The sequence below is a fragment of the Microcaecilia unicolor genome, chromosome 4 (genome assembly GCF_901765095.1).
Source record: "Microcaecilia unicolor chromosome 4, aMicUni1.1, whole genome shotgun sequence".
In the NCBI taxonomy this organism is placed as follows: Eukaryota; Metazoa; Chordata; class Amphibia; order Gymnophiona; family Siphonopidae; genus Microcaecilia; species Microcaecilia unicolor.
The window spans coordinates 98,480,483-98,552,571 of NC_044034.1; the positions used below are offsets into that span (position 1 = coordinate 98,480,483).

Below are 72,089 nucleotides of genomic sequence, written 5' to 3' on the forward strand. Positions count from 1 at the left end.
GAAGGTAAAATTATGTCTTACCTGATAATTTTCTTCCCTTTAACCGCAGCAGATGAATCAAGGATCCCTCCCTAGCTCAGCAGACTGTTTTAATTTTCTGCGCAGAGTAGATGGTTTTCCTTCCGGGTTCTTTTTTGCAGAGTTCAGACAGATATGGGAACATGGAAAGGATTCCGATTTGTGGAACAAGTGGATGTTGTTTCAAGTTTGTTGTTTGGTTCTCTATTTTTAATAGTGAGGATGGTTTCTTGTTGTTTGTTTTGGGTTCTTGCCTTGGTTACTGCTTACGAATGACATACAAACTGAGAAAGGGGCTGGCTGTCTGGCATCACTGCCTTCAGTTTGTTTATCTCTATCGCCACCTGCTGGTAGGCATACTTAACCCACCAGTTCTTGGATTCATCTGCTGCGGCTAAAGGAAAGAAAATTATCAGGTAAGACATAATTTTACCATAAAAAGTTCTGGATCCTCAGACGACCCATGAGTAAACAACTTCTTTAAACTCAAAAATGTTTATAAATTTTTTAATGTAATGTTCCTTTTTTCAGTCATTTTTTAAATCAAATTTTATAATCAAACTGATATTACTTATCTTCCTACATGTGCTAATTCAAGCTTCAATATAAGGAGGCCACCTCTCCCGACATGAATTAATGTTTCGGCAGTCATAAGAGATTTATGCTAAAAGACATATTTTCATTTTATCACATTAAGAGTAATTGACAGACTTAAAATCATTTACCATATTTATTTGCAAAATAAGCTAATAGCATACAGCAAAACTGTACATATATTATATACAAATAAGCTTATTGACACCTACACATTAGGTAACTAAGAGTTTAAACAAATACATAGGACTGGTGTAGCCAACCAATGTGGTTAAGCCATTGAGTCTGTAGAAAAGCCAGAAGTCCTTTTCTGTTGTGGTAGCCAAGACATGAATGCACTCCATCCAAACTGAAGTGTACAGGAAGTGCAAGTAAGAATTTTCATGCTTGTGCTGGATTAAAATTCTATCTGGTCCATAGGAATTAACGAAAAGAGAAATGTAATAATCTGTAAACTCCTCACATGCCCATCCTAATACTCTGGATTATCTGAAAGATGGCTGAAATATAAAAAAGAGAGGCTAGTCAAAACCTAGTAAGTACAATAACTACAATATTATAGTGTAGCACTATAAAACTTCAGAATATACATTATAATAGCAAACACTGAAATAAGAGGTGACGATCAATAGGTCTGTGCTAATGTTCAAGGGCACAGGGAGAGGGGAAGAAAGCCTGTTTATATTTGAAAAACATATTTTCTTATTCATGCTAGGCCAGTCCAGATAAGTGAGTTATGTCTCCCTGTCATCAGATGGTGCCAGAGAAAAACAGCTCAGAGCTAACTTCACTCCCCTTCCTTATAGGGAGCTGGTGGTGTCTTCAGCTCCTCAGTATTTCTCTAGCTCCAGCAGATAGTGCAGACATGTAACCTAGTGCAGCAATTTCAAGTAGGCCACTCCTGGGAAGTCTGTAGGTCTAGATTCCATGTGGAGCATAGACCAAGTCCAGGGGACAACGTAAGCAATAATGCTTTGGGCTGATTTCCCTTCCTCTTGCGAATAGACTAGAGGGCTAGGATTTGTGGAGTCTGATCTACAGAGCCCAGGGGTGGTAATTCCAGTAGTACTGGGTGCCTCATCCTGCCCCCCTCCTCCCGATCTTTGTAGGGGGGTTGTGGCTGTGGTGCCCACTGTCCTCTTCACCTACTCTTGTGAGAGGACTGGAGGTAGTTTCTCTGAATACCAGCTGATTAAAATATTTGGAAGAAGAAAAAAAAATAAGCCTTCGGTACAGCCTCTGCCCAGACTGCCACCTGGTTTCCTATGGTGCTGTGTTGGATTGGGGACTTAGGCAGTCTGAAGTGATCACACTCCCCCATTTGTTTCCCTCCACTTGTGAGTGGGTGATACACTGCAGGTAAATCATGGCAGCTCTGCATCTCAGCCAGAGCAGTTTTGCTTGGCCTTGCAGCAAGCAGACACCAGCTAGATAAATGCCATTCACTCTCCCTCCACCAGCTTCCAGTATGCCTGGAAATAAAGGGAGGTGACATGTTGCAGGTAAGTCATAGCAAATCAGCATGTTAGCAAGTGTATTTGACCTGGCTTGGAAGGAGGCAGGCAAGTAGGCCCCAGGTGGATAAGTGCAATATGTGGAGGATTAGCATCCAGTTTAAAGTGAAGCTGGAGAGGTTCCCTAGATTGAGCTGTGGCCCCTGCAGTGAATGTGGAGTACGACCTGGACAGCACTCCTGTATTGATGGTATCCACAGCCTTTTTATTGCTGCTCTGCATCAAAAATACATATGCACAAAATACCAGACCCTTCATCTCTCTGTTTCCGTCTGATATAGTCTGTGCAGCTCCAGTCCTCTACTATGTTAATATGTCATCAGATAATGCTACATGTGTGTCAGAGCTCCTCCTCCCAGCTAAGAAAGCAATGGATGGAACAGCCTGCAGAACTTTTTCTTTGCCCCTCTAAAAAAATTTCTTGGATGTCCTCCTTCAGCAGCACTTTCAGGTTCTAATTTGAGCCCTTCTTAGCCCTAATCTGTGTCCCTGCATAGAAAGAATCGCAGGTTGACCCTAGCAATGTTTGGGGTGCTACAACTTTACTTTGACTGGGGAAAGAGGAAGAGGATTATAGCCAGTTTAGCAGAGAGAGATTGCCTTCTCGGAAGGGGATAGTGTCTCACTGGGAAAAGTGTCTGAAAGAGAGAAGCTGGTGACCCTTATTTTCTAAGGCTTGATCTCCAGGTAGCTCTCCGGCCACGAGAGACTATAATCTGTAAGGGGATCATAGGCCCTCTTCCCCAAATGCTTTCTGATACATCCGATAGCTGGAGATGGGATCTCCTTAGACTGTAACAAATATTACAGAGGATTAAAGAGACATGGAGGGATATTTTTGATTTGACGTATAAGCAGAACTTTGATTCAAGTGGGGAATAAAGCCATTTTCAAAACAGAAAACATGTATCTTTTTGTTCCACAATGGCTATTTGCTAGATGCTTTTGTGCTCCCTGCGTTTATCTTTTTGGGCCATTAAAAAAAAAAAAAAAGTCCAAGTGAAAAACACACAAAATCAAGCAATTGGGCTGTAGAAGGAGCCAGCAGTAGACTGGCCCCCAGACATCCCAGGAGAGCACTGGGACACCCTAGGGCAGTGATGGCGAACCTTTCAGAGACCGAGTGCCCAAACAGCAACCCAAAATCTAATTACTCATCGCGAAGTGCTGGTACTCATTATGGGCGGGGTCACCACATATGACTCCACCCCTATGATAGCCACACCCCCTTACACCAGCCATGGCGCATATAAACAGACATCATTGAAAATATTATACTAGAATAGGAGAAAAAAACCAACATGATTTTCTTTCATTATAAATCATTTCTGTAAGTTATTACAGCTCCAGTATACCCAGTGCAAAATAAGACAGCAGATGTAAATTCTCAAATTGGACATATTCCAAACACTAAAATGAAAATAAAATGATTTTTTCTACCTTTGTTGTCTGGTGATTTTGTTTTTCTATCCATATTGGTCCTAGTCGCTGATTCTGCTGCTCTCTATCTGTTCTCTTAACTCCGTTTCCAGGGCTTCCTTTCCATTTATTTCTTTACTTTCCTCCTTCATTTCTTGCCCTCCATCCATGTCCAGCAACCCTCCTCTCCCCTCCAGCCACAAATGTCCAGCCACCCTCCTCTCCCCTCCAGTCGCCCATGTCCAGCCACCCTCCTCTCTCCCCTGCCCTCCCCTCCAGCCACCCTCCTCTCCCCCCTGCTCTCCCAGCGGCAGGCCTCCCTCCCACCCAGCACCAGGCCACCCAGCACCAAGCCTCCCTCCCTCCCACCCACCCAGCACCAGGCCACCCACCCAAGCCTCCCTCCCTCCCACCCAAGCACCCGGCCATGCACCCACCCAGCACTCCCACCCAAGCACCCTAGCCTCCCTCCCACCCAGCACCAGGCCATCCACCCACCCAGCACACCCACCCAAGCACCAGGCAGCCCTCCCTCCCAAGCACCAGGCAGGCCTTCCACGCACCCACCCAAGCACCAGGCAGGCCTCCCACCCCAGCACCAGGGCTCCCTCCCTCCCTCCGAACCCGAAGAAATTTAAAAGTCTTCCCTTGTCCGAATAGGCGGCGTCAGCATCAGCAGTAGCAGCAAAAAGCGTGCTGCTGGTTCGGCGGGTTTTCAGCCTTCAAGCTCTCTGGTCCCGCCCTCATTTCCTATTAGGGCAGGTCCAGAGAGCTTGAGAGACGGAAGGCTGAAGACGCTCCGAATCAGCAGCACGCTTTTCGCTGCTACTGCTGATGCTGACGCTGCCTACTTGGACAAGGGAAGACTTTTAAATTTCTTCGGGTTCGGAGGGAGGGATGGAGGCCGGGCGGGCTGGTGCCGGGTGGAAGGGAGGGAGGAAGGAATGCTTGACGCCGGGTGGGTGGGACGGCTGAAAGTCTCGGGTGAGGCAACCGGCGGCGCGCGTGCCCTAGGTTCGCCATCACTGCCCTAGGGGGTACTGCTGTGGACTTGATATAAATGTTCTTTGGTACACATCTCACCACTGCTCCCTTGTCTGCTGAGCGCCCCCAAACCCATTACCTCCAACTACACATCACTATAATACCCTTATGGGTGAAGGGGGTACCTATATGTGGGTACAGTAAGGTTTGGGTGAGTTTTGGAGTGCTCACAGTTTTCACCACAAGTGTAACAGTTAGGGGATATATGGGCCTGGGTCTACCTGTCTGCAGTGCACTGCACCCACCACTAGACTACGACAGGGACCTGCATGCTGCTCTAATTGCCCTGAGTATAACATCTGAGGCTGGCATAGAGGCTGGTAAGTAATATTTTTTTGGGGGGTGGGAGGGGGTCATTGACCACTGGGGGAGTAAGGGGAAGTCATCCCCTATTCCCTCCAGTGGTCATCTGGTCATTTAGGGCAGCATTTTGTAACTTATTAGTGGTAGCCTTTGCATTGTGTGTACGTTTACGTCACAGGCATAAAAAACCTCCACAGTTATAAATTCATTAAAACACCGTGCAGTTTTAATCTGTTCTGGTTACTCAGAAAATGGTGACTTTATCTTAAAAATACAAAGTGACTTAGACTTCATTCGCAAGTGCCTTCAATCCACACCTTCTGAGAGTTGAGCATGCAAGATAGTTATTTGGAACCTGGGCTTAGTCCTGAGGACTCAGTCTCCCCTTCCTCTTATGCCTTCCATGGTAGCAAGTTTTGGGACAGCTGGTCTTCTTGGATAATTTTAAAGGAACAGATATCTCTGTGTCCAATACTCTCCACCTTCTGAGGATAGTGTTTTGTTCTGGTGGAATCAGACTTTCTTCTGATGGTAAAAAAGCCAGCTGTCTGTCACCTTTGAGATGTTTGTAATTGCCCAGGTTCTTCTAAATTTTGGGATAGGTCTTTGGTCTACTGATGTGTCCTAATAAGGCACAGTGGTTTTTACAGCATAGATTCTAGGAGGAGTCAAGATGATCACTTTGGATCATACCAAGAATTAGCAAGTCCTAGAGGGCCACCTAGTTCACTCAGAGCACAAGAATCCTTGTAGGATAGTGCCCTTGCCTCCAGGTCTCAAATCACTATCCCTCACAGCATGGAAACTGAGCAGCATTTAGTTTCCATTCTAGGGCTCCCAACACATATTCAAGGGATATTAGTTGCTGCAAGAAAATCATCCAAGAGATGTAGCCTAATGGTTAGAGCAGCAGGCTAAGAACCAGGGGAGCCTGGTTGAAATCTTACTGCAGCTCCTTGTGATCTTGGACAAGTCACTTAACCCTTTATTCCTTAGCGTCCCTCCGGACCGGCCCAGAATGTGACTGATGGGTTGTGCACGCCTTCCAGCAGGTGGAGACTGAGAAAAAAACTGTGACTCTAGCCAGCCAATAAGAGCCCTTGCCAGTTAGAGAAAGATCCAGTAATCTCAGTCTCCAGCAGGTGGAAGGTGGTGAGTCCTTCAGTCTCATTCCTTTTTGTCTATTCTTTCTTGTTAATTCTTATTAATGTTATTTTCTGCTGAAAGGTTCAGGTTATTTCTGTGCATCTTAAAAAAAAAAAAACCTGCTTGGTAGGGGCCGTGGGGGCCTCTGTTTGCCCCGGGGGTGTCACACTCGGGTAGTCGAGTCCCTCCCCCCTGTTCCTCCCTGAAGTAAAAGCATTCTTTGCTAACTTCTGATGCTTTCCATAGCAGACTGTTGTCAGGAACAGTCTGACTGAAGTAAAAGCATTCTTTGGTAACTTCTGATGCTTTCCATAGCAGACTGTTGTCAGGAACAGTCTGACTGATGTGAGTTTTCCTCCAGATCTTAATTGTAAGAACTGTGGAGGCAGGGAGAGGCAGCTACTCAGTTAAAAAAAAAAAAAAAAGCCTCCCGGTCTGCTGCCTTGGCAGAGCCGTTTCTGGGCTGTAAAAACGAGCAGGGCAGCTCCGTAGCGATCAGCTGTTGGCTGATCAGCTGTTTTCTATTTTAATTGTTTTTCGCAATGTCGGGGAGCTCCGTGTCTGGGCAGCTGTGTGGGCCGATGTTCCTTCACCTGTACAACCAGTACCAGGCTGCTGGTATCGATGTTTTGGCAGCGCCATCGGAGGGGTGTCTGAGTTCGTTGTTTTACCGCCGGTCGCGTGAGTTCGTTGTTTTACCGCCGGTCGCGAATTCGTTGTTTTACCGCCGGTCGCGTCTTTTCTTCGGTGCCGATTTCGTTTTACCGCCGGTCGCGTCTTTTCTTCGGTGCCGATTTTGGCGGGAAACGCCGCCATTTTGAATCTGTTTATGTTGGAAAGGCTAAGAGCTGAACCTAGTGAGAGAGAGCTGCCTGTGGCAGAAAGCCTCATGCTTGTTGTTTAAAACGGGAGCTGCTAGCTGGGGCAGTTTTACCCTTCCTAAGCTTCTTATGTGGGACGCTTATGAGGCATATAATCAAGTGGGCAGCAGTGCTCAGGACCTTACAGGTTCAGCTCTGGGCATAGCACTCTCGGCATTAGGTGATTCAGCTTCTATTTTTGCCCTCTCTGGGAACTATGGCGAGATAACATCTCAGCAGGGTAGGCTAAGGTAATGTTTCTAGCTTCCTAACCAAAATATTTCTGATGTCCATTTGTTTTATGCTATGTCAGCCAACATTTGCTCTGAAGCATGTTTTGCATGGCATCCTCAGTTAATAAAATAAAAAAAAAAATAATAATAAATACATAAATAGAATAAATAAACAAAATGGTTTCTCACTGTTTTCAGCCATGTTTCCTTCTATTTTCTTCTCAATGCTGTGTCTAGGTTACTTTTATGGTGCTGAGGTACGCGAGGTCATGCAGCTTTACAGATTGGGCCAGTTAGGTTGTAGACTGACAGGGATTACCTGGTGGAGAGCAGTATATAATCAGCTTGTCTCAAGCTCATCTTTCCTATCCTCTCCCTCCCTCCCTCCCTACCTTTGCCACCTTGCCTGAGGGTGCGTAGGTCTGGAATAAGAAGCTCTTAATGTAGTTTTCAAATTTCAGTTTACAATTTTTCTTATGATTTTACTCCAATGCTGGACCATGTCCAGAAGGCAGCAGCAGCATTGATTAGGTATGAGTGGACTGCTGTTTTCTACCGGTATTCGTTTCTCCTCTCCGTCAAAACTAGACTGTTCAATTCAACCATGGGTAGAGCTTGTTGTCTCATTTGTCGGGGCACACTCATCCGATCAAGGCTGAATGAGACTATAAGAAAATCAGTGTTGTCATTCTGGGACAGGCCGAAGGTTTGTCACGCTCAGCGTCCCATCTCTAACAGTAGCCACCTCTGTTTCCAGGCTCTCCACTGATTCTCCACTGAATGGTCTTGGGTTGCCCAGTTTAGTGCAGATGTTCATCACCACTATCCAGTTTTAATCTCTTTGTATACTGTTTCCTTTGGGGTTATCCTCAACAGGTCACCTAGGTACTGTAATGTTGCAGTTACAGGAGTTATACCTAGTTTACAATTTTAGCATAAGTCTGCTGTTATGTGTCTTTCTGCTGTCTCACACATAACGGTTAGTTCTCCTGCTCTCAGCAATGAAGTGGTGCGGGTTCAGGCTCTCCTTGCTCGTAGCGCTCAATTTGTAACATTTCAAGAGAGGTGGGCCCAGATGAGAAGGATATGCATTCAGGTTTGTTCATCCTTTGTCAGATGTTTTCCTAGAATCTCGTTGCCGTTTCCGCATCACATGCCGGGGCCGTCAGAGCTACTCTCTGCAGATTTCTGCTCCTTTGAGCAATTTTCTCCTGTCCCTCAGGCAGATCAGTGGCAATTGATCGTTACTCCATTTACTTTCTGGTTTCAAGAAATACAGTTTTTTCCATCCAATTTTAGATTTCAAGGCACTCAGTCAAGTCCTTTAAGTGCTCTCCTTTATGGCTGTGCGGTCAGGGGAGTTTTCTGACTTCTCTCGATTTTACAGAAGCCTATTTTCACATTCCTATTCGTTCTGCACATCAACGTTTCCTTTGTTTTCTTTTGCAGTGCTAGTCCACCATTTTCAGTTTCAGCCTCTTCCCTTCGGGTTGGTATCTACTCTTCGTAAGTTTACCACAGTCAGGGTAGTTGTGGTAGAGGCTCTCACAATGAAGGGCATTTTAGTGCATCCTGATTTGGATGATTTGTTGATCCGGGCAAGGTCTTCCCACAAGTATCTTCAGTTGGCAGCTTGGGTGGTACCATGCTTGCAGGTCCTAGATTGGGTAGTTAATATGCAGAAGAGCAGTCTTCTGCCTTCTCTGTCAATTACGTATCTGCGGGTCAGGTTCGACACAAGCCACGGTCGCGTGTTCTTCCATCGTCTCGGGTCCTCAAGTTGCAGACTCAGATTTCGTCGCTTCGGGCAGATTTTACTCCGGTGGGATGTTCTCTACAACCTTGGGAACCAGTCCGGCAGTTATCAAGGTGGTGGCCCGGCCAGGACTCACAAGAGATCTCTTCAGACCTAATGGTTGTCGAGATGGTCATTTCAGAAGGTTTCGCTTCATCAAACTTTGCCTCTCTCACTCTAAGTGCAGACATGTTTATATTGGTGGTTTTGGGAGTCCAATTTGTTCGAAGGTATGCTTCTAGATCAGGCCAGATGGTCTGTAGTGATGACAGATGTTAGTTTCCTCGGCTGGGGAGCTCGCTGTCAGGGGCAGTTTCCTCAGGGTCTCTGGTCTCTTCAGAAGGCATTAGGGACCAGAGCAATTTCTTCTGGGGCTCCAGATGTGTTTTTCTTCTGAGAAGCCGAGCAGTTCCACTATGGTCAGGCAATGCCACAGTGGTCGCAATTTTCAATAGATCATAAGGTACGGGGAGTCTGCCGTTGCTGACGGCGCTCCTGCTTCATTGGGCGGAGGTCCATCTGATGGTTCTTTCAGCGGCTTAAGTAGCAGGGCTCCTAAATGTTCACGCAAACTTTCTCAGTTGTCTTCTGCTCCATTCGAGAGAGTGGTCGCTAAGCGAAGTTGCGTTTCGGCCGTTACTCGTTTGTTGGGGGTGCCCGGAATGCTTCGGTTTGCTTCTGCCAGCAATGCAAAACTTCCTTTGTTCTTCAGTCGTCAAAAGGCTCCCTTAGCGCAGGGAATGGACAATCTTCTACAATCCTGCTCAGCCGGTCTACGGTATGCTTCTCATATGTTGCTTTCATCAGAAGGTAGAGACGCACAGGGGAAGTCTGGTTTTCGTGGTACCGGATTGGCCTCAGAGGACGTGGTGCGCAGATCTTCGACGTTGTTGGGATGGCTTTTTCTTTAGACTTCCGGTCCAGCGAGTTCTCTGGTCGCAGAGTCCTGTCTTGCATCCGGAGTCGGATCGATTCTGTCTTATGACCTGCATCTTGTTAGTGCTATCCTGGTTAAGTAAGGTTATTCTGCTCAGGTCCTTGCGTTTATGCTTTGCTCTTGTCAACGTTCTACGTCATTGATGGAGATGCGCACTTGGAGGATATTGGAGTACAGAGGTAAAGGCTTTGGGCCTATCGCTTTTCTGTGCTTCGGTTTTGCATCTTTTGTTTTTTTCGCAGCAGGGCTGTGATATAGGCCTTCTTTTGGTTTCTCTTAAGGTGCAGTTTCCGGTTTTGTTACAGTTCCGTGGTCGTATCCGAAGGAGGTCTCTAGCTAGTCTTCCGGATGGGGTCCGTTTTATGAGGACGGTTATTGTCCTTTGCCCTTCCTCACAAATTTCTTTTCCTCGTTGGGGTCTGACTTTTTGTGTTTAAGGTTCTTACAAAGACCCCCTTGGAGCTTTTGTTATCCTCTACTTTGGCGGACTTGTCTCTGAAGACAGTATTTTTGGTGGCTGTTGTTTCGGCTAGACGAGTTTCGCAGTTGCAGGCGCTGTCGTGTAGTTCTCCGTTTTTAGAGTTCTGGTCCGATTGGCTAGTGTTACGAACCGTCCCTTTCTTTCTTCCTAAGGTAGTGTCTCGGTGTTTTATATTTCTGAGCCGCTGCTATTGCCTGTCTTCGGTTCGCTTTCTGGTTCAGAAGAGCAGTGGTTTTTGAAGTATTTGGATGTCAAGCGGTGTTGTAGCACAATATTAGGTCTACTGATGACATCCGGTGATCTGATTGTTTCTTTTTTCTAACCACTACAGTTTAGACGTTCTCAGTCGTCATCAAGTTGTTTAGAGAACGCGTTTTATTGGCGGGGCTTCTAGGGTCCCATCCCATATTTTCACTGCTTTGTTACTTCCCATCAGTCACATTCTGGGCCGGTCCGGAGGGACGCTAAGGAAGGGTAAATTAGACCTTACCTGCTAATTTGCTTTCCTTTAGTCCCTCCGGACCGGCCCAGATCCCTCCCTTCAGATATCGGTGTTTGTTCGGAGCTGTGTTGTTAGTTTCTTGATCTATATAGTTTAAAAAAAAAAAAAGAGAATTTTCTGAAAGGTCCGGTATGAAGGACCATGATATGTTTGAAGGCATGCACCCGTTGTTGGCAATGTGCCGGTGGCTGCTCAGGTTTTTGGATGCACAGTTTCTGTATTTCTTCTATGACTTTTCTTCTGCTTTGGTACTTTATTACTGGATCTTTCTCTAACTGGCAAGGGCTCTTATTGGCTGGCTAGAGTCACAGTTTTTTTCTCAGTCTCCACCTGCTGGAAGGCGTGCACAACCCATCAGTCACATTCTGGGCCGGTCCGGAGGGACTAAAGGAAAGCAAATTAGCAGGTAAGGTCTAATTTACCCTTGCCTCAGGTGCAAACTTAGATTGTGAGCCCTCCAGGGACAGAAAAATACCTACTGTACACCACTTTGATAGCCTTTAGGCTTACAAGCAGTATATAAGAAATAAAACTGCACTCCTTCTTTAAGGGCTTCTTTTACAAAGCTGCACTAGCGATTCCCGCACAGCAAATAAGAGGAAGCCCACCAGGAATCAGTAGCGCAGCTTTGCAAAAGAGACCCTAAGTGCCATAGCATGGGTATAGAATTTCAAAACCTTAGAGAGCTATCATGGCTTCTCTCCCCCCCCCCCCCCCCCCAAAAAAAAAAAAAAAAAAAAAGCTTGGTAGAGCTTGGGTACATCCGACTAATCTGGCCTGGCCTAGATGATAAAGGGAAAATTTGGACTTATCTATTCATTTCCTTTCCTTAAATCCTGGTTAGACTAGTCTAGAACCTCTCCATGAAAACCACGGCAGCCAAGGATTCTCAATCTGACAAATTCAGAAAGCTAACACTGATGTTGCAGCCCATTTTGGTGTATGGAATTCTCATTGCTAGTAATAGTGACCATAAAATGATGAAATTGGCTGTACCAGATTTGGCTTTGGGGGTGAATTGCCTTCAGCTTTGATACAGGATAAAGAGGAGCTGAAGTTGGTATTAGCCCTCTATTAGTGGAGCAAAGTCAGTTCTGAGTTGTTTTTCCTATGGCTCCATCTGCTGGCAGGGGGACAAAACCCATTTGAATGGACTGGTCTGGCAGTATTCAAGGAAAGGAAATTAAGAGTTAAGTTCAAACTTCCCCTTATGCTTTAAGGTATTTAATAAACATAGAACATCTGTATGTAAGCAACTGTATTTCCAAATAATTAAATCCACCAGTTTTACAGATCTACTTTCAGAAGTATTCACTAATTTTGACATTGCTGCTTTCAATAACCCTTTTGAAAGTAAAATAGGTCAACAGCATGGAGAAAATTTTTCCACATATAAATAATTAGTCTTATTTGTATAACTTAGATCTGATAGTCTAAGGGTTTCCAATAAAACACAGATGTCTGAAATCTAAAATTTTTTATAATCTCTATACAATGAAATTGTGCTGAAATTTCATATTCAAACTGGAGAGCTGCACAAGAATGGGGTTAGCGGGAATCCCGTGGTTCCCTCAGGACTTCTGCAGGGATCCCCTCCAGGTCCACGGGACTCCCGCAGGGATAGACACAGGTTCTATGGGGTTCCCTTAGGTTGTGTTTCAACAAAGAAGTATCTCTCTGTATTTGAGGCTTTTCCTCCATTGAATTACCACAGTAGTTATTACATAGAGTATAAGTACTTAGGATTGGTTTGTTTAACATTGAGATACTCTATCAGCTCTAACCAATATATTTAGAGTTCCCACGGTAGTGCCAGGCCAGCCTACCTATCCTTTCCATGTGCCAGGGGACTGGTGGGGATGGAGGCGATTACTTGCAGGGATGGGTAGGGATGGAGGAGATTCCAGTGAGAATGGGCGAAAATGGGTGAAATTTCTGTCACCGTGCAATTCTCTAATTCAAATCTACCAAAAAAAACTTTGCTGTAGGCTAAATAGCATGATATGAAGGCAAGAGTGAAACATATAATGGAAAGGGAAAAGACTTATTCATTTAATGTTTTAAGTGCCACTCAGTATTTCTCTGACAAAAAAAAAATGAGTTACATTTTTAATATGAGACAAACTCATGTTTCTGTCTATTTTGATTTTTTGGTTCCTTACTCTGACGTCAAAAGAAAGTGAGTCTAAAACATTATAGTCTAGAACAACTTTCTGCATGGTAGGTAGAGTTCCAGAGCATGCAAATGCATATGTGGAGAAGTAGCCTACTGGTTAAAGCTGCAGGCTGAGAACCAGGGAAGCCTGGTTCAAATCCCACTGCAGCCGCTTGAGACCAAGGAGGTTGATTGACAGGAGGCAGCATCATGTGACAAGGCTGAAGCCATCTATACCCAAAGAGGTTTAATTGCTCCCCTACGCAGCCGCTGCCATTTTGATACACTCAATACATTATGGCGGCAAGCTCCGCCTACTGGAGAATATAATTTCCATCTTAAAAAAGCCAAGGAGGTTAATTTCACTAAGAGGCTCCAACATTCTGTTAACCCTAAAAGAGACCTTTATTTTATGTTCTTATAGTTCTTCAGCTCCCCGGATATTCATTCAGGCTCTATGCCCTCAGCTGAAGTCCTTTCCACTTTCTTTAATCAGAAGATAGCGTATTGCAAATTTTCTCCGCACTGTCCCATATCCTTTTCACTTGGCTACATCCCCACAATCGTCAGATGATAAATTGGCTCTTGCTGCATGTCCTAACCAATCTGGCTCCTCAACGTGGTCAACCTTTCATATGCACTCTCTTTTTTTCCTCACCAAAACTATGTTCTTTAAGAAATCCTCATTTAGCCGTTGTGATCCACTCCCTTCTTGCTTATTTATTGCATTTGTATCCCACATTTTCCCACCTATTTGCAGGCTCACTGTGGCTTACATTGCTCTGCCCTGGCTATTGCCATGGCAGAATAGAAATATAATTAATAATAACACAAGAATATGAGTAACATAGTGGAATAAAACTCTTCTAACTATATTCAACCATAGCCTGCAGAGTGGTCATTTTCCCAATGCTTGAGTAGAGAGGTGTGGTAGCTGTGTTAGTCCACTCTTAAAGGTTATCAATAGAAATCAAACAAAATAAAACATGGAAAAGAAAATAAGATGATACCTTTTTTATTGGACATAACTTAATACATTTCTTGATTAGCTTTCGAAGGTTGCCCTTCTTCGTCAGATCGGAAATAAGCAAATGTGTTAGCAGATAGTATATATAAGAGAAACATCAAAGCATTACTTTGACAGAGTGGGAGGGTGGGGGTATGCATGGGGAACATCAAAGCATTTCATTGATATCCTAACAGGATGGGTGTTGGTAGGTGATTATTCTGACGAAGAAGGGCAACCTTTTCCCATCAAGTTGTTTGGTTCCTTTCTTACTCCTGTTTTGAGTTTCTGTTATCTTGGGGTTATTCTAGACTCCTCCTTATCTTTTTTTTACCCTAAGTTTCCAATTTATCTAGGACAAGGTTTCTTATATTTTGCCAGCTCTGAACCATCCGGCATCTTTTTAACCATGATAACTTCCATGCACTTCTAATTTTTTGTGTCCAGATTGGAATACTGCAATGTTATTTAGGCTGGCTTACCACGACACACTGTGAAAAAAAAAAACTCCAACCCCTTCAAAATACAGTCATTTGGTTACTTTGTCATGCCCATCGCACTGACCATATCATACACTTACTGGAAAAACCACCACTGGCTCCCGGTAAAACAGGCAATTATCTATAAAGCTGCAGTGCTCACGTTTAAGGCCGTGAGACATGGTGCCCCAGATTATTTATCCAGTCATACGCTCCCTTGACCACCGTCTTGTCTTGCAAATCTCAAATCAGTGCATCTTGAATCAACCAGGAACAGTGCCTTTAACTTTTTGTCACCCTTTACCTGGAATAACCTCTCTCTTTCAATCCATAGAAATTTATCATTTAAGAGTTTCAAATCAGTTCTTAAAACCTGGCTGTTTAATCAAACCTCTAACATCTCAAGCTGAATCCCGTGTTGTCTGACATGAGTTCCACTGTGGCCCTGTTATGCCCCTACTTTACTCTACCCCCTATTAACTTTAATCTTCCCTTCCTCTCTCTGCTTTATTCCTACTTTCATGTGATTGAGTTCCTTTCCTGTTCTGTGTTTTAACCCGTACACTGCTCAGCTCTGCACCATCAGATTGAATGGTATAGTAAGTTTTTCATAAACTATAAACTTCAGGCCAGATAATAGGCCAAGCACTCTTCCGCCATCTCCTGTCAATTAAACCTCCTTGCTTGAGACCTTGGGCAGGTCACTTAACCCTCCACTGCTTCAGGTACAAACTTATTGAGCTACAGCTAGAAAATGTGTGAGCCAAAACTAAATAAACTAGGTAGCAGAAGACTATTGTGATGGTATATATTGGAAGTCCTGAGATTTAGCTTTCAGGTGGTATTTCAGAAAGCATTTTCTATATGTAAAGCATGCTTTACACATGGAAAGTAGCTTATAAAACTGCTTGGGGGTATAAACATGTAGTCCTTCACATGGACATTTGATATGTGTACACATTTTATAAAATAAACAGGTACCCACATAAAGTACACACACCTATTTTTATACCTGCCTCACAGCAGATGTTAATTGTGTGAGAATTTGTGAATAACGGGGGATAGTTGTGGATGCTTATTTTATAAAGACACATAGAGGCATATTTTCAAAGCACTTAGACTTACAAAGTTCCATAGGTTACTTTGAGGCATATTTTCAAAGCACTTTGGGAGGCTAAGTTCCATAGGTTTCTATGGAACTTTGGGAGGCTAAGTGCTTTGAAAATGAGCCTCTATGGGGCTCATTTTCAAAAGACAAAAACGTTCAAAAAGTGACATAAATCTGCTTTTGGACGTTTTTCTAACAAAAACATCCAAATAGGTATTTCCAAAACCAAATTATTTGTTATGAAAGTCCATCAGAAGTGTGTTCAAATCACAAGGGGGTGTGTCAGGGACGAGCTAAGAGCTATAAGTTGGATGTTGTGGTCTAGACCTATTTTATTAATGAGTAAGCCACAAAACAAATGCCCTAAATGACCACATGACCACTGAAGAGAATCAGGGATAACCTCCCCTTACTTCCCCAGTGGTCACTAACCCCCTCCCGCCTCCCAAAAATGTGATTTAAAACATTACTTACCAGCCTCAGATGTTGTACTCAGGTCCATTAGAGCAGCATGCAGGTCCCTGGAGCAGTCTAGTGGTGGATGCAGTGCACTGCAGACAGGTGGACCCAGGCCCTTACCTCCCCTACCTGTTACACTTGTGGTGGAAACTATCAGAACTTTTTTAACAATGAAAACCTCAGAAGACATATAAGCAAAGAAAACTATTCACTAATGGGAAAGCTCTATTTTTTTATCCATTCAGCAGAGAAGAAAAAAAGAGAGGGACTGAGGAGCCCACAGCACATGGGAAGGGCCACACACACTCAGACCTTTACACATAGTTCTGAGTTCTGGAATAGCAGTTCCATCTTGATGCCATGTGAAGATGTATCGATTTGTGTGCCTGATTATATACTGCTTATCAATGGGAAATTCTATAAAATAAATACTTTAAGCTTTTGTGTAACCAATTGCCTTCAGAAGCATACACCAAATAAATTGTCTCTGTGTTGATTCACATGAGAACAGGATAAATTCAGAAGTTTCTATTAAGAATCTCTACTTAGAAATACATATCAAAGCAAACACCCAACCATAAGCAGCTAGAAGATGGCAAAGGAACTCCTGGACAAAGCTGTGAAAAGACACAGATCAGTACAAAATAATTGTTAAATTCTTGAATATCCCTCATAGCATGATCAGGGATGATTATTAAAAAGTGGAAGGTATATAATACCTGGAAGAGCCTGCCTAAATCAGACTATCTCCAAACTGGTCAATTGAGAGAGGAGACTAATCTGAAAAGCAAACAAGCAGCCAATGACAATTTTGAAGAGGTTCATGGTTCAATGGCCAAGACTGGTCAAATGTGCATATGACAACACCAACACAAGCCCTCTACAAATCTGGCCTGTATGGTGGAGTGACAAGATGCAAGCAATTAATAATGACTGCTCTGAATCCTCGTTGAAGTATGCAAAGAACTCAAGATACACTGTAGCCGTATAGCAAAAGGTTTTGTTGTCTGATAAAACTAAAATAGAACTTTTCACCTGGATGCAAGATTTGAAGTACATCATCCAATGAACACCTTTCCTACCATGAAAAATCAGCAAGGATTGGTTGGCACTTATCAACATAAAAGGACAATGAATGGAGAAAAGTATAGAGAAGTCCTTAAAGAAAACCTGCTGCCCTGTTCCAGAAAACTAAAACTGGGATATACATTCACCTTTGGTAATGACAACAACCCAAGGCAAACAAGCTACAGTGGAGTTGCTAAGGAACCAAAAAGTAAATGTCCTTGAGTGGCTCATTCAGAACTCTGACCTTAATTAAACTGAAAATCTGTGGCATGACTTGGAAGATTATTATCAAGACTCTCCAAGGAACTTGACAGAGCTTGAACAGTTCTGAAAACCAGAATTGTCTAATGTTGACAAACCTAGATGGCCAAAGTTATTGGAGACCTATCCCAACAGATTAACAGTTGTAATTGCTTGCAAAAGTGATTCCACCAAGTATTGATCCAGTGGGGCAGAGCCCTTTCTAGTTGCTGCAAAACACTTATTGGAGAAGAAAAGTTTGTTTTACTAATCTGAATTATTTATACTGAATTTCATTAATCAGGCCAGAATGTATGGTTGATTTAAATTAGGCCCTCCTAAGATGCTTCTCTGAGCACATATAGCAACGGGATTAATTACTTGTTCAGCCAATATGGCCAAATAAGCTTACTGTAACAGTTGGTATGATACATACTATCTGTATAATTACTGGAATTGGTCTAGTATTTCAATAGAAGGAAACCAATCAATCATTTTGGAATTAGGAATTCTGCCACCATTACTTTTCAGCATCCTGTTTTCATCACCCTGATATTTGTCTGCTCACATACAGCAGCTGATTTTATAAAAGAGCACCTATGTGGAATGTTAAAGTAGGCACTTAGAATATCCCCAGTAGTGTACAAATCCTCACACAGAATTTACACCTGCTCCAAGGCATAAGTTTGTGTATGTATTCTATGTGAAGACATATACATTTTATAAAATGTGTGTACATTGTAACTCTGCTCCTGCTCTCAGGGCTGCCAAGAGGGGGGGCAGGGGGGGCAAAATTCCCCAGGCCGGCGCCGGGGTCAGGCCACCAGCGCTGCAGTCCCTGGTCTCACCTGCCTGCCACCATGGCTCTGGGCCCCCTTCATTCAAAGCGGCAGTCACAGATCGCCTCTCTTCTTGCCTTCCCTCCCTGTATCCCGCCCTCGTGGAAACCGGAAGTTACATCAGACGAGGGCGGGACACAGGGAGGGAAGTCCAGAAGAGCGTATGCCTTGTGTAGCACTATAGAAATGGTAAGTAGTAGTAGTAGATGCAATCTGCAACTGCCACTTTGAATGAAGGGGGCCCGGAGCCGTGGAGGCAGGCAGCTGAGACCGTGGACTGCAGCAGCGGGGGGAGCGGCAGCGGGGGTCGGAGGCAGGGCGGCCTTGCCCCAGGCCCGGCCTTGTCTCTCAGCGGCCCTGCCCGCTCTGCTCAAACTGTGCCCCCAGGAATGCCACACACATTGTGTGTATAAATACTCAATCTTTTGGCAATGCATCTGTATGCATGTAATCATGTAAGCAATTTTATGAGTCTTTTTCTGCATGTTTTACATATGGAAAATGTTTTAGAGTATTACTCCCAAAATATAAATTGTTATCTCCAAGTAGGGCCTTATCCATTATGCAGGAAAGTTTATATGCCATTTTTTTTCAATGTACACAACTGGAGAGTGGAGTAAAGACACATAAAAAGATTTCTTTGTAAACAAAATAGGTGCATAAAATATTGCCTGGGGCCACACATGCATAAAAGCATGCACTGATGATGTATAGTGTATACTTATTTCTAGGATAATCAGCACAAAATCTGTTTTACTGTTCTAGGAACTTGTCAGGTACTTGTGACATGGATTGGCCACTGCTGGAAACAGGATACTGGGCTTGATGGACCTTTGGTCTGTCCCAGTATGGCAATGCTTATGCTCTTATGTTCTTTTTATGCAGTATACTCTGCATATATGTGTTCTCAGGAGCAGAACTGGGGCCAAGTTGTGAGATATGCATATATGTTATAAAATATACTCACATAAAACGTAGGTGAAAAAGTGCTTTCAGAGAAGCAATTAAAGCCTCATCTACCACTGCAGCATAACTAGATAAAGAAATAACTGCAACCAGGAACTATATATCACCAACAGAGAGAGAATTGGAGAACCCAATTCTGCAGTCCCATAACTGCAGTATTCCAGGGTAGGTCCCAGACTGGTGTGGCAGGACTCGAGGAGAAGAAAGAAAATTAACAGGTATGATTAAATTTCACATTCCTTAATCATCCTTGCTACACCAGTCTGAACAAGTGGGATCTCTCTAAACAGAACCTCACTGGGAGAGGGAAGGTAAGGTCCCTCAGATAACCATTCTGCCAAAATCCAAATGTCTCTTGCTAGAACATCAATTCTGTAGTACTTCAGTAGATAGAACCTAAGGACAGGGTCTGGCGGACTTTCTATAGTCTATGTCGCAGAAATGCCAGAGAGACAAAAATCAAATATTTTATATCACATTCATTGTTAGTTTAATCATGACTTAATAATGAATGAGACTGTTGGGCAGACTGGATGAACCGTTTAGGTTTTTATCTGCTGTCATTTACTATGTTACAAAAGAGTGAAGCATTGGTTACTGCTCTTTAGATGTCTTCAGGCAAGACTGCATGGGCCTCTGCCCATGAGGTCACCTCAGAACCTGCTTATTCTGGCAAATGTTTACCGCCTTGATTTCCACTTTGATCTTTGACTTAGCAGCCACCAAACCTTTGTGCAGCCCATGGAAAAGTGCAAATAAATGGTCCAACAGGCAGACAGAATTTGTTTCTTGAGAGTAGCAGAGCAACACTCTCTGCAAATCTAACTTATGATGTCTCTTAGAGTAGAGTAATCATCCAACTTCCTTTCCACAAAGGGGGGGGGGGGGGGGGAGAGAAACCTCCTGGTTAATGTGGAATAGGGAGATTACCTTTGGCAGGAAAGTACTGTGCAAATGAGATGGCCTCCTCCAAGAAAGACAAGTATGGGTTGTAACAGGATAAAGCCTGCAACTCCAAGACCCTGCGTGCTGATGTAATGGCAACCAGAAAAACCATCTTCAACGTAAAGTCTTTCTGAGAGGCTGCCTACAGTTCAAAGGACAACCCTGACAAGACATTCAGTAACAGGTTCAAGTCCCATAAAGATAACCTGGAATGGACAGAAGGTTGCAAGCGAGCTGCCTCCTTCAAGATTTATAAAACATCTGCCCGTGCTGCAAGGGAATGACCACCAACTGTTCCCTTAAAACAGGATAGTGTTCTAACCTGAATTTTCAGGGAGTTTAGGGCCAAGCCCGGCTCAAAATCCTTTACAGAAGTTCCAGAATGTCCAGTATCTGCATCCATCATCAAGAGAGAGAACACTCCTCACACTGGCACTCAAAGGTCTTCCATATCCTAACGTAGACAAGCAAAGTAGAGGACTTACAGGCCCTTAAATGAGTGGAAATCATTGAGACCAAGAGTTCTTACTTTGTGAGATGCTGCCTCTTAGGGGCCATATCATAAGCCAGAAGGGATCTGGATTCTCCCTCCCCACTGGCCCTTGCCTGAAGAGGCCCTGGGGTGGGGGCAGGTCTGCTAGGAGGTGGACTAGGTCTGCATACCTGGACAAACCAGAAAGGGATAACTAGGTGCTTTGTGCAGCACTCTCCCAATTAGAGGCAAGAAATATAGAGGTTCCTGTCGAGAACTCTCTAGCACCAGAGCATCAATGCCAGCCAAGCCTGTCTCTCTTCTGTGACTGAAGAATAGGACTGCCTAGGCTTGAGGTCATCAGATCAAAGACCGGCTGACCCCACCAGCCAATTAGGAGTTGAAAGGCTGCTGGATTTGCTCAAACTCCCCAGATCCAGGGTGGACTGGCTAAGGAAATCCACTAGGACATTATCCTGTTCCGCAATGTGAACTGCTGATAGTGCCAAGAGCGGCAGCCCAGTGACAGATCACATCATGGCCTGGCTCCTGGTTTCGCTTTGTTTGTTCACATAAGCCACTCCTTTCACTTGGACTGCCCTTCCATTGAGGACAGGGAAGAACTCCAGTAGCGTTAGCCTGCCAGATCTCATTTCGAGGCAACTGATCAATCAGTCTACTTCCCAATCAAAGTAGCGACCTGCACCAGCCGGGTGCCATAGTGAGCTCCCTAGCCCTTGAGGCTAGCATCTGTAGTCACCATGACCCACTCTGGCAGTTTTGGGGGCCCTCCCATAAGAGGAGGGGTGAGTGGTCCCACCAGGTCAGCCTCCTTCGAACCAACAACAAGATGGGCAATCTGGCCTCAAACTCCTGAGTCCTTGGAGACCAGCACAACAAGAGTGTCATCTGAAAGGCCACATGTGCGCTCATGTCCATGGGGCCTCTTTGGTAATGCATTCCACATTTGTGTACTTAAGTAAGAAAAATTCGATACATATGTTGATTTGTATCTGAGTCCAATGCAGCTTGGATAGTGAAGGTTCAAATAGGTACGTGACGCTCTGGTTCTGTTTCTGGTCGGAAGATCTATCAAGTCAATCATATATCCGAATACATGCTTGATCTGGTTGACCTACCACCTAGAAACAGTTCCAGTTGAACCCGATCCTACCTAAATTTACATTATCCTGATTGTAATGGCCTTAAATATAAATCTACCTACGCCTCCAAATTCTCCTACATAGGCACACAACTATGGAATGCCTTACCCAAATCCATAAAATCAACCCAGAACTATCTAAATTTTAGAAAATTATTGAAGACCATCCTGTTCAAGAAGGCTTACTTTCCTGACTCAACCTAACCCACCCATTCCTGGTTTTCAGCAAGATTCATCGACCTTACTAACATGTAACTTTGTATTGTCTTTTGCTACCTTACTTGTTTAAATGATACCTATTTGTCTATTACCTTACTCTTACATTCTTTAATTGTACTTTTCTGTACTGTAATCTTCACTATGGTTCTATGTAAGCCACATTGAGCCTACAACTAGTGGGAAAATGTGGGGTATAAATGTATTAAATAAATTAATTGAATAAATAAATAACAAAATTATAGAACATATAAATAAACATGATTTAATGGGACAAAGTCAGCATGAGTTCAGCCGAGGGAAGTCTTGCCTCACCAACTTGCTTCATTTCTTCGAAGGCACTAATAAACATGTGGATAAAGGTGAGCCAGTTGATGTAGTGTATCCGGATATTCAGAAAGCTTTTGACAAAGTTCCTCATGAGAGACTCCTGAGAAAATTAAAAAGTCATGGGATAGGAGGCAATGTTCTGCAGTGAATTAAGAACTGGTTATTGCATGGGCGTAGTTTGATTGTTTCATTGGGGGGGGGGGAACAGATGGGGTGGGGCATATTAGCATATTCATTTGCATATATATATATATATATATATGCAAATGAATATGCTAATATGAAGGAAGGAAGAAAGAGCTGCCTTTTTTGAAAAAACCATCATGAATATGTATGAGATATCTCATACATATTCATTATGGTTATTCCCCAAAAAGCCAGCTTTTTCTCCCTTCCTTCCTTCTTTCCTCCTTATCCAGAACTCCCTCTTCCCCACCCCCTTTCCCATACCATACCAGTGTAGACCTTAGAAATGCATAAGCTCTATATGTAGATCCTTCAAGAGGTAGTGTGTCATGATTTAGGCTCTACACCCTTTCTGATGTTTTAGTGCCACCTCAGTAAGGTCAACACAATCTCTCCACTGCAAAACACTATACACAAACTTATGCAAAAACACACTCATAAGCTTACCAAACCATAGCAGCACTAATTCCAAAGTCAGGACGAGCTACACTTTATGCGTGGAAAGGCAGCACTGTAATACAAAATAAATAGACTTTACAAGAACTAGACAAAACCGAACTTTTGCCATTTAAGTGTTTAACCTCACTGCTATTAAAGAAAGCTACATAATACGCATTACCAACCTACTTCCTAGATTGACAAGGTATCTTTGTAGTCGATGACCTAACTTATGCTACAACTCATTTTATCACTAAGAAACCTCTATGCAATGCCATAATGCATTCCTCTGTACCATGTATGCATGCACCTTAATGCAAAATCATTTGTATATAATACCAAAATGTACTCTTTTTTACCATATATGCATGCACCTAAATGTAATACCATCTGAAATTCTATACCGGAAATGGCGAGCGTCATCACGGCATAATGTAAGTCACATTGAGCCTGCAAATAGGTGGGAAAATGTGGGATACAAATACTACAAATAAAATAAAAAAAATAAATACACCGGGCTCTAAAACACCAGTACACTACTTAGTGACAAAAAACAAACAAACAAAAAGGGCTGCAAATACTACACGCTAGCAGAATACTGCACCTTGATCACACATGACACAAAAAAGATATGACATTACTTTAAAAGGAGTGAAGCCTGTGAAGACTTGGATTACTTTAATCAGTGGGATCTGAGTTAGAGACTTAAGTATATGTATTGTTAAATAACTTCTGGTTTTTAAAAGAGAAAGAATGTAATCAGATGTATTATTTCTAACTAATATTGGATAATAAGTATGTTTTCAATGAAATGAATTGACTATACACCGTATTGGGCTTGAAGAAGCCAACCAGATGATCAATGTGGAATAATGAATTAGATGAATAATATCTAGGGATAAACAGGTTAATACCACGTTGTTGTTGTTTTTTCTGTTTACTGTTTAATTGATCTCCTTGTCTTGTTTCACTCTCCCTATTTAGTGGTGTAAGGAAGCGAATAGAATTACCTGATTGAAATAATCTCTCTATATAAAACGCACCTCCAACATTCTAATGAAGCCTCACTTTCCCAACGTTCTAAAGTGAGGCGGCAGAGACCACTTTTTGAACATCAGTGTTTGCCCCACCCACGCGCTGCTGATTGGCTGTGCCTCAGGTGATGCACACAAAGTACGGTTCCACCTCCCAAACACTCACATGGACTTAGAAACCACCAAGCCTTTGAATGGGACCGGTGCTGCAGAGGAGCAGGAGTGGGACAGCGAAGAAAATGCAGCGGCATTCAGGAGGGGGTAGCTACCAGCACGGGGACCAACCGCGAGGAAAGCGCGGACGAAGAACGCCACTAAACAACCACTACATCGCGGACCTTACTCTGCAAGCTGTTCATGCGGTGAGTCTCCAAGCCGGCGTTCAGTGCCTACAACAGAGACTTCCAAACACATGCGCCCTCAGCCCCGCCCCCCCCCTACAGAACGCCACCCACATTCCACACTAAAACCAAACCAACCCCCCCCCCAAAAAAAAACCACCCAAACGGAAACCTCCGGCGCCCAACCCCCCCCTAAAAAAAACGGATCACAGCCCACCTGAGTGCCCAGCTGAAATCAGTGCCTACAAGGAGACCTCCAGACACATGCGCCCTCAGCCCCGTCCCCCCCTACAGAACACCACCCACATTCCACACTCGAAAAAAAACCCATATCTACTCCTACTGCCTGCCTGCAACGGATCCCTCTGGTTTCAACAAAAATACAAGTGCCTACAAATACCACATCAGAGTGCCCTGCTGAATTAAGATTACTGTATCACACTCACACGCAGAGAATCACCCCCTACCAGCCACAAAAAAAACCCCACATCTAATATGGACAATCAGCATCACTCACTAACACACATACATACAACCAAACTGCCCACCACCCAAAATGCCACACACTGCCATGGACAGACAACATCTTGCTTTCACACTCATACACACACAGTCCCTCCCCCAACCCCCTTAATACAAAAACTGAAACAGTAAAAACCTACATCTCTCTCTTACAAACACCCACAGACTCCCATAATCCCCCCCCCCAAAAAAAACACAAACACTCATACAGAACAACCCTACCCCACAAACACCCCCCTACAACCCCCCCACAAAATGGCACACACACCCACAGACACCCACAACCCCCCTCAAAACCACAAACACTCATACAGAACAACGCTACCCTACCCCACAAACACCCGTCCCTCCCCCCAAAAAAATAGCATACAGCCAGGAATCAAGATGGCGACCAAGCAGGATGCATGACTAAGACGCTCCTGATAACTCCTCATAATTTACCTTTTCTTCGATGAAAAATGCCGAAAAGGAAGGGCAAGCCGAAGGGACCACTCCTCCCGAAGCAGGGCACCTCCTTGCCGGGACAGCAGTCTTTGCCTGCATCTTGGGTTTCTACCCCGAATGCGGACGTTTCCATTAGCGGGGCTGGGAAGAGCCCTGCTCTGGAGAGCGATTTTTCGCTCAGCCCGCTGGGACCGTTGACCCCGACGCCACCGCGTGCACCCGGAAGCGCTGTGCCGATCGCGGACAGAAGCGCAGATTCGAAGGAGTGGCGCGCTCCGGTAGCAGCAGCGATGCCCGATGTAAGCTTGGGGCTGGCAAAAGGAGCCCAGCGAATGACCGGAACATCGTCGGGGGAAATCTTAGAGGACTCGCCGATATCAACTACACAAGAAGAAGTAACTTCTTGTGTTCTGGCGATGCAGCCTCTGATTAAACCCCAGGAGGTATCACTGGAGACGATTTGGACGGCCCTGGAATCACTTCACAAGGTCTGTACCTCATTTATTACCGTCTCCTTGAATAATTCTGCACAGATAAATTCACTAAAATCTCAGACTGAGGGGTTATTGAAAAAACAAACTGACTTGGAAGGACAAATGGGGAAAATGTCTCAACAACAAGCATTAATTTCAGGGGATCGAATTCTAACTCATAGGAAGCTTGAGAACCTTGAAAACTTGTCAAGAAACCTGAATTTAAGATTATTAAATTTTCCAAAATCCAAATTTGTCACTCCTAAGGACATGTTTGTGAAGTTTTTAAAAGAGGTATACAAATATACTGATCAATCATTACCCCCACTTCAAAAAATTTATTACCTGGAAATGAAGACCACCCCAAAACAGGATACTTCTAAACAGATTAATCCATCTGAAATCTTGGACTTAACAAACTTTCTAGAGCAGTCGATGGATAATACAGAGACTAGAGCGACCTTAATTATTACTTTTGTTTTTTTGCAAGATAAAGAATCTTTAATGAGACTTTATTTTAAAGACATTCATCCAGATTTCAAGGGAAGTAAAGTCTCTATATTTCCAGACATTGCACGATGGACACAACAGAGAAGGAAAAAATTTTTGGACATGAGACAAGAATCCCTCAATATAGGGGCGGTCTTCCAGCTACGATTTCCATGCAAATGTATGCTGATATTCAAGGAGAAAAAATATATATTCTTCGAACCTGACCAATTGCGGTCCTTCCTTGATATGAAGAGGAACCAGGTTCCACTCCAAACCTTGAGTCCTGAAAAAATTTAAAATTTAGAAACTAATGCTTGTTTTCCTATAATTATTTTGCTTATGCCAACTTCTTTTGGTTTTTCAAACCACCTTGATTTCCCTATACCATTCTAGTGGACTATAAACTCCATTTTCAATATAAGATTAATGTATAAATTATTTCCTTTTAATTTTGTTGTTTGAATTGGATGTATCTATTCAAAGAGGTTTATCTTTGTTTAATTTGAAACTAATAAAGAAAAGTTAATAATAAAAATAGCATACAGCCAAAGACCCCCACAACACCCCCTCAAAACCACAAACACTCATACAGACTTTACAACTTAAAAAAAAACTCTTTTCCTTTAAACAAAAAAAATATATCCCTTAATATCAAACAGAAAAAGAAAAAAAAACAAAAAAAAACACATGCTAGCGCCCGTTTCATTTGTTTTGGAAACGGGCCTTTTTTACTAGTTCCTATATATTACCTTCTCTGTATTTCTGGCAAGTTGTTTTACCACTTGTAAAAATTTAAATGGTTATAAATAAAATTTAAAAAAAAAAAAAGATATGACACAAGGAACTAGAAATAAAAAAAATATGAAGGCAAAATACTGAACTGGAAAGTTACCTCAAGAAGTCAGACTCAGCATGCAGCAATACTAGAAAAATTGAAACTCACATGAAAAATATCACAGATGCACATTTTCAAAAGCTGACATATTCCAATTAATAAATTCTGAATAAAATACTTTTTTCTACCTTTGTTGTCTGATCATTTAGTTTTTTTATTCGCTTTGGTCCCAGTGTCTTCTGTTTTATGCAGTGTCTTCTTTCCATTTGATATTTTTTCACTCACCATGTCCACCATCCTCCTGTGTCCTTATGCGTCCTGTCTACCATCTGTAGCCCTGTCCCTATCCTTCCTCCAGTTTCAGCATCTGCCCTCAAAGTGTTCCGATCCAGCATTTAAATTCAGCAATTTTCCCTCCATCCATATCCAGCATTTCTCCTCACTCCCCTCCCCTCCATCTATGTCCAGCATTTCTCCTCTCTCCCTTCCCCTCCATCCTTGTGCATGTCCTTCCTTTGTCTTTCCTTCCCTTTATCCTTGTCCAACATTTCTCCTCTCTTCCCTGCCTTCCACTCCATCCATGTCCAGCATTTCTCCTCTTACTTCCCCTCCATCCGTGCATCTCCTTCCTGACTTCCCTCCCCCTCCATCCATCCATGTCCAGCAACTCTCCATTCTCCCCTGCCCTCTCCCCTGCCCTCTCCTCCATCCACCCATATCCAACAAATTTCCTCTCCTCTGCCCCCATTCATCCATCCATGTCCAGCAATTCTCTCTCCCCTGCCCTCCCCTCCTGCCCAGCAATCTCTTCTCTCCCCCTGCCCTCCCCTCCTCGTCCAGCAATCTCTTCTCTCCCCCTGCCCTCCCATCCCCAGCGATACTCCATGCCCTCCCTCAACTCCCCAACAGCCCCCCCCACCCCCGTGCATTTAACTTTTACTTTCAGGTGCAGCGATGGCAGTGGACAACACAGCAGGCTCGCCTCCAGCTTCTCCCTTCGCTCACACAGTGTCCCGCCTTCTGTGATGATGTATTTCCTGTTTCTGTGTGAGCAGGACACTGTGTGAGCGAAGGGAGAAGCTGGAGGCGAGCCCGCTGTGTTGTCCTCTTCACTGCCATCGCTACGCCTGAAAGTAAAAAGGTTAAACGCGCGGGGGGGGGGGGGGGGGGACAAACGGACGGAGAGGAGGGCTGTCCATTGGGGAGCTGAGGGCGGGAAGGAGGGCCCGTCGGACAGCTGCCTTGCGCCGGCCCTGCGTTTGGAGGGGTGATGCCCCCCCTCGACCCCCCCAAACTACACCCATGGGTTACTGGGCAGAAAATAGGGGTTGGGGTTAAATGGTCATTTCTCTCAATGGAGGAGGATGAATGGTGGAGTGCCACAGGGATCTGTACTGAGACTGGTGCTATTTAACATCTACTATAATAAAACTCACCCTCAACGTTCTGAGGACGCTGACGTCAGTGAAGCCAAGCTCTGACTTCCTTCAAAAAGGTTCGTGGTGGTGAAGCCACCAAAATCGCTCCGGGCCATGCCCTCGAGGGCGGAGCAATGGCAGAACAACGAAGGGGTTGGCAGGGAGGGAGGTGGGGAGGTGGAAAATCGCTCCGGGCCCCGCCCTCGCGTCTAACGTCATGACGTTGGGGGCAGAGCAATGCCAGAACAACGAAGGGGTTGGCCAGGGAGGGGGGTGTTGGCGACGAAAACCTTGCTAGCGCCCGTTTCATTTGCTCTGCAACGGGCTTCTTTTACTAGTAATTTATAAATTATATGGAAATCCGAACGAGTGAGGTATTAAATTTGCAGATGACACAAAACTATTCAAGGCTGTTAAAACACATGCGAACTGTGAAAAATTGTAGGAAGACCTTATGAAATTGGAAGACTGGGCATCCAAATGGCTGATGAAATTTAATGTGGACAAGTGCACAATGATGCACATTAGAAAGAATAATCCGAATCATAGTTACCTGATGCAAGGTCCACCTCAGGGGGTTAGCACCCAAGCAAAAGATCTAGGTATCATTGTAGATAATATGCTGAAATCTTCTACCCAGTGTGCGGCAGTGGCCAAAAAAGCAAACAGAATGATAGGAATTATTAGGAAAGGGATTGTAAATAAAACCGAAAAATACTATAATGCCTCTGTATAGCTCTATGGTGCAACCTCACCTTGAGTATTGCGTTCAGTTCTGGTCGCCGTATCTCAAAAAATATAGTGGAATTAGAAAAGGTTCAAAGAAGAGTGACCAAAATGATAAAGGGGATGGAGCTCCTCTTATATGAGGAAAGGCTAAACAGATTAGGGCTATTCAGCTTGGAAAAGAGCCAGATGAGGGGAGATATGATTGAGGTCTACAGAATCCTGAGTGGTGTAGGACAGTGTTTCCAAAGTCCAGTCCTGGAGTACCCCTTCCCAGTCAGGTTTTCAGGATATCCACAATGACTATGCAAGAAAGATATTTGCATATAATGGAGTCGTATGCAAATCAAGTTCATGCATATTCATTGTGGATATCTTGAAAACCTGACTGGCAAGAGGTACTCCAGGACTGGACTTGGGAAACACTGGTGTAGAATGAGTAGACGTGAATCGATTTTTTACTTGTTCCAAAAGTACAAAGACTAGGGAACATTCAAGGAAGTTACATGGAAATACTTTTAAAACAAATATTTTTTCACTCAACGAATAGTTAAGCTCTGGAACTCTTTGCCGGAGAATGCTGTAACAGCAGTTAGCGTATCTGATTTAAAAAAGGTTTGGACAAATTTCTGGAGGAAAAGTCCACACTCTGCTATTGAGACAGACATGGGGAAGCAACTGCTTGTCTGGGATTGGTAGCATGGAATATTACCACTATTTGGGTTTCTGTCTGGTACTTGTGACCTGGCTTGGCCACTGTTGGAAACAGGATACTGGGCTAGATGGACCATTGGTTTCACCCAGTATAGCTATTTTTATGTTCTGAGAGTTACTGGTACTGCCTGGAAATGCTATTTGCTCTGGAGATGCTTACACAGAGGAAATAAGAGTAAAAAAGAAAAAAAAAACCAAAACATGAAATTAAGATCAGAATGAAAAGGGGATCTTAATTATTTTGTTTCTCTGCCATCTGAATTATCTAAAATAGATTTTGTTAGTACTGCTGCTTCAAGTTGTTGCTTTGATGATTTTGTTTGAGTAGACGAGGGGCTAAATTAAAAACACACAGTTTACAAGAAGAACAGAAGTGAAATCAAATTAGATTAATATATATTCTTGACCAGACACAGCATTGTGTGCAGCTGTAGTTCAGTCCAAATCTTAAAAAGAATTGCAGGGCTTCACAGAAACATAAACAGCATCCCAAAGCATCATTTCCAAACACTACAACTTACAGTACTTTATTTTATATATAGTACAGGATTCCAGAGTAGAACTATAATGCTCTATTTTTGTACCTTTCAGTTGCTCAGATCATTACTAGGGATCCTGGCACAAGAACCTGGGACCATATTTGGCATGGACTGGTAAAAGTTGGGAAGTCCCATAGCTTACTTGACACTGCAGTGATATTTTGAGAAAATATCTATTCCTGCACTGGAGAAATAATGGTGGTCAAGATATTTCTAAACAGAAAAGGTATGCATTGAAAGTTGCAGATTCAAAGATCCAGCCCTTTTAAACTAAAGAACCCCAATATTTCCCTTGATAGCACATTCTACTAAAGAAATTTTCAAGTAGAAAAGTATTTTCCACAATCTGTGCGGTTTTGCTTCCTGTAATGCAGTGTGAATGCTCTGGCTCTGTCATATTCTCTCTCGTTCTCTCTCTCTCCTCTTTTATAATACCATCTGTATACAAAATCTCATAGAAAACAATATGAATGGTTACAATGTCCCTTTCCCCAAAAGCTTAAAGTCTGAATTTAAGCTTAGAGGGCCTGATATTCAACTGCCAGTGGGCAGTGAATTTGCTGTCCACTACCAGTATTAAACCTGGATATTCAATACAGGGCCATTTCTGGCAACTGGCATTGAATATCTGGGTTTATTTGGGCTGCTAAAAAGTTAACTGGCTATGCTGATATTGAGCGCTAACTGGTTAACATTTTAGTGGTCAAAGATAGGCGTGCAATTTAAGCGGCCCATTTTGATTGCTCAACATAGCCGGTTTGACGCTGAACATCTGCACCTAACTGGCTATGTCGCTAACCTGGATATTCAGTGGGATGTAACCGTGAAATGTAGTATTGACACAGAACCAATGGGCCTGAATAATCCATATGGCACACTTGTCTGGGAACGATCAATTGTCTTGTGTGAAGGGCATCAAAGCGTCCCTGAAGTTGAAAGCTGCTCAAGCCAGCGCTAAAATACAAAACATTGTGTTCAATTCTGGTCGCCGCATCTCAAAAAATATACTCTGGAATTAGAAACGGTGCAGGAAAGGACGACGAAAATGATAAAGGGGATGGGATGACTTCCCTATGAGGAAAGGCTAAAGCTGCTAGGGCTCTTCAGCTTGGAGAAAAGGCAACTGAGGGAAGATAAGATAGAGGTCTATAAAATAATGAAAGGAGTTGAACGGGTAGATGTGAAGCGTCTGTTTACGCTTTCCAAAAATACTAGGACTAGGGGGCATGCGATGAAGCTACAATGTAGTAAATTTAAAACGAATCGGAGAAACTTTTTCTTCACTCAACATGTAATTAAACTCTGTAATTCATTGCCAGAGAATGTGGGAAAGGCGGTTAGCTTAGAAGAGTTTAAAAAAGGTTTAGATGGCTTCCTAAAGGAAAAGTCTAAAGACCTATTAAATTGGACTTGGGGAAAATCCACTATTTCTGGGATAAGCAGTATAAAATGTTTTGTACCTTTTTGGGATCTTGCCAGGTATTTTTGACCTGGATTGGCCACTGTTGGAAACAGGATGCTGGGCTTGATGGACCTTTGGTCTGTCCCAGTATGGCAATACTTATGTACTTATCTCCCACTGAATATCTGCGGTTAGGCACTTAAACACTATTTAACCAACCAGGAGCCATTCCTGGCTAGTTAAATAGCTTTGAATATCGGGGGGGGGGGGGGGGGGGGGGAGCTTAATTAACTTTCTGAAAGTCACAGGAGAAGTGAAGTAAATGAAACTGAGCTGAAGATTCCAGGTTACAGCCCTTTGCTCTTAATATTAGCATTAAACTACCAGTTTGCAAGCATGAAGCAATACTCCAATCTATTGCTTATGCCTCTTTTTCAAAACACCCATCTTTACTAGGTTATGAAATTGACAGCACACATCTTTCATCATTCTTTTCTCTTCCTCTCCTGTTCAGTGACTAGTTAGATTTTCTCAGTTAACATACAAACCGTACTTGTGTTTTTTAAAGTAAGGCACATCATTCAAGGGTTATGTAATTCATGTTATTGCTTATTTACCTCTGTTTCTAATTCTTCTGCATTCTCTTATACAACTAAACACACATGGTGAAGACAATGAACAGCTCTGGTTTCCAGGATAATCACATATGTAAATTAACTGGATTCATAAATTAAATGTATACAAATATATTAAATGAATATTCAGAGTGAATTTGCCAAAAGCCAGATTTGCTCACTTTTGAATCTAGAGAATAGGAGTTGCTCACCCTGGTTTACCCTGTGGCTTGTAAGTTACCATCCTTTGCTGTGGCTCTTACATTTCAGAAATTCTAGAACATCATCCTCCAAATTGGAACTAAAAATTGGGCACTCAATTGGGTGAGCAGGGGTCATTTACGCATGTAACTAAATTAGCTAATTGGTGCTAAACTGGCATTAAATTTCAATAACTGGCATCAACAAGCACTGGCACTAATTTATATTTATAAACTTAGGGGTAAATTCTATAAGTAGTGCTTAAAAATCGGCGTCAATAATATGACACACTTAGCTGATTCTATAATGAGTATGCTTCCTTTATAGATTTGCGCTTAGCACTAAGGTGCGCCTAACTATAGGCAGCCGCAATTAAGCCTGTTATACGCAGGCCTAGATACTGGCAGCTAAGTTAGGCGCACTTAGGTGTGATTATCAATGCTCATACAATCCAGGAATGCCTCTAACCATGCTCCCAAATTGTTATGCACAATAAGATTTAGGCGCAACCATTACAGACTTGGATATGCGCCTAAATCCTAATTATTGCCAATTAGTGCTGGTAATTATCAGCACTGATTAGCTTGTATTCAATTAAGTTGTGCACACTCTTTATAGAATTACGCTGTGTCTGATATTTCAGGTGCAATATATAGAATTTGGCCCTTAGTACCTAATTTTTTTGGCACGGACTCCAAAAGAGGCATGGGGACATGAGAGGGGCATGAGCGGGTCAGGGGCATGCCAAGAAACTAGGCACTAAGTTATAGGATACTATGCTACAGATGTAACTGACAGTATTTGGGCGCAAACATTTACACCTAGAGTTAGGCACCAAAATAAGGGCTTATGCTACTATTTTATAAAGGCAACTACATGCAATATTTCCATTACAGAATTAGCGCTTAGTGTCCAAATTTTTGGTGCCTTAAGTGACAGCGCCCATTACTGAATTGAATACCATATGACCAAACAGATCTAACTCTAGATGCAAAGAAAATGTGGTTCACTGAAACAAGATATTCTAAGAAAGTAGCTCAGTGGTGACAGGGTAATCAAATAGGTTTGTTTCATTAATTTTTCTATGAAGACTTGGCATTCTTATTAAGCCCTGTTATAGGCAAAGAGGTTATTTGCTCTCGACACCAAGATTTGCTGGTCTATTCTTAAGGAGCTGTTCATACCTGATCCACAGACAACAAAAACAAATAGTGCCAGAAGCCATGGTCCTACAGGATATTTCTCTTCTTGTGGCCTCTAAAATGTGGGGAGAAAAAAGTCATTTAAGTTTAAGTTGTTACCAATTTATCAATGTCTGTCTTGTGAGACTATTTAAAAATAGAAGTAGAAAAATTGTGAGAAGATATGGTATGGTTTCAAGTCCAAACTAAACATTCACTATAAGGCTGAAATTAAAACCATAGTATAATACAGGGGTGGGAAACCTTTATACACAGGTGGCCACATGCATGTCGGTACTGTCCCTACTGGGCCACAACATTACATAATGTTAGGACTGGAAATGCACAGACTTTCTGAGATTAATAAATAAATATGTAAAAATGTAACTAAAAATGATGGGAACAAAACGTTAGAGTAGATGTACTGAAAATACTTGCAAAGTACAGTATTTAAAATTGCCAAAATTCTGGTTAATAATGTTGTCTGTGTAAATGTCCCATGGTCTTGCAAGCCACATAAAAGTCAATGACAGGCTGCATTTGGCCCATGGACCACAGGTTGCCCACCCTAAACTATAACCACATTAAATATCTGAATTTCTCTTATCACATAGATTTGCAAAGGATTTATAGTTTTCCTTCGTGGTGAATCCTTCCTGCATGCATTCTCATCAATATTCATTGTGGATATCCTGAAAACCTAACTGACTGGGATGCCTTTAGGACCAGGTTTGGGAACCACTGCCCTATATCAATAGTATATATGTATTTAATTCCAGTAGATTTAATACTTTATTTTATTACTTATTATTTATTATGGGCAAATATTCAGCCAGCAATGGTGAGCGTTTTACTGACTGCCGCTGGCATTATCCAAGATATTCAAAACCGGGCCATGTCCAGGCTTCAGCACTGAATATCTGGTTTATGCAGCGCTGGCTAACACATAGCCAGTTAAGTCAATATAGTGGCCTAGTGGTTAGGGTGGTGGACTTTGGTCCTGGGGAACTGAGGAACTGAGTTCGATTCCCACTTCAGGCACAGGCAGCTCCTTGTGACTCTGGGCAAGTCACTTAACCCTCCATTGCCCCATGTAAGCTGCATTGAGCCTGCCATGAGTGGGAAAGCACGGGGTACAAATGTAACAAAAAAAAAATATTTAGAACTTAACCATGCTGAATATTGGCACTTAACAGTCCAAGCACTGACTCTGCCCCAAGAACACACCCAAAATAGGAAGTTTTCACTTAGGTATTAACTGCTAATTTTCAGCAGCCATAACCGGTTAAGTGCCATTGAAAATTAGTGAATGGCTCCAAGCAAGCGATTTAACTGGTTAGTGGCTGTTTCTGGCTGGTTAAATTGTTTTGAATATTGACCAGTATATATCATATTATACTAAAATACAGTCATTTAAACAGTCTTCTTGCTCCTGATGCAGCCTATTATTGGGCGATACATGGCCATGGTGGGCACTGGTTTATAATTTATTCAAGTGTTGTAGTAGCAATAAAAAAACATCCATTTTATACTTCAGCCAGTCTACTATCCTATTTTCACTTTGCCTTTTGCAGATTGCCTGCCTTGCTATTTCTTGGGACCTATGTGTAGGCAAACAATGCAAAAACAAGTCCAGCCTAGACCAACGGGTTGGGTCAGCCCTACAGCAGATGGAGCTAGAGATACTGAACTATTCCAATCATATCACCAGTATAAGGGCTAATGCAGCCTGAATTCTCCTAGTATTTCTCCACCTCTAGCAGATAGTGTAGGTCTATTCTGGTCTAACAGGTCTGACTTCCTAAGGTGCAGTCCACGGTCTGCATCCTTAATGGTTAACTAGATTGCTCCTGGGCTTCAGATCAGCATCCTCCTTAGCCCCTAGCTCTAGTTCATGGGCTTGAGCTTGGAGTGGTGTTTGGCAATGCCCTCCCAGGAGCCCTTGCAGACATTGGGTACAGGGTCCCCATCCCCTCTCCCCACTGGGCTTGACTGCAGGTAGAGCCAAAAAAAATGGATTTGGCTAAAGAGTATTATTCCCCTGATGTTTGAGAGAGGAATAAAACTGAATGGAAAAAAAAAACAGAAGTCAAGGAGAGCCCTTCTTAAAGTGAAGGTCCATTCTGGAGAGAGCAGACTGTCCCGGAGGGCCTGGCAAGTGGGAAGGAGAGTGCAACACTCCTGAAGGTGCTTATGGCTGGTAGACTGGGCTCTGCAGTATGGCAGGAGCCAGTGGCTCAGTATCGCTGCCAGCTCCTACAGTATTGTGCAGTTTGTGATGGAGCTGCCTCTGATTCAACGTAGTTGGGTGAAGGGGAGCCCTAGAGGGGGATCACAGCAGTCCTGATCCTCCTCTTGGTCTCGCCATGCTAACTACAATCCTGTATATTCAAATTCCACTCAAACCACCCTTCCTTTCTTCAATATTGGAAACATACATACAAGCAAGACAGGTACAAACTCATGCCCACACACAGATACACACATGCAGAGCGGTTGGAAAGAATCCCATGAGCCATGCTTCCCAGACCCTCTAAAATGCCTATTCATTGTTTGGGGATTAGAGTAGGGCCAACTATCTCCTGGATACCAGAGGCAGAAGTTAAGGAGGCAAGGATGCCCTACTGACTAATGGAGATTTGAGGGTAGGATGACGAGCTACAGCTAGTTAAAGAAAATCACTATTCCCCCAATTTTATAAATGGCACTCAAAATTGCTTGCGCAAATTTGGGCATGTGCCCAATTTGCATGCACAATTTGAGTAACAAGCCAATTGGGCACTAACAATCAATTATTGGCACTAACTGGCAACAATTTCAATTTATACACGCTTCTTACTAGGCACTATTCTATGAAGATGCACGCATAAAGTTTTTAGCATGAAGCTGAAAAGGGGTCATGGCCTTGAGAAGGGCATGGGCAGATCGGGGCATTCACTACAGATGTGTGCAGTATTATAGCATACAGGAGTGAAGGAGTGGCCTAGCGGTTAGAGCACCAGTCTTGCAATCCAGAGGTGGCCAGTTCAAATCCTGCTGCTGCTCCTTAACCCTCCATTGCCTCAGGTACAAACTTAGATTGTGAGCCCTCCTGGGACAGAGAAATATCCAGTGTATCTGAATGTAACTCACCTTGAGCTACTACTGAAAAAGGTGTGAGCAAAACATAAATAAAAAACCACACCTAATTTAGGTGTGAGGATTTACATCAGGTTTCAGTTGGTGTAAATCCTCACGCCCCAAACTGGACTCGGATCCTGGCACTAAGTACTATTCTATAAACGGCACCCAACTCAAAGTGCTATTTATAGAATAGTGCTCAGCGCTCATTTTTTATGGTGCCCAAATCTGGGTGCCATTTACTGAATTTAGTAACATACATGTATTTGTATATGCCTGTCATTGTTCTAAAAGCACAACTTGTGTGTGAGCATGTCTGCAAGCAGCTTTTCATTTGCTGTCTACCTTTGTTTGGCATTCTGATGTGCCATCTGCTGTTCTTCTGTCTTGCTTGTGCATGTCATTTGGTCCACATATTTGAGTAGTGTATGCCCCCTCTTTCTGCTGCTCTGTATTGTGCCTGTGTGTATTATGCACTGTGGGCCTGTTTCTTTTGTTGTTTGCCGTGGAAACTCATGTGCTCTTCCTGTGATCCCTGAAGAAAATGAAGGATACACTGAAAACAATGGAATAAACACAGGGCATGGCAGAAGTATAGCGTAGCCCAGTAATGGAGAGTTTGCGCTGGTTCTAACATCTGAGTGTTCAAATTATCTTTTTTGTACCCTTAAAAATATGTCAGAGTATTTTAAAACAGTATGAACAGAAGTCAAACATAAGGTTTATGACAGTAGTTAATTGGGAAAACTGATATTTGGTTGCAATTCACCTTAACTCTGAGGTCAACTGAGCCCAAAGTAACTATGTATGGACAATAAGCAAGGTAGAAAAGTTATCATGATTTAAATAAAACATGGGACAAAAACAGAAAAATACATAGGTTAGATGGAAATAGCAGGGCAGAATCAGAATATACTTACCTATGATAGGCTCAATGAGGATGAACTCTGATTTCAAGTAAGATTTGTAATTTATGCAAAAGGTAATCAAGATGTGCACATTAAATGGGCATAGAAGCCAATTGAGTGATGGCAATAAATTCATCATAAATCACCCTTCCCTAGAAACAGTTAAGGACTGTGTTCAATATTTGGGGTTCTTTTCCTTGGATTTCCTATATTTTAATGTTTGTAAACTGCTTTGATTCTCACACTGAAAGGCGCATATCAAGTCCCCCAAAAAACTAAACTAAACTTCTTGGCATGTATAATGAAAAATGTATAATGAAATGAACAGCTCATTTTTCTTTTTATATAAAATCAAAAGACAGTACTGAATATTTTCCTACCAATTATTATATCACATACATCTACACAAAGACTGGAAAAATTACAGGTATTCGACTCCAAGTGTGACTAGCACAAACCTGAAATGAGATACTGTAGCAGTGGCCAGCCCAGGCTAGGATGAAGATGCCAGAGCCCTGAATTCAACTTATCACTGGACCAGGCACACATGTAGAGTGGGAAAGGGGTGGAAGATAGTGACTGGAAGAGTGAGGGAGAAGTTGGAGGCTTGTGGGGGAGGTTGGAGAGTGACCGAATTGTGGGAGGGGGAGACCAAACATATTGTAAAAATGAAGGGGAGGGGCATTGCTAGGTGGGCCTATGCCCCAATTCAATTTGACAGTAGCCAAAATACTGTTGTACAAAACTAAGGGGCCACAGCCCAAGCTGCCCTCCTGCTAGCCCATGGGCACCTGCACTGGACTGCAGGCCAGTGCTCTCCTAGTCTACATTTTTGCTACTTGTCCATGTCCTGGTGCCATCTTGCTTGGAGAGGCGCATCCCTCTTTCCCTTCTTTTGTATCTTCAAAAGGGAGACTATTCCCCTGATGAGACTCTGTAGAAATATTGCTAAATGCTTCAAAGATTTGGGCTGGTGCCTCTTTTTAAACCATTTTTCCACTAGTATAGCTGTACATGTACTATATGTAAGGTCCTTCAAAAATCCTAGCAATTTGGTAATATCTGAATAACATTAAAAAATACATTGATCAACTGCAGTACAATAGTCAAAACAGAAATTTTATTCTTCTGAGTACTCATGGATAGTCCAAAATTTGTGTCTTTTATCTACTAAAGAGCTGTAATAGAGAAAGATAGTATCCTTCTCTATAGCCAGTGACAGGAAAATACCTACAGTATCTGAATGTAACTCACTTTGAGCTACAACTGTTAAAAGGCATGAGCTAAATCCAAAAACCCAACCCCTCTTCCCTTCCCATTCATTACACTAAGGTTTAGCCTTACATTTTGTACTAAATTCTCTGATGGGAAAGTTCCAGTCTTCTGGGAGAAAGACTTTTTCTTTTAAAACTCCACTGCTGCCTCCATCCTCCCTAGCATTCCTCCAGGCATAGGAGCCAGCTCTGTTGGTGGCAGTGGGTGCTGAGCACCCCCAAAATTGAGCAAGCTCTTTCATTGTGTCCAGGGATGAGTAATTTGCATTGTTTGACACTCTCAATCATGTTGGTGCCTAAACCATGTTTTTCACACGGAAACAACCGGAACGCCAAAGCCATCTCTTCTTTTTCCTCTTCCCTAGCATTAGCTATCACCAAGCTGATGACAACCTCTTGAAGAACAAAAAAAAAACAGAACGTCTTAAAAATAACAATAAGCAAAACAAATTTTTGAATCCAATCAGCTTGGATCAAAGGGTTGTAGCAGCCCAGAGACTTACCAAGGTTTTTGCTACGATCCCTCGCTGTGTAATGTTTTTGCTGTGTTTCTCGTTGGCCATCCGTATCCGCTGTTTGGCCACCATATTTATTTGAAGAAGGTGGCAGGGACTAGCGGGGCAGGTGGGTGGGTTGGGGCCCGCAAACGCCAGCAGAGGTTCTGCACCGGGGTTCCAAGGCACACACGCTCAGTCTAGGGAATGAAGTCTTCCCACCCCCTCGCCAGCGCTACCTCAACCCGGAAAGACGCCTTACACCGGTGGCCGCGGGGGATGCTCATTGAGGGGCGGAAGTCATCCCGTCACCATAGAAACAACCCTTTTCACAATCATGTATCTTTCAACCTCGCTTTATCATTTTGCCCTGCTGACTCCTGGACACAGTACTGAATGGTGCATGGCTCCAGTGTAGTCTTAATACGTTTTTGCTTTTCTGCTACTCGAGTGAGGAAGAGTGCGTTCTGTAACTGGGACTATTTCACTGACAGAGGGAGACACTTATTTCCATAGCAGTGACGTTTAAAACAGCAATTGTATACGTCTGCGTGCGTTTGCTGACTGTGTTGCGGAGGGATCGAACCACCACCCCCACCCCTCAGCATGTAGTTGCTAGGAAACCGAATGCTGAGAGGTTTGCATAACTGGAGTACGCTGCTTCCGGGTAAGTCCACGTTGTATGGTGGGAGGCAGTGTGAGATGCAAATTTGTGATTTTTAGAGCCAGAAGGGGTGTTGATACTGCTGATATTGCTTTCTGTACCTCACCACCTCTCCCTCCACTAGTCCGTTCCCCTCTCTCTCCTTCCCCTCATTCCCTTTCCTCCTTTCCTGAAGTTACTATTGAGGAAACTACACTTCTCCTTTCTTCCTCAAAATGTACCACCTGTTCCTCTGATCCCATTCCCACCCACCTTCTTAATGCCATCTCTCCTGCTCTTATTCCTTTTATCTGTCACATTCTCAACCTCTCACTTTCCACTGCGACTGTCCCTGCTGCCTTTAAACATGCTGTGGTCACACCTCTCCTTAAGAAGCCTTCACTCGACCCTACTTGTCCCTCTAATTACCGACCCATCTCCCTCCTTCCTTTTCTCTCCAAATTACTTGAGCGTGCTGTTCACCGCCGCTGCCTTGATTTTCTCTCCTCACATGCTATTCTTGACCCACTACAATCTGGTTTTCGCCCTCTCCACTCAACCGAAACTGCGCTTACTAAAGTCTCCAATGACCTATTACTGGCTAAATCCAGAGGTCAATATTCCATCCTCATTCTTCTTGATCTTTCAGCTGCTTTTGACACTGTCGATCACAGCATACATCTCGATACCCTGTCCTCACTTGGATTCCAGGGCTCTGTCCTTTCCTGGTTCTCTTCCTACCTCTCCCTCCGCACCTTTAGTGTTCACTCTGGTGGATCCTCTTCTACTTCTATCACTCTGCCTGTCGGCGTACCTCAGGGTTCTGTTCTTGGCCCCCTCCTCTTTTCTATCTACACTTTTTCCCTTGGTTCATTAATCTCATCCCATGGCTTTTCCTACCATCTCTATGCTGATGACTCCCAAATCTACCTTTCTACCCCTGATATCTCACCTTGCATCCAAACCAAAGTTTCAGCGTGCTTGTCTGACATTGCTGTCTGGATGTCTCAACGCCACCTGAAATTAAATATGACCAAAACCGAGCTTCTCATTTTCCCCCCCAAACCCACCTCCCCGCTCCCCCCGTTTTCTATTTCTGTTGATGGCTCTCTCATTCTCCCTGTCTCCTCAGCTCGAAACCTTGGGGTCATCTTTGACTCTTCTCTCTCCTTCTCTGATCATATCCAGCAGATTGCCAAGACCTGTCGTTTCTTTCTTTACAACATCCGTAAAATCCGCCCCTTTCTTTCCGAGCACTCTACCAAAACCCTCATCCACACCCTTGTCACCTCTCATTTAGACTACTGCAATCTGCTTCTTGCTGGCCTCCCACTTAGTCACCTCTCCCCTCTCCAGTCAGTTCAAAACTCTGCTGCCCATCTCGTCTTCCACCAGGGTCGCTTTACTCATACTACCCCTCTCCTCAAGACCCTTCACTGGCTCCCTATCCGTTTTCGCATCCTGTTCAAACTTCTTCTACTAACCTATAAATGTACTCACTCTGCTGCTCCCCAGTATCTATCCACACTCGTCCTTCCCTACACCCCTTCCCGTGCACTCCGCTCCATGGATAAATAAATCCTTCTTATCTGTTCCCTTCTCCACTACTGCCAACTCCAGACTTCGCGCCTTCTGTCTCGCTGCACCCTACGCCTGGAATAAACTTCCTGAGCCCCTACGTCTTGCCCCATCCTTGGCCACCTTTAAATCTAGACTGAAAGCCCACCTCTTTAACATTGCTTTTGACTCGTAACCACTTGTAACCACTCGCCTCCACCTACCCTCCTCTCTTCCTTCCCGTTCACATTAATTGATTTGATTTGCTTACTTTTTTTTTTTTTGTCTATTAGATCGTAAGCTCTTTGAGCAGGGACTGTCTTTCTTCTATGTTTGTGCAGCGCTGCGTACGCCTTGTAGCGCTATAGAAATGCTAAATAGTAGTAGTAGTAGGTCTACTGAGGTCGTCAGCTTAAAGACGGGAACCCTGGCTGCCTCTTCATCTAACAACATTCTGTATGTCTGACAAAGAGTCAGAGTCATACGATGTAATGTGTATAAGCAACCTATCCAGGTGTGCTTGAAAATTCTTTCTAATCGATCCTGTGTATCCAAAATGATGAGAAATATTTCAGTATCTTTCTGCCACTTTTTTTTTCCCCTCTGATTGGATTTAGGGAGAAGTTATTAACCTGGGCTACTGTTTGAGTAATTTTAGCACAGGGTCTCATTGAATAAAATGGGGCCCTAAGCAAAAATAACACAACTTGTGGTATCATAACAGTAGCCCACACTGCTAATTTCCCCCTTCAGAGTAATCAGTTGGTACTGACACCTCTATGATCAAGTGCAAGGTGATGCATGTGGGAAAAAAGAACCCCAATTATAGCTACGTCATGCAAGGTTCCACGTTAGGAGTTACGGACCAAGAAAGGGATCTGGGTGTCGTCGTCGATAACACACTGAAACCTTCTGCTCAGTGTGCTGCTGCGGCTAGGAAAGTGAATAGAATGTTGGGTATTATTAGGAAAGGTATGGAAAACAGGTGTGAGGATGTTATAATGCCGTTGTATCGCTCCATGGTGCGACCGCACCTTGAGTATTGTGTTCAATTCTGGTCGCCGCATCTCAAGAAAGATATAGTAGAATTGGAAAATGTGCAGCGAAGGGCGACTAAAATGATAGCGGGGATGGGACGACTTCCCTATGAAGAAAGACTAAGGAGGATAGGGCTATTCAGCTTGGAGAAGAGATGGCTGAGGGGAGACATGATAGAGGTATATAAAATAATGAGTGGAGTGGAACAGGTGGATGTGAAGCGTCTGTTCACGCTTTCCAAAAATACTAGGACTAGGGGGCATGCGATTAAACTACAGTGTAGTAAATTTAAAACAAATCGGAGAAAATGTTTCTTCACCCAACGTGTAATTAAACTCTGGAATTCATTGCCGGAAAATGTGGTAAAGGCGGTTAGCTTAGCAGAGTTTAAAAAGGGGTTGGACGGTTTCCTAAAGGACAAGTCCATAAACCGCTACTAAACGGACTTGGAAAAATCCAAAATTCCAGGAATAACATGTATAGAATGTTTGTACGTTTGGGAAGCTTGCCAGGTGCCCTTGGCCTGGATTGGCCGCTGTCGTGGACAAGATGCTGGGCTCGATGGACCCTTGGTCTTTTCCCAGTATGGCATTACTTATGTACTTATTCTGGTGGTTTTTCTTTTTCACTACTGTGTCTGGTTATTATTATTATTAGCATTTATATAGCGCTACCAGACACACGCAGCGCTGAACACCTGACACAAAGAGACAGTCCCTGCTCAAAAGAGTTTACAATCTAAGTAATACAGACAAACAAGACAGTTACGGGTGAGGGAAGTAATGGGTGAGAAGAGCTAGACTTATAGGTCCAGGAAGTCTATTCAAGGCATAAGGTGCCGCCAGAGAAAAGGAGCGAAGCCTGGAGTTAGCAGTGGTTTCTTGCATCCAGCTTTTGATTGGTTGAAATGCGGATGTCCTAGATGATCATAATTTGTTTGTTCACTATAATTCTGTTAGGCTCATTATCCCAATGGCTTTCCAGTTCAGCAGTGGTCTAATGCTTTCAAAGTCTCCATTGAAAAAGAGCCTTTTTGTGCCTGTCTGTGTAGACATTTTCTGCCATAAGTCCTTCACAGCTAGGTGCTTGCTGCGAACCATCTCGTCTGTAATCTGCTGTTCTGAGCTACAACTATCAATCGCTTATCCTTAGGTATCAATTAAGAATATAAGAACATAAGAATTTACCATGTGTGTGTGTGTGTGTTTGTGTGTTCTTTTGTCATTTAGGAGTAATAGCAAAGTGGCAATACCCTCACTCATGTAAAGCAATATACTTTTATTTGTTATGGGACAGAGAGGCATCAGATGGTAATAACAGGAGCTATGAAGCAAAGCAATTTAAGATCTGAACTCTGAAAATGTTCATCAATCACTTGCCTACAATGTCCTCATTTTAGTCTTATATATTAAAAAATCTTTCATAAATCACAGACATAATAGCTGTAAGACTGAACAGCAATACTTAAACAGAGAAATGATACTGAACAAACAAAATGACTGCTTAGCTTTAGCTGTGCAAACCACACTCAGAGCGAGCAAACTGGGAGAAAGCTCTAAAAAAATCCTTTATATTAAAAAAAAAAAAGCGAGTATTGCCACTCACAAAGGCGCATGTGGAACAAATTGCCTGACATTGTAGAACATTGCCTGACATTGAGACATACTTTTGGAAATTTGAAATGTGTGGTTCTGGAAATGATATCACAATTACCATGGGGGGGGGGGGGGGGGGGGGGGCGATGTAGATGCTTTACTGCGGCACTAAGAACGCCATTTGATATATTTAGCGACTCTTGTCCCCAGTGATTTGAATAGAATTTGTGACGACTGATCACGGTTGTTGTTGTTTTTGGGGGTTTTTTTGGTAGCTTTCTTTACTCTTTAAATATTTTTGTTTTCAGTTTTTTCTCCCCCTGGTTTGTCAGATTTACACATTTTTGATGGATGGCAACTGTGTTTATATTGCTGCATAGTGTGTTAATAGAGGATTGCTCTTTTGGTTACAATCCACATGGCTAATTAATATGCATGACATCATCACATTTGACGAACTATTTTAAAACTAACATGGTGTATTGCGTGCTGTGCTTAGAGCAGTAAAGATGATGTTCGTTTGCCGGTTTTTTTGATTCTGAGTATTTTGAAACCAATGTCTGTGCTTTTGTCATTTTTAAATTTGTTTCACATGCACCTTTGTGAGTGGCAATACTTGCGTTTTTGATACAAAAGGATTTTTTTGGAGTTTAATTTGATTTTTATTTGTGTTGCAGGTCTCAGCGACTACTCTACCCGGACACAGGTCTCTGACCGAAACAGTATTTCATGTGTTGTGGGTGTTGTTTGTTTTCTGCCAAATTTGCAAGCACTGACAGTACAAACTGAAGTAGTCGCTTTTTTTGTTCGGTATCATTTCTCTGTTTAAGTATTGCTGTTCAGCCTTACAGCTATTTAAAAGCTATGTCTTTGATTTATGAAAGATTTTTTTAATATATAAGATCAAAATGAGGACATTGTAGGCAAGTGATTGATGAACCTTTATAGAGCTCAGATTTGGAATAGCTTTGTGCTATAAGAGGTCTTATAGCGCCTGTTATTACCATCTGATGCCTGTCTATCCCAAAATAAATAATAGTATATTGCTTTATATGAATAAGGGTATTGCCACTTTGCCATCACTCCTATATTCTTTTCTCAGAATCAAAGAGCTACGGACCCCAGGGATAAATAGTGGCTTTCCCCATGTCTGCCCTAAGAGTAGTTTATGGATTTTTCTTCCAGGAACTTGTCCAAACCTTTTTAAAATCCATATATGATGACTGTTTTTACTATATCCTCCTGCAATAAGTTCCAGAGCTTAACTATTCATTGAGTGAGAAAATAGTTACTCCTGTTTGTTTTAAAAGTATTTTCATGTAACATCCTGTAGTGTTCCCCGTTTTTGTACTTTATGAAAGAGTAAACAATGGATTTACAATTACCTATTCTGCTCCTATCAGGATTTTGTACACCTCTATCATAGCTCCCCTCCAGTGTCTCTTCTGCAAGCTGTCAAATCTCAAAATAAAGTCCTTCCTACTCTAGATAATGTCTTAGAGAGTTAATTGAAATTGGAGGGAAAGCCTCACGTGGCGTGAAATAACTCCTTATTTCGCAGTATCCACTGTCATATATCTAAGGAGTATTCACTGGCATCATTGGCATAAAAACCTCAAATCAGTCAGAATGTGCACTTTAAGTTGTAGATATGGGTACAAAGTGGGATGATTGACCACGGAAGTACCAATCCTGGAAACAATATCTTAAAAATTTCTTTATTGGTGAAAAGACTCGACACAACTGTTGTGATTGGCTGTATTACAAAAGTGGTCTTGAGAAAGGCCTTTCATTGTGAAGCTTGTTCGTAGCGGGTCACTAGGAGCGCAGCTTCACAATGAAAGGTCTTTCTCAAGACCACTTTTGTAATACAGCCAATCACATCACGTTTGGTCCGACACACAGACCAATCGCGTTCCAGGCATTTCAGATTTATATTCGCTACGTCATAGCGACTCCTGATGCAGGCCTGTTGGCCGAAACACAACAGTTGTGTCGAGTCTTTTCACCAATAAAGAAAATTTTAAGATATTGTTTCCAGGATTGGTACTTCCGTGGTCAATCATCCCACTTTGTACCCATATCTGTGTTTTCCCGTGGGGCGTTCGAGTTCTCCGCTTGATTGCGGATTTTTTTGGACACTTTAAGTTGTAAACATTCACTATACTAAATCCAGCTTAAATCTCACTAGATATTTAAACTCTATGGGACTTATCTTTTGAAGTTCTACAGCCCAATTCCTTTCAATGGCCAACTGTGGCCAGAGTTTCGGGTCCTGCTTCAAAAAAATACTTAACACACAAGTTAGTGTGCACTATACAGACAGAATTCCACAAAATGTTTTAATGTATTTTGCAGTAGACAGATTTTCACGCATTAAAGGGCCTTTTTACTAAGCTATGGTAACAAGTGGCCTGTACTAGTTTGGACACGTGAAATTGGCATGTGCTGGGCCATTTTTTACAGCGGCAGGTAAAAGGCCTTTTTTAAATGGGGCTCAGGCTATTTACTGCCTGAGCCCTTACCACCACCTATTTACTTGGTGATAAGGGCTCATGAATTACTTGTGTGGTAATCAGGCAGCATGCGGCAATGTGGCCACGCTGCCTATTACCGCTGGGAACGCCCCCCACAGTAGAAAACAGAAAATGATTTTCTACCGTGGGAAACAGCGCATGCCAACTTTGGAACTACCGCCGGGTGCCTGTGCTACCCTGGCGATACAGTTGATTTGGCGCGTGCTACCCACGCATTAGTCCTACCACAACTTAGTAAAAGGGCCCCTAAAAATGAATTACGGCCCCATATCATAGCTTCTAGCATTCTCTTCACTTGCAGTAACTATTCTACATCAGGACCTAAGAAACAGGAACATGAACAAATAGAAAGCATTTAAAAAAAAAGGTGGACATTTTTCCTTTTTTACAGCTGCAGCATATCAGTCAACATCTTTCTTGCTCCATATTGATATATAAGCCTTTTTTTCAGTCTAGGGTAACATACTGAGACTATTGTTCTCCGAGGACAAGCAGGCTGCTTGTTCTCACTGATGGGTGACGTCCACGGCAGCCCCTCCAATCCGGAAACTTCACTAGCAAAGGTCTTTGCTAGCTCTCGCGCGTCCATGCGCACCGCGCATGCGCGGCCGTCTTCCCGCCCGAAACCGGCTCGTGCCGGCCAGTCTTCTTTTGTCCGCGCTCGGTACGGTCGTGTTTTCGCCGTGTCGTGCCCCGCAAAGTCGACCTCGCGCGTCCTTTTTTCGCTTGTTAAAAAAAAAAAAATCTTTCTGTGTGGGAAGGAGACTCTTCGGTCTCTTTTTTCCTATATTTCCAGTTTTTCGCCCCGCTAAGTTTTCTTTCGTTGTCGGGGTAGGCCGCTTTTAGGCCTCGGGTCGAAGTTTTCTTCCCCTTGTTTTTCTGGTGCTCTTCCGCCATTTTGTCTTTTGATTTCGCCGGCGTGATTTTTCCGCCCATGACATCGAAGTCTTCCAGCGGCTTCAAGAAGTGCACCCAGTGCGCCTGGATCATCTCGCTCACTGACAGGCACGCGTCGTGTCTTCAGTGCTTGGGGCCTGAGCACCGCCCGCAGGCCTGTAGTCTGTGCTCCCTTTTACAGAGACGGACTCGGGTAGCGAGATTGGCCCAGTGGAACGTTTTGTTCTCGGGCTCTTCGTCGGCATCGGCACCGAGGGTATCGAGTGCATCGACGTCTTCAGCGTCGAGACCTTCTTCCTCAGCCGCCAGTGCATCGAGTGCATCGAGGCATCGGCCCTCTGCATCGGCGCTGAGACATCGGACAGCTGCATCGACGTCGGTGGTACCGGGACCTCATCTGCTGATGTCGTCGGACGGTGGTGCTTCGTCTGGAGTGCAGGTGAGGGCTGTCCATTCCCCTGCTGGTGGCGGTGAGCCTTCGGGTGGGTCTCCCCCTACCCTGAGGGCTCCTGCGGTACAGCCCCCCCGAGACCGACCTCCTTCAGCCTCGGCCCCGAGGAAGCGACGGCTGGTTTCTACGTCCTCCTCGTCGGTGCCGGGAAGCTCCGGTGACATGCTTCGATCCAAGAAGTCGAAGAAGCATCGTCACCGGTCCCCTTCCCATGTCGGCACCGAGAGCTCTGGGTCGCCGAGGGCGGCACCCAGCAAGCATCGGCACCGAGAGGACCGCTCACCCTCTGTCCAAGAGGTGTCGATGCGCTCCACTATGGACAGCCCGGAACAGCCTCCACGCCCGGAACAGGTTCTGACGTCGACGCCTGCATCGACCTCTATGCCTTTCTCTGCAGCCGCTCTAAACGAGAGCCTCCGGGCCGTTCTTCCAGAGATTCTGGGAGAGCTGCTGCGCCCTACCCCTCCGGTACCGGCGGTGCTTGCGCCACTGGTACCGTCGAGCCAGGCGCCGGCTGGTCCATCGCCCGAGGTGAGGTCTCCGGCGTCGGTACCGGTACCAGGAAGGCTCCCCGACTACGTCGGCGGAGGGAGCTTCGCCGATGCGGGCGAGGGAGTCTACCTCTCGACGCCCCCATCGTGGACAGGGCTCCACAGAGTCGAGTCGGGCGCGGTTGCAGACACAGGTCCGTGAACTTGTGTCTGACACCGATGGTGAGGCCTCGTGGGAAGACGAAGGAGACATCAGATATTTCTCTAACGAGGAGTCTGAGGGTCTACCTTCCGATCCCACTCCCTCTCCTGAAAGACAACTCTCCCCTCCCGAGAGTCTGTCTTTCGCTTCCTTTGTCCGGGAGATGTCTACGGCCATCCCCTTCCCGGTGGTTGTGGAGGACGAGCCCAGGGCTGAAATGTTTGAGCTCCTGGACTATCGTTCTCCACCTAAGGAAGCGTCCACAGTACCCATGCACCATGCCCTAAAAAAGACATTGCTGGCGAACTGGACCAAGCCTTTAACTAATCCCCACATTCCCAAGAAGATCGAGTCCCAGTACCGAATCCATGGGGACCCAGAGCTGATGCGCACTCAGTTGCCTCATGACTCTGGAGTTGTGGATTTGGCCCTAAAGAAAGCCAAGAGTTCTAGGGAGCATGCTTTGGCGCCCCCGGGCAAGGACTCTAGAACCTTGGACTCCTTTGGGAGGAAGGCCTACCATTCTTCTATGCTCGTGGCCAAAATTCAGTCTTACCAGCTCTACACGAGCATCCACATGCGGAATAATGTGCGGCAGTTGGTGGGCTTGGTTGATGCGCTCCCCCCTGAGCAAGCCAAGCCGTTTCAGGAGGTGGTCAGGCAGCTGAAGGCGTGCAGAAAATTCCTGGCCAGAGGGGTGTATGACACCTTTGATGTTGCGTCCAGGGCCGCTGCTCAAGGTGTGGTGATGCGCAGACTCTCATGGCTGCATGCCTCCGACCTGGAGAATAGACTCCAGCAGCGGATTGCGGACTCGCCTTGCCGTGCGGATAATATTTTTGGAGAGAAAGTCGAACAGGTGGTAGAGCATCTCCACCAGCGGGACACCGCATTCGACAAGTTCTCCCGCCGGCAGCCTTCAGCATCTACCTCTACAGGTAGACGATTTTTCGGGGGAAGGAGGACTGTTCCCTACTCTTCTGGCAAGCGTAGGTACAATCCTCCTTCTCGACAGCCTGCGGCCCAGGCTAAGCCCCAGCGCGCTCGCTCTCGTCAGCAGTGTGCGACCCAGCCAGGCCCCTCGGCTCCCCAGCAAAAGCAAGGGACGGGCTTTTGACTGGCTCCAGCAGAGCATAGCTGACATCAAAGTGTCAGTGCCGGGCGACCTGCCAGTCGGAGGGAGGTTGAAAGCTTTTCACCAAAGGTGGCCTCTCATAACCTCCGATCAGTGGGTTCTCCAAATAGTCCGGCAAGGATACGCCCTCAATTTGGCCTCAAAACCTCCAAATTGTCCACCGGGAGCTCAGTCTTACAGCTTCCAGCACAAGCAAGTACTTGCAGAGGAACTCTCCGCCCTTCTCAGCGCCAATGCGGTCGAGCCCGTGCCATCCGGGCAGGAAGGGCTGGGATTCTATTCCAGGTACTTCCTTGTGGAAAAGAAAACAGGGGGGATGCGTCCCATCCTAGACCTAAGGGCCCTGAACAAATATCTGGTCAAAGAAAAGTTCAGGATGCTTTCCCTGGGCACCCTCCTACCCATGATTCAGCAAAACGATTGGCTATGCTCTCTGGACTTGAAGGATGCCTACACACACATCCCGATACTGCCAGCTCACAGACAGTATCTGCGATTTCAGCTGGGCACACGTCACTTTCAGTACTGTGTGCTACCCTTTGGGCTCGCCTCTGCGCCCAGGGTGTTCACAAAGTGCTTGGCAGTGGTAGCAGCGGCACTTCGCAGGCTGGGGGTGCACGTGTTCCCATATCTCGACGATTGGCTGGTGAAGAACACATCCGAGGCAGGAGCCCTGCAGTCCATGCAGATGACTATTCGCCTTCTGGAGCTACTGGGGTTTGTGATAAATTATCCAAAGTCCCATCTTCTACCAGTGCAGAAACTCGAATTCATAGGAGCTCTGCTGGATTCTCGGACGGCTCGCGCCTATCTCCCAGAGACGAGAGCCAACAACTTGTTGTCCCTCGTCTCCCGGGTGCGAGCGTCGCAGCAGATCACAGCTCGGCAGATGTTGAGATTGCTGGGCCACATGGCCTCCACAGTTCATGTGACTCCCATGGCCCGCCTTCACATGAGATCTGCTCAATGGACCCTAGCTTCCCAGTGGTTTCAGGCTGCTGGGGATCTAGAAGACGTGATCCACCTGTCCACGAGTTTTCTCAAATCCCTGTATTGGTGGACGATTTGGTCCAATTTGACTCTGGGACGTCCTTTCCAAATTCCTCAGCCACAAAAAGTGCTGACAACGGATGCGTCTCTCCTGGGCTGGGGAGCTCATGTCGATGGGCTTCACACTCAAGGAAGCTGGTCCCTCCAGGAACGCGATCTGCAGATCAATCTCCTGGAGTTGCGAGCGATCTGGAACGCTCTGAAGGCTTTCAGAGATCGGCTGTCCCACCAAATTATCCAAATTTAGACAGACAACCAGGTTGCCATGTACTACGTCAACAAGCAGGGGGGCACCGGATCTCGCCCCCTGTGTCAGGAAGCCGTCAGCATGTGGCTCTGGGCTCGCCGTCACAGCATAGTGCTCCAAGCCACATATCTGGCAGGCGTAAACAACAGTCTGGCCGACAGGTTGAGCAGGATTATGCAACCTCACGAGTGGTCGCTCAATTCCCGTGTAGTGCGGCAGATCTTCCAGGTGTGGGGCACCCCCTTGGTAGATCTCTTCGCATCTCGAGCCAACCACAAAGTCCCTCAGTTCTGTTCCAGGCTTCAGGCCCACGGCAGACTGGCATCGGATGCCTTCCTCCTGGACTGGGGGGAGGGTCTGCTGTATGCTTATCCTCCCATACCTCTGGTGGGGAAGACTTTGTTGAAACTCAAGCAAGACCGAGGCACCATGATTCTGATTGCTCCTTTTTGGCCGCGTCAGATCTGGTTCCCTCTTCTTCTGGAGTTGTCCTCCAAAGAACCGTGGAGATTGGAGTGTTTTCCGACCCTCATCACACAGGACGAAGGGGCGCTTCTGCATCCCAACCTCCGGTCCCTGGCTCTCACGGCCTGGATGTTGAGAGCGTAGACTTTGCCTCTTTGGGTCTGTCAGAGGGTGTCTCCCGCATCTTGCTTGCTTCCAGGAAAGATTCCACTAAGAGGAGTTACTTCTTTTTATGGAGGAGGTTTGCTGTCTGGTGTGACAGCAAGGCCCTAGATCCTTGCTCTTGTCCTACACAGACCCTGCTTGAATACCTTCTGCACTTGTCTGGGTCTGGTCTCAAGACCAACTCTGTAAGGGTTCACCTTAGTGCAATCAGTGCATACCATTACCGTGTGGAAGGTAAGCCGATCTCAGGACAGCCTTTAGTTGTTCGCTTCATGAGAGGTTTGCTTTTGTCAAAGCCCCCTGTCAAGCCTCCTACAGTGTCATGGGATCTCAATGTCGTTCTCACCCAGCTGATGAAACCTCCTTTTGAGCCACTGAATTCCTGCCATCTGAAGTACTTGACCTGGAAGGTCATTTTCTTGGTGGCAGTTACTTCAGCTCGTAGAGTCAGTGAGCTTCAGGCCCTGGTAGCCCAGGCCCCTTACACCAAATTTCATCATAACAGAGTAGTCCTCCGCACTCACCCTAAGTTTCTGCCGAAGGTTGTGTCGGAGTTCCATCTGAACCAGTCAATTGTCTTGCCAACATTCTTTCCCCGTCCTCATTCCTGCCCTGCTGAACGTCAGCTGCACACATTGGACTGCAAGAGAGCATTGGCCTTCTATCTGGAGCGGACACAGCTCAACAGACAGTCCGCCCAATTGTTTGTTTCTTTTGATCCCAATAGGAGGGGAGTGGCTGTGGGGAAACGCACCATATCCAATTGGCTAGCAGATTGCATTTCCTTCACTTACGCCCCGGCTGGGCTGGCTCTTGAGGGTCATGTCACGGCTCATAATGTTAGAGCCATGGCAGCGTCGGTAGCCCACTTGAAGTCAGCCACTATTGAAGAGATTTGCAAAGCTGCGACGTGGTCATCTGTCCACACATTCACATCTCATTACTGCCTGCAGCAGGATACCCGACGCGACAGTCGGTTCGGGCAGTCAGTTCTTCAGAACCTGTTTGGGCTTTAGGATCCAACTCCACCCCCCGAGGGCCCTGTTTGTTCTGTTCCAGGCTGCACTCTCAGTTAGTTGGTAAATTTTTTTAGGTCAATCTCAGTTATGTCCTCGCCGTTGCGAGGCCCAATTGACCATGGTTGTTGTTTTGAGTGAGCCTGGGGGCTAGGGATACCCCATCAGTGAGAACAAGCAGCCTGCTTGTCCTCGGAGAAAGCGAATGCTACATACCTGTAGAAGGTATTCTCCGAGGACAGCAGGCTGATTGTTCTCACAAACCCGCCCGCCTCCCCTTTGGAGTTGTGTCTTCCCTTGTCTTTTTCTTGCTACATATGAGACTGGCTGGCACGAGCCGGTTTCGGGCGGGAAGACGGCCGCGCATGCGCGGTGCGCATGGACGCGCGAGAGCTAGCAAAGACCTTTGCTAGTGAAGTTTCCGGATTGGAGGGGCTGCCGTGGACGTCACCCATCAGTGAGAACAATCAGCCTGCTGTCCTCGGAGAATACCTTCTACAGGTATGTAGCATTCGCTCTGTTTTAGCATTTTACTCTGTTTTTTTTCCCTCCCATAACTTCTACAGAAGCCTGCTTTAGTTTTTCCAGTTTTACTATACCTATTGCATAGGGTTTCTCAAAACCATGTCACAGTTGATCATTCAGACACCTCTGGTAGTTCCATTAAAGCCCAACTTCTGAAGATTTTTCAGTATAGCAGGATTTCCCTTTTGTTCAGCTATGAGTACAAAGTCCTTCCCTTCGCTTTGTTGTTAACCCCGAAGGTATTTTTCATAATAAGTACATAAGTACATAAGTAATGCCACACTGGGAAAAAACCAAAGGTCCATCGAGCCCAGCATCCTGTCCACGACAGCGGCCAATCCAGGCCAAGGGCACCTGGCGAGCTTCTCAAACGTATAAACATTCTATACATGTTATTCCTGGAATTGTGGATTTTTCCCAAGTCCATTTAGTAGTGGTTTATGGACTTGTCCTTTAGGAAACCGTCTAACCCCCTAATGCCTTGTGGTGATGGCTGCACAGCCTGTATATAAGGTCATTTTTTTTCTTTTCTTTTTCACTTTATTAAATAATAATTGTCAAATACAATTGAAGAACTTCTAGTAGTAAATCAATTAATTTGCCAAGAATACAAAGAAAAACAGACCACATGAAAGGGCAAAAGAGGAATACAGCTTCCAAGTTCTAAAGGAAGCTATTGAGCTAAACATTATTTTAAATTGCTCCCCCTTTTTCAGTTTACCAACCAAAAAATATTTAGGGCCCTGTTTTCTAAGCTGCACTAGCATTTTTAGCACGTGCAAAAAATTAGTGCGCACTAATCTTGTAGACGCCTAGAGGAATATTATGGGCATCTACATGGTTAGTGCGTGCTAATGTGTAGCATGTGCTAAAATGCTATCACACCTCTAGCACGGCTTAGAAAACTGGGCCCTTAGAACCTAAGGGCATCTTTTACTAAGGCGTACTCGCGTTTTTAGCACATGCTAAAATTGTGGGCACGCTAAATGTTAGAGACGCCCATAGGAATGCACTGGCGTCTCTAACATTTAGCGCACCTACAATTTTAGCACACGCCAAAAATGTGAGCACGCCTTAGTAAAAGACCCCCTAATTAAACTCAAAATCTCTGGTGCTTTATTTCCCAAGTAAGCAGGTTTCTAATTGAGCTGGGTCAGAAATGATAAGGGATAGATATTCAGCTGACAGTGGTGAGCATTTTGTTTCAATCACTGTTGGCGTTATTCACAGTTATTCAGTTTTCGGCCATGACCAGGCACTGGCATTGAATATCTGGGTTTATGCAGCTGGCTCTCTCTTATGCAGTTAAGTGCAATATTCAGCACTGAACCACCTAAGCAACACCGCATAAAGATAAGATTGTGTTTTATGTGATCCGATATGGCTGCTTAACTTAGGTGATTCAGTGCTGAATATTGATTCTTAAGCACTAAGGACTAAATTCTATAAATGGCACAAAAAAAATCTGTGCTGAAAAAACGGCACTTAAAGTTAAGCGCTGTTTATTGAACAGCGTTTAGCACCAGGGAACCGCAACTACATTTAAGCGCAACCATTTACACCAGTGAAACCTTGGTGTAAATGCCCATGCCTAAATTACGCATGGAACCCCCTTTATAACAACACGCATAAATTAAAAGAATACCCCTGATCTGCTCACAACCCTTCGCATGGTCATGCCCCCTTTTAGTCAGACACCTAAATTTATGTGTCTAAATTTTAATTAAATCCAATTAGCAACAATAATAGCTTGTTAAAAATCTCAATTATCAGCACAAATTGGTTTGCTATTCAATTAAATTGTGCATGCAAATTGGGCACACGACCAAATTTGCGCATGCAATTTTTAGCAACTTTTATAGAGTTTGGGGTAAGTGCCAACGCTGCCTTGGACACCCAACTAGACAGCTTTCATGTTAGCAGTCTGTGGTGATAATTCAGCAGTATTGACCAGTTAAGTGCCACTGAATATCAGCAGATAGCCCCACACAAGTGATTCAACCGGCCAGGAGCCATTCTAGACAGTTAAATCGCTGTGAATATCGACCCCATAATTATATCCTTCAAGATATGCTTGCTCACCTACAGAATAATCTTTGGCCTTGCACCAGAATACATAATAAACCTAATAGAACTACCTATACGCAATGCGATCAAAGGTGCTAGAACCTACCTCACCCTGCACTTTCCCAAATGTCAGGGAATAATATACAAATCTTCGTACTCCACCAACTTCACATACATCTGTCCTAAAATATGGAACACATTACCAAAGGCCCTCAAATGCATAAACAACTGCTTAGCATTCCGAAAACACGTGAAAGCCCACTTCTTCAAACAATCCTTCTCTGATGATCCCTCTTAAACAAACCAACCCACGACAATACACGATAGTACCAGATCTCGACCAGGAACTAAACCAGACAAGCACCAACACATAACAACTATGTAACATGCATAACCAAAATAATTTGTAAGCCACATTGAACCGATTCCCTATTGGAAAATGTGGAGTACAAATGCAGAAAATAAATAAATAAATACATTTCCCCGATGAGTAACAAAAGCAAAGTCATTTTCTATTGCTGTGCCTGGATGACTGCCTTCTAACAGTGCACTCAAGAGTCACAGGTCTTATCTTTCCTGGAGGAAACCATCCTGATCTTCAATCTTTATGGTTTCTTGTAAGTTTTCAAAATTCCATCCTACATCTAACCAACTTAATTTCATTTCTAGGAGTAGGTGTAGACACTTTAAATCCAAAGCTTCTCTTCTAGAAAATATTTTCCAGGTTACAATGGTACATGGTTGTGCCATTGAGTCAACGCTCAGATTCACAAAAAGAGCAAAGAGCTGTGGATCTGACAGGGCAGATGACCCCTGGAGGCTCCTCTTGAAGACAGCAATGAAGCAGCCCTTGGGAGCATGCTCGGAGCATTGAGGCCCTTAGAAGTACACTCAGGGTAGAAAAAAAGGCTGTTCAGGGCACACTTGGTGCCTGAGGCTGAGAAGCAGAGCAACCCTTGGGATCCAGCTCAGGACAGGGAGGCCTTTGGGAGCAGCTCAGGGTGAGATGAGAGGCCTCCAAGGCCCAGTTGGGACCCGAGGTCCAGTGGCAAAGCGGCCCCTGGAAACCAGCACTCAGGGCAAAGTGGCCCCTGGGAGCCAGCTCAGAACAAAGCAGCCCCTGGGAGCCAGCTCAGGGCAAAGTGGCCCCTGGGAGCCAGCTCAGAGCAAAGCGGCCCCTGGGAGCCAGCTCAGGGCAAAGCGGCCCCTGGGAGCTGGCTCAGGGCAAAGCGGCCCCTGGGAGCCGGCTCAGGGCAAAGCAGCCCCTGGGGGCTGGCTCAGGGCAAGGGCTTTGAGGACACTGTGTCCAAGGCCCAGTGGCAGAGAGGCTCCTGGGAGTGCAACTAACACTTGGAGCCTGGAGAAGGCAGAGAATCCTGGGAGTGCTATTAGCACTTAAAGCTCAGCAGCAGAGACTGGCCCAGCCAGACTGACAGTGCTCCACTGGATGTCCAACAACCACCAGTCCAGAGTGCTCCAGGAGGAGGGTGAGATCTGGGGGCCTTGTGGGGATGGACAAGGGGAAAGGAGTAAGTGGGACAGAGGCAATACTGCCACTCCAATAAAAAAGATTTAATAAAGGACCAGGGAAAAGAGTTTAAAGCTGCCACATTGACAAGGAGACTAACTGGGTTCAAGAGTACTGTTTAAAGGTTGTTTAGTAGTTTGCTCATTGAGCACCATTCACTTAGAGGACTTACTGTGTTGATTATCAGAAATAATTCTCATTGGCAAAAAGTCTTAATGCTTCATATAGTATAAGTTGTAAATCCTATATAATAATTCTCACCTCCAACGCTCTATGCGTCTGGCTACCTGTGTCCGTGGCTTTCTTCAGAGTTGGTCTGCTAGGCTCCGAAGCCTAGGCTGACGTCACACGCAGCACTGATCAACCGCACGACAGCAGCACGAGGCCCCGCCCTCGCCGCCACGCCCTTACCCCAAGGTCGCCGACAACGCCGCTCACCCCTCCACCCCCCCAAGGTTGCCATCGCACCCCCCTCCACCCCCCCAGGGTCACCACCATTCCCCTCTTCACCCCCCCTCAGCAGAAGTCTCGGCGGCCATTTTGAAGAGCGATCCGGCAACAGGGGAGGGTCAGCGCCGGCAACGGGCAGGCAGGTAAGACTGGGGATCTTTCCTGCCTGCCCCGAAGCATTCGCTGGACAATCTGGGTGGCAGGAGGGGAAGCAGGGGAGAGAGGAGAGTCGCTGGACATGGGTGGCTGTAGGGGAGGCAGGGGAGAGAGGAGAGTCGTTGGACATGGGTGGCTGGAGGGGGGGCAGGGGAGAGAGGAGAGTCGCTGGACATGGGTGGCTGGAGGGGGGCAGGAGAGAGGAGGGTCGCTGGACATGGGTGGCTGGAGTGGTGGCAGGGGAGAGAGGACACGGGTGGCTGCATTCCTACATATCTGTCAATATATAGTTTTTAGTATCAATGCACATACTTATTATATGTAAAATAGCAACCTCATTAATCCCGTGACAGAGGTTCATACTGTTTCTGTCTTCTCACTCTTCACCTTTTCCATATCCAAGTATTCACCATAAGTTTTAGGTTTACACATCCTATGCTATCCCCCCCTTTTATCTAGATATATAGTTTTATAGATACATTTTTTTCATTTATACAAGATGCATAAATATATTTCCAATTTTCAAAATGTTCTTCCTTTTCAAGCATTAGACATCACATGCATTTTATTAAGGCTAAATAAGAATCTCATACATCCAATAGAAGGTACTATTTTTGTACAATATTATTATTATATATTATAAGAATACATTTTACTGTATTATAATATTTTATATTATTCATATTGTGTCAAAGGTTTTTATTTACTTTTTACATTATTTATCATTCCTGTACAATAACAGTATACATACAAATGTTTTATGGCTATATGTCACTTCTATGTCTATTTATTTATTTGTACTGTGTCAAGATTTCATTGATTGTTCTATTACTGTTTTTATTGATTTATTGTATATATATGTGTTTTTAGACTCCTGAAGAAGGCCTTTTTTTGGCCGAAACACAACATGTCAAGTCTCAGATGTTGTAATAAAGCCACAACATATCGGACATCGTCTGCTGTTCTATCTTTTGTCACCCTCACTGTGTTTGACTTGCTTACACTACTAGTAACGCTATTTTCCTTAGAGTGTGCTCAGTTTTCTACTACTCTTTATCATCTCTCACTCAGTTTCTAATCCAATCAGTCACTTTTAACCCTATACAAGGGCACCTAGTTTTTTTATTAGTCACTTCTGTGTATCTGTGTCAAATGCCTTGCTAAACTCCAAGTACACCTCATCTAACACTCTCCCCTGATCCATTTCTGAAATCATCCAGTCAAAGAAATTGATCAACCAAGACCTACCTTTGGCAAAATGTGCCTTGGATCCTGTAATCCACTGAATTCAAGATACTGTACTATCCTCTGTTAAGAAGTGTCTATTCATTTACTCACCACCAAAAACAGACTGACTAGCCTTTAGTTCTGAGCCTGCTCCTTATTTCCACACACCTAGTCATATGGACCCACTCCCATCTCTAAGGAAGTCTTGAAAAGATCAGACAGCAGAGTCACCAGAATTTTCCTTAGTTCCTGGATGTATTCCATTTAGCCCCATTGCTTTGTCTGTATTTAGTTTAGCTAACTTCTTGGAAATAAAACTTTCTGAAATTGAATCCAGATCTACCTCACTTCCATTCCTGTTATGTCCATTTTCTGTGATCCTACCCTGCTCCTTCCTCACGGAACATTGAAAAGAAATATTTGTTAAAGTAATTCTGCTTTTTCTTCATCAGCCTCTGCATATTCTTCCGCTTCACTTTATCTCAATGTCATTTTTGTACTCTGTCTCTAACCCAGGGGCGTAGCCACGGGTGGGCCTGGGTGGGCCCGGGCCCACCCATTTTCATCTCAGGCCCACCCAGTAGAAAACAAAACGAGCCAGTCCCTCCTACCATTGAAGCTTCAGCAGCGACGTTATGCTCCCAGCTGCACACGTCACGCCAGCACAGCAGCCAACGAATCAGCAGCATCCGAAGATCCAGCTGGGGAGATATCAGCCATTCCTCACTGCAGCGCAGACACAGAAACAGGAAGTTTGTATCCTAAGGGGCGGGACTCGGAGTCAGAACGCTGTGCAGAGCTGTTAGCGGGCATGTGGCTGGTCCCGCGCTGCAGTCTAAGGAATGGATGACATCTGCCCACGAATCTTCGGTGATCCGGAGGCAAGCACCAATGAAGGTCGGGTCCAGCAGGGTTGCAGGGGAAAGGAGCTGCTGCAGTGAGTGAACAGGTCAGGAAGATCATAAGATTAAGAAGAGAGCTGAAGGGAGAGAGGGGGAAGGGGGATGGCTAGATCATGTAAGGGCACCAGAGTTGGGGAATAAAGACATCGGAGGGTGGAGAGAAATAAAGAGGAGATGCTAGATTTGGGGGGGGGAGAAGAAAAAGCTTATAGAGAAGGAATGTTAGACTTGAAGAAAAGAATGAGAGAGGACTCTAATCTACACACAGGGAGAGACTGGACAGAGAGGGCATGCTCGTAGGGGGGGGGGGTAGAATTCTGGCCACAGGGAGGGGCAGGTCACAGAGAGGGGGTGCTGGGTATGAGAGAAGGAATGGAGGAGATCCTTGCCATGGGGAGTGACAGGTCACAGAGAGGGTGTACTGGGCATGAGGGAAGGAGTGGGGGAAATCCTGGCTACACTGGATCACAGGAGAGGGGGGCAAGTCAAAAGAGAGAAGTGACAGGAATATGCTGGGAGGGGGTGAAGGGTGGGGTGAAGAGAGGGATCAGATGCTGGGCTAGAAGGGTGGAGGGAGGGAGACACTGGGAAAGGTGGAACCATGTGGGAGAGGCCAAGGGGGTGGCAAGGAAATAAACGCGAGGAAGATGGTGATTACAGGGGAAAGAAATATGGTAATGGGGAATAGATTGAAGATGGAAGGGAATGGATGGCTGGGGAAGTAGAGAGATGGGGAATAGGAGAACTAGTGTGTGAAAAGGAAATGGAAATCTGACAGGTATCTGAAAAGTAAAACAAAGGAAAAGGGGTTAGGATAAAATTTGGGTGGACAGAGAAAAGAAAAGAAAAGAAAAAGGAAGGAAAGAGCTAAAATGGAAAGGTCAATATGTCAGAGGCAAGTGAAGTGAAGGAATGGAACAAGAGAGGAGAAAAAGACAAATGGACATTAGCTGCTTGAAGGAGAAATAGCAGAAAGATTGGAAAGTTCAAAAGAGAAACTGGATCAACATGATGGAAAAAGAAAATGACCAGACAACAAAGGTAGAAAAGGCATTTTATTTTGAATCTTAACTGAAATATGATAGCTTGAGAAATGTGCATAGTGGATATCACTTTCCTCATGAGCTAAAGTGTTTTTTGAGTTGGGAGGTGCTGGGGGAGAGGTGGAGAATAGGGGGAGGAAGGGGGCGGGGCAGAGAGAAAATTTTGTGCCCACCCACTTTGGGCTCAGGCCCACCCAAAATTGGCTGTCTGGCTACGCCACTGCTCTAACCTAACTAAAAAAGTTTTGTCCCCTGCTTTTACCATTCCAACTATGTTTTCTTCTGTTTATATCTTTGTTTTACTTTCCCATCTTCTCTTACCTTTACCAGGTATTGTTGCTTGTCTGTCTCTTTCTGGGATCTCTTGTAATTTATGAACACTAAGCTTTTTTTTTTTTTTGTTACCTTTAAAGCTATTTCTTTTGAAAACCACTGCAGCCTCTTTTTTGTCTTACCTTTATTCATTTTTCTAACAAAAATATCTCCTTTCAATTTTGCCCACTGCTCTTCTACCTCTTAATTTTCCTATCCAGCTAATGACTTTGCATGAATGGAATGGTTATGGACAGGAAGGGACTATTCACTGCATTATGTTCATTTATAGGTTGTAACCGTTTCAGGGATGGGAACTGTGAACATGTCATCATGTAGCTTGTCATATAATAAGAGAGTCTATTTTTGTACTGAAAATGTACTTCAGCCTGCTGATGTCACAATTATAGCCCCTCCCACTCAGTGACCTCACCCATACCATGCACTGTACTGTTTAAGTTTACTGGAGGATTCATCATCTATAACCTTTCTGTCAGTGAGAGGAAGGTTAAAATCAGCAGAGGTATCTTTGGCCCCTAGAAACTGATAGCTGTAGCCTCAGTCCTCCAGTCTGTTGATATTAATGGCTGTAGCTTCAGTCCTCATGAGCCAGATAATTGGTCACAGTAGCATCAATAAGGTGAGATGGAGGTTAAAAGAACGGTAAGAATGGATTGGGAGAAAGGAAGAGAGGTGGGGATGGATGAAGAAACAGAAAATGGGATGGGATGGGATGGGTGGGAGGCGGGCTTGAAATCTTTAGAGGTTCAGAGAGGATGCGCTGGGAAGGGTAAGGAGTGAGAGGAGAGTAAAAAGGGATCAGCTAAGGGGGCAATGTGAGAGAGATAATTCCAAATATATTGTGGTTCTTTGCTTCTACAATAATATTTCCATAACAGTTACTAATACAGCACAATCTTCCAGACAGTTTTTTTCCATTTCTGCTTTTTGCCATTTCCTCTTCTGAAATGCTGGGCCTCATTTACTAATATGCATTATTGGACATTAACATGCATTAATTTATAAAATGGGCTACAATTAGGCACCTTCCTGCCATCTCAACCCATGTGATCTGTTATAAAATTACCTTTACAGATGCCTGTTTGTAACTTATTTTTATAAAGAAACGTGGAGGGGCATAATCAAAACGGAGACCCAAGTTTTGTTGAGGACATTCTCGCAAAACATCCCGATGGAGGAGCGGGGAAACCTGTATTATCGAAACAAGATGACGTCCATCTTTTGTTTCGATAATACGGTTGGGGACGTCCAAATCTTGAAATTTAGGTCGTCCTTAGAGATGGTCGTCCCTAGACTTGGTCGTTTCTGATTTTCGGCGATAATGGAAACCAAGAATGCCCATCTCAGAAACGACCAAATGCAAGCCCTTTGGTCATGGAAGGAGCCAGCATTTCTAGTGCACTGGTCCCCCTGACATGCCAGGACACCAACTGGGCACCCTAGGGGGCACTGCAGTGGACTTCGTGAAATGCTCCCAGGAATATAGCTCCCTTACCTTGTGTGCTGAGCCCCCCAATCCCCCCCCAAAACCCACTACCCACAACTGTACACCACTGCCATAGCCCTTACAGGTGAAGGGGGGCACCTAGATGTGGGTACAGTGGGTTTTGGATGGCTCGCTGTTTCCTCCACAAACATAATAGGTAGGGAGGGGGATGGGCCTGGGTCCGCCTGCCTGAAGTGCATTGCACCCACTAAAACTGCTCCAAGGACCTGCATACTTCTGTCATGGACCTGAGTATGATATCTGAGGCTGGCATAGAGGCTGGCACAAAATATTTTGAAAGATGTTTTTTGAGGGTGGGAGGGGGTTAGTGACCACTGGGGGAGTAAGGGGAGGTGATCCCCGATTCCGGTGGTCATCTGGTCATTTTGGCCACCTTTTTGTGCCTTAGTTGTAAGAAAAATAGGACCAGGTTAAGTCCAAGTGCTTGTCAGGGACGCCCTTTTTTTTCCATTATGTGTCGAGGACGTCCATGTGTTAGGCATGCCCAAGTCCTACCTTCGCTATGCCTCCGATACACCCCCTTGAACTTTGGCCGTCTCTGTGACGGAAAGCAGTTGGGGGCATCTAAAAATGGCTTTCGATTATACCGATTTGGACGACCCTGTGAGAAGGACGCCCATCTTCCGATTTGTGTCGAAAGATGGGCGTCCTTCTCTTTCGAAAATGAGCCTGATAGGTACCTCTGTATCTTTATAAAACTGCCCCAGCAAATCTAAAGAAATTGGAGCTAAAAGGAAGCTGCCACCAATTACACCTGCTCATAATGAAATGCTGTTTTCTTTTTTAAGGATTATTCTTCCACTGCTTAAATCTATAAACTGTGAAAACTAATCTTGCTTAGTATTACACAGTGTGAGAATCTGATTGTGTAAAAATGTTTGCATATATGAAGGATAGGGCTTCCCAAACTGTGTTAAAGGGCAAATAACGTGACTTAAAGGCCTAATGTTGGTTAATGAATTTCTCCTGGGCTGGCAGAGCAGGGTCAAGCTGCTGGAACTCCCAGAAGCCATTTTGAAGTAGGAGCCAGCTGCGCGGAGGAGTGAGTAGGGAACAACAACAAAGTAGGACTGGGAGGGGGTGGGTTGAGGAGGGGGCTGCAGCCTGGGAGATCTACCACCAGAGGTTGGGTTTGGGAGGAGAGCTGCTGCCAGCAGGTGGGTCCAAAAAGGAGGCACTTTTTTGTTGAATGGTGGGGGGGGGGGGGGGGGAGGTGCAGGGCCAGTTTCATTTTCGTCCTCTTTATTCCTGACTGGTGTGGATCCAATTCAGCATCTTCACAGGGCTCGTATGCCCTCTGCACCTGTGACCAGGAACAGAAGGGAGTATGAGTTGATTGGAATAGAAGCCAAAACAATAACAGGGGTTGGCATCCACCTGTTATTGTTTTGGCTTCTATTCCAATCAACCTTCACCAACTGGGCTTATGATAACATGTGTCTTTCATTGTTGGCTTCATGTGTTTATTCCCTTACATTTTTTAATTCCTTTCCTCTCTCTTACCTAGTTCAGCTTTTGCAGTGACAATCCCTTTGCTAAGACACATGGAGGGGCATAATCGAACGGCGCCGGCCATCTCCGAGGATGGTGCCGCGAAGGGGCGGAGCCAACCGTATTTTTGAAATACGGTTGGGGCGAGCTAAATCGATCGCCGGGTTTTAGAGGAGATGGCCGGCTTCGTTTTTTCAGCATAATGGAAACCAGGCCCAGCCATCTCAAACCCAGCTAAATGCAAGGCATTTGGTCGTGGGAGGAGCCAGCATTTGTAGTGCATTGGCCCCTTCACATGCCAGGACACAAACTGGGCACCCTAGGGGGCACTTCTAGAAATTAAAAAAAAAAAAGCTCCCAGGTGCATAGCTCCCTTACCTTGGGTACTGAGCCCCCCAAATCCCACCCCCCACAACTCTACACCATTACCATAGCCCTAAGGGATGAAGGGGGGCACCTACATGTGGGTACAGTGGGTTTTGGGGGGTTTTGGAGGGCTCACTATTAATCACCACAAGTGTAACAGGTGGGGGGGATGGGCCTGGGTCCACTGCCTGAAGTGCACTGCACCCACTAAATACAGTGAAACCTCGGTTTCGTTGACCTTCGGATTTCGTCGGTTTCGGTTATCGTCGATTTATTTCTCGAAATTTTCGTCTCGGTTTTCGTCGATCACCTCAGATTTCGTCAGCGTGCCCACGCAGCTAATCTTGCGTTCTCACGTGTTGTTCTTCTGGGGCGTTCTTCTGGGGCGTTGTTTCTGGTTGTGGGATCACACTGCTGCTGTTTTATGACTAAAATTTAATCGTTTTACCACACTACTGCTGCTGCTGGTTGAGTGCCTGTATAAAAGTCCCTGCTGGTTTTTGATCAGATTTTCATTGTTTTGCCACACTACTACTACAGCTGGTTGAGTGCCTGTATAAAAGTCCCTGCTGGTTTTTTACCAAATTTTCGTTGTTTTGCCACACTACTACTACAGCTGGTTGAGTGCCTAAATAAAAGTCCCTGCTCTCATCAAGGGACCCAAAAAAGTTTCTATAGGCAGCAGTCCTTCAAAGAAGAAGAACAGGAACACGATTGAGTTGAAGAAGGAAATCATTGAAAAATACGAGAGTGGCATTAAGATTGCTGAAATCGCCCGCATGTACGGGAAGTCACCATCCACGATAAGTTCAATTGTGGCGAAAAAGGAAGCAATAAGGGAGGCAAAAGTAGCAAAAGGTGTGAATGTGACAACAAAACAGAGATCACAAACAATTGAAGATGTGGAACAGTTATTATTAATTTGGATCAATCAAAAACAGTTAGATGGCGATTCTGTTTCTGAGGCCATCATATGTGAAAAGGCCAGACTGCTGTATGCCGATCTCATTAAGAAAATGCCCGGGACAAGTGCTACTCCACTAAATGATTTTAAGGCCAGCAGAGGCTGGTTCGAAAAATTCAAGAGGCGCACTGGCATACACAGTGTTACTAGGCACGGAGAAGCTGCAAGTTTGGACAGGAAATCATTTGTCCCTTAAGTGCCTCCTGTTAATGGACAATGCTCCTGCACATCCTCCAGGTTTGGAAGATGCACTGTTGGAGCAGTTCAGTTTTATCACTGTGAAGTTCTTGCCCCCTAATACCACACCACTCATCCAGCCCATGGACCAGAATGTCATTTCCAATTTCAAGAAGCTGTACACAAAAGCATTGTTTCAAAGGTGCTTTGAGGTAACATCAGATACAGAATGTCCTTAAGAGAGTTCTGGAAAAAAACCATTTCAACATTCTCAACTGCATCAGCCTCATAGATAAGGTTTGGCAGGGAGTGACATCCAGGACGATAAAACTGTGGCTGGAAGAAATTATGGCCAGGATGTGTGCATGAGAGAGGTTTAGAAAGGTTAGATCCTTCACCTGATGACCCTACACATGTTGTGCAGTCAATTGTTTATTTAGGTAATTCCATGGGTTTGGAGGTGAGTGGTGAGGATGTGGAAGAGTTGGTGGATGACCACAGTGAAGAACTCACCACTGAAGAGCTGCAAGACCTTCAACTAGAAGTGCAACAGACGGCAGATGAAGAAGTTGCTTCGGAATAAAGAGGAAGAAACAGTAGAGAATGTGCCTTCTTCAGAGATTAAGAACATCCTCTCCATGTGGAGTAAAGTACACGTGTTTGTGGAGAAAAATCACCCAGACAAAGCTGTTGCAAGCTGTGTCTGCATCTTGTTTAATGATAATGTCTTGCCCCATTTAGGCAAATCTTAAAGAGGCAACAGAAACAAACCTCTTTGGACAGGCTTCTTGTGTGGCATGGGTCCACAGACTCTGAAGCTGGTCCTAGTGCCAAAAGAACAAGAAGGGAAGTGACTCCCCCAGAAGCTGGTCCTAGTGCCAAAAGAACAAGAAGGGAAGTGACCCCCCCCCCCCAGAAGCTGGTCCTAGTGCCAAAAGAACAAGAAGGGAAGTGACCCCCCCCCCAAAAGCTGGTCCTAGTGCCAAAAGAACAAGAAGGGAAGTGACCCCCCCCCCCCCCCAGATAGTGTCCTTATGGAGGGCGATCCCCCTTACCGAACAATAATCTCTGCTCCTCTCTCTCCATCTTCCATACACCTAGAAGAGTCTTCAGAAATGTAAATGCCATGTTAAATGTTCATTTATTCTATACATTAGTCTTTTTTATTCATTTAAAGAAAATTGCTTGTTGCCTCAGTTTTCGTCGATAGTTTTCGTGACGAATTATCGACGCAAACCGAGGTTCACTGTATTGCTCCAGGGACCTGCATACTGCTGTCAGGGAGCTGGGTATGACATTCAGGCTGGCATACAGGTTGGCAAAAAACTTTAAAAAAATTTTTTGGGTGGGAGGGGGTTGGTGACCACTGGGGGAGTAAGGGGAGGTGATCCCTGCTTCCCTCCAGTGGTCATCTGGTCAATTGGGGCACTTTTTTGTGACTTGGACCTAAAAATATATGGTCCAAGTGCAGCCGGCGAAATGCTCGTCTGAGCCGGCCATCTTTTTTCCATATGAGGTGAAGCCAGCCATCTCATAACCACGCCCCCCACCCACCCCATCCCCATCCCGCCTTCTGTACCCTTCCTTGAAGGTTGGCCGTCTCCGCGACAAAAAGCAGTTGGGGCCGGCAAAAATCGGCTTTCGATTATACCGATTTGGCCGGGATCAGGAGATCACCGGCCATCTCCCGGAAGATGGCCGGCGATCTCTTTCGAAAATAAGCTCAATGGTCTGTGGTTTCCACTCAACAGGTCATAATGTCCTTTTTTTAGAAAGATGGTCCTGCAAATAGGTGGGATAATGTGGGATACAATGCAATAAATAAAATAAATAAAGTTATTACGAGTAAGTGGGAGCTCACCTAAGTCCTGCCCATGCTTCACCCCTATGTATGCCCCTCTTGCAAATATGCACTATGGAAGTTAAGTGGATATTTGCAAATAGCGCTTATGGAGCATGCTAGCATATATGCACATAAGTGGACACATATGCACAAATATAATAGTATTCTAAACATTTATGCACATAATATGCATACAAATGGTAGCACCTAGTTTCTCCGAGGACAAGCAGGCTGCTTGTTCTCACTGATGGGTGACGTCCACGGCAGCCCCTCCAATTGGAAACTTCACTAGCAAAGGCCTTTGCTAGTCCTCGCGTGCCCATGCGCACCGCGCATGCGCGGCCGTCTTCCCGCCCGAACCGGCTCGTGTTCTAGTCAACGGCATGCACTAATCAGGCCCCTGCAGCTACTCCGCAAAAACCAGGGACGGGTTTTTGACTGGCTCCAATTCAGCATAGCCACCATTAAAAAAAAAAAATGTCCGTACCGGCCAATCTGCCTGTCGGGAGGAGGTTTAAATTTTCTCCCCCAAAGGTGGCTTCTTGTAACCTCCAACCAGTGGGTTCTTCAATAGTCCAGTTAGGATACATTCTCAATCTGGAATCAAACCCTCCACATTGCTCATTGGGAGCTTAATCCTTTAGCTTCCATCACAAGTGGGTACTTGCAGAGATCTCTCCGCCTTTCTCAGCGCCAATGCAGTGGAGCCCGTTCCACCAGGGCAAGAAGGGTTGAGATTCTATTCCAGGTGCTTCCTTGTGGGTTGCTTCCCATCATAGACATAAGGGGCCTAAACAGATATTTGGTTCATAATGCTTTCCCTGGGCATCCTTCTTCCCATACTTCAGGAAAACAATTGGCTATGCTCTCTGGACTTACAGGATACTTATACCCAGTTTGCATCCAGAGTATGTTTTCCTAGTGCCTGGCTGTTGTTGCAGCGTCTCTTCATGGGTGACGTCACGTCGGCCCCGGAGGATTTTAAAGCAAAATCTAAAAATCTCTTTAACGGCGTTCCGTCACGCGAGCGATCGCACCGCGCATGTGTGCACACATCTTCCCGCTCGCCGTTGCGGACACGCCCCTCAGTTAAATCCAAAAGATGAAGGAGACAACTCCAAAAGGGGAGGTGGGAGGGTTTGTGAGAATATGCAGCCTGCTGTCCTCGGAGAACACCTGTTACAGGTAAGTAACTACTCTTTCTCCGAAGACAAGCAGGCTGATATTCTCACAAGTGGGGTATCCCTAGCTTCCAGGGTTACACAACACAACAAACAGTGGTCAATTGAGTCTCGCAACGGCGAGGCCAGAATAAAAATGACCTGAAAAGAAGAAGAAAAAGAAACATCTAATGAGTGTAGCCTGGAACAGAACAAAAATGGGCCTAGGAGGGTTGGAGTTGGATTCTAAACTCCAAATAAGTTCTGCAGCCCGACTGCCCAAACCGACTGTCGCGTCGGCTATCCTGCTGAAGGCAGTAGTGAGATGTGAATGTGTGGACTGATGACCACGCCGCAGCCTTGGAGATCTCTTCAATAGTGACTGATCTTAGATGAGCCACCGACTCAGCCATGGCTTTAATTTTGTGAGCCATGACATGGCCCTCTAGAGTCAGTCCAACTTGGAAAAAAACGAAGGAAATGCAATCTGCTAGCCAAGAAGAAATGGTGCGGTTTCCGCCAGCAACTCCTCTCTATTGGCATTAAAAGAAATAAACAACTGGGCGGACTGTCTGATGGGCTCGTCCGCTCCATGTAAAAGTGCGCAGCTTGCTTTCACCAGGGCTTGTAAGATGAGGGAGAAAGAATGTTGGCAAGACAATTGACTGGATCAGATGGTACTCCGATACCACTGCCAGTAAGAACTTTGGCTGCATGCGGAGAACTACTCTGTTAAGATGAAAAGTAAGATAAGGCGCTTGAGCTACTAGAGTCTGAAGCTCACCAACCTTACGAGTTGAAGGAACAGCCACCAAGGAAAACGACCTTCCAGGTCCAATACTTCAGATGGCAGGAATCCAGTGGCCCTAATTGAGCTTTCAGTAGCTGGATGAAAACGACATTGAGACCCCAAGATACTGGAGAAGGATTGATAGGGGCTTTGAGCGAAGCATAAGAGCCAACTTTCAAAATTATTGGGGGTGCTAAGCCCAACAGAAATAACCCCCTCTAGACACCTACAAGGAATTCTCTCAATATTGGGGGAGAAGTAAACCTCTCATGAAGTGGACAGCTAAAGGCTGACCTTCTACATGTTGATGATAAGCACTTATTGCACGAAGATGAACACTGACAGAGTTGGTCTTGAGACCAGTGATTCTCATTTCAGGCACAGCCCCTTGTGACTCTGGCAATTACTAATCTTTCCTTGGCCCCAGGTACAAAAGTACCTGTATATGTAAGCCACAATGAGCCTGCCATGAGAAAGTACATGAAAAAATAAAGAACACCCAAAAGGGTAAAATAAAAAAGAGATTTAACTCCGAGGACCTGAAGAAAACACGAAGCACTAACGAACTCCGTGTCTCCTCAGACACGGAAAAAGAAGAACTGAGGGGCGTGTCAAGATAGAAATGACACATTGTGAAAAATAATAAAATGCTTTAAGCTAAGACAGCAAGCCATGACTGATAAGATTTAAAATATATGGGATTAAACTGAGAAGGGACAACGTTCATTGATTTCTACAAGGTCACCTAGTGAATGACTGATTAAATCAGGGTTACCAGGTTTCATTACTATGTTCTGTTAATAAGCAGTAGACCCTCCCTTAACAAGGACATAACAGAGAGAAAGGAAAATTATTCTTTTTGAGTATAAAATAAATTTTCTCTGGATCTAGATGCAGTACTACCTACTGTTTTCAATAAAGCTTAGTACCACATTATAACACTACTAAATGACTGTGACACAATGTGGAATGATTAATATTTAAAGGATGCTTGATTAGCTAGCCTTATGTCAATTAGAGAAATAGCTACTGAATTCATACTGAATGCAGTGAACCTTGCAGGAAAGGAGATAGTTTATTGATTGTACTTTGGAGCCAGCTGGGCGTTTTGTGTTTTTTTAAAGTGGAACTCTACAAGGCCAGCACATCCCCACTGGGAACTGCAGCAATCACTGAACATGCTGACACTTGAAAATGTGTGCACCCAGTGCATGCAAGAGTACCTTTATAGTACAAATCCCATTTTCCCTTTTCAATTTTTTCTATTAAAATTCTCATGGAGAAATCTGCACTGATGGAGAGGAAGCATACAGCATTCAACGGCTGTATGTAATCCTCTGTTAGGTTGGGGATTAATAGAAGAGTAAGTCCCTGTAGAGAGTCAGGACAGGGAGAGGCTGGGAGGTCCCTGGGTGAGAGGAAGCCCAGCCCAAAGGGAGTAGTTTGGAAATAAAATACAGAGAGATAGTGCCATGAGATTGAAGAATGACAGAGGGGGAGGAGACAAAAATGATAGTTTGCCTTTTGGAGGGGTCCTTGGTGCCTGCAAGCCCCTGCAAGTGACCCGAAGAAGGAGAAGGGGGATCCTGAAGCTCCACCTTAAGACTGAGCTAGAACTGAGAAGCATTTATTGCCCCACTCACAATAACTGGTGAAGGAGTCAGAGCCTTCCAGCTAATTGGAGACTCTGGCCTGTAAGCAGGGTTCAGGGCAGGAAGCAGCCTGCTCAAGGCCAGGGTGCCACCCTGTGAGGTACACCCATGGAAGGACGACAGCCATAAGGGACTGTGCCTGGGTGGTAGTGGAGTGAGTCGGTGGAGAAGAGAACATCCCTGGGGTTACTTCTGGAGAACAGGATAGGCATGGACAGGGGTGCTTATGAATATGTGAATAATCCTGACCAAAAGAAAAGAATCTCCTGTACATATACCTGAGAAGAAAGTGGTATAGGTGTTCCCCGTGGAACAGAAGTTATGAGATTGATTTAGATAAGAGTTTATATAAGTGACTGCTATGAAGAATCATTGAAGTTGCAACTGAATGTTGTGGAAGTTGCAATAAAGTTGAGTTTGTTAGTAAATCCTTCAGAGTGTAGTGTGGTTCCTGAACTGAAGCGCTGAGTGGAACTTGGAACTGAAAAAGTGTCTCCCAAACCTCCAGATTTCTATTTCAAACCATTGACAAGTTTCAAGTTTATTAAGAATTTTCTATCCCACCCATCAAAATAGATGTCTGAGTGGCTTACATGCTAAAAGTACATAGAAGTTAAAAATTTTTTTAAAAAAAGCAAGTAACGTAACATACAATCAGTTGATGACAGGACGACCAACAGGGAAGAGGATAGAACTACAATATAGATAGAATAGAAGGGAAGGGAAAAGGGGTAGAAGGTACATCGATACTGTGCAGTCAATTCAGTACTGC

At 44.6% G+C, this 72,089-nt stretch overlaps 1 protein-coding gene across 1 annotated transcript; it reads right to left on the reverse strand.

Moving 5' to 3' along the window:
* Positions 1-817: 817 nt before the first annotated feature.
* On the reverse strand, positions 818-39,826 carry SERP2 (stress associated endoplasmic reticulum protein family member 2). Its single transcript, XM_030199421.1, has 3 exons — positions 39,657-39,826; positions 33,855-33,927; positions 818-1,112 (listed from the first exon to the last, which is right to left on the reverse strand). The coding sequence occupies exons 1-3, from the start codon at positions 39,738-39,740 to the stop codon at positions 1,072-1,074; spliced, it is 198 nt and encodes a 65-aa protein (XP_030055281.1). The 5' UTR covers positions 39,741-39,826; the 3' UTR covers positions 818-1,071.
* Positions 39,827-72,089: the final 32,263 nt, after the last annotated feature.

Bases quoted from the DNA above. Each gene is read 5' to 3' on its own strand.
- SERP2 (XM_030199421.1), bottom strand. From the start codon at position 39,740: ATGGTGGCCAAACAGCGGATACGGATGGCCAACGAGAAACACAGCAAA. The intron at 33,928-39,656 runs GTAAGTCTCTGG...CCCACATTTTAG, and splicing joins GGATCGTAGCAAAAACCTTG to AGGCCACAAGAAGAGAAATA. The intron at 1,113-33,854 runs GTATGAACAGCT...TTTATATTTCAG, and splicing joins TTTTGTTGTCTGTGGATCAG to CCATCTTTCAGATAATCCAG.